Source organism: Protomyctophum bolini, assembly GCF_963924005.1.
Source record: "Protomyctophum bolini genome assembly, chromosome: 19".
NCBI classification, from domain to species: Eukaryota; Metazoa; Chordata; class Actinopteri; order Myctophiformes; family Myctophidae; genus Protomyctophum; species Protomyctophum bolini.
The window spans coordinates 16,100,678-16,172,766 of record NC_137880.1 but is presented as its reverse complement, the minus strand read 5'-3'; the positions used below and the strand labels follow the sequence as shown (position 1 = coordinate 16,172,766).

The following is a 72,089-nucleotide window of genomic DNA, read 5'->3' as shown; positions in this document are numbered from 1 at the left end:
AATCTCGGGAACTATCCGACCGATCAACGCTGTTACCTGCATGCATATCGTCAAGGAAACAAGGGAGTGTAGTGCCCGGTATGAAGTTTGTTGGTGTTGAGAGCCAGGGCAGCCAGGGACGGGGGCCTTCCCACGCTGCAGTCGACCCTTCTGCGAAGACTGGATGGATTTATGTTGGTTAATGTGAAAATGTCATAGCAGCTGCCTGTGTTGTATGAGACAGGAAGTAGATGCATAGACGTGTAATGGCAAGGCAGTTGAAACTGACAGGAAGCCAGGGGCCCTCTCTGCAGTACAGAGAGAGGTATCAGAGATGTAACTATGTTAACCAATACTAAAAAGCAGAATATGTCCATATCACCATATACAGCATCTCGATATATGGGTATTAAAGGGACCAGAATACATAAATGGGTACAATGTGTACTGCTGCTGCATAACTTCCCTGTGTACTATAAGTTCAGTGTGATGTAGCCTGCTATAGTTTATGACCTGAAGTGGAAAACAAACTACAAAATTAGCCTAGGGTGTTGTACTCCTTTATCTTGACTATTCATAACACATAGGCGGCGGGTGCGTTTTACCTTTGGGTAGGCTATAGAATTGCGTTGGGGGGGGACTCTATTTATTTATTTATTTCTTTCCCAGATGGTCTAAAAATGAGTTATTTAGCATACTTTTACCAATGAATTAGCCTATACACAGACAACGACTTTTGGACGTCTTTTTCTCAAGTCTCGAGTCAGTCAGTGTAGATTACCCGGCGGTGTTGCTGCCCCTCCGGGAGTCGCGGCTCATGGCTCTTCACAGACGGCACAGAGACAGCAGTCACTCCGCTGAACGTGTCAGTGTTGCTGCAGACTGCAGTGGTGTGAACTGTGAACCGTGCGGGCACTGAGTTCTGACAGCCGACTCACAGCTTCTTCTTCTGAATTAGGCTACTTTATCTTTGCCTTGAAAAATACATTTTGCGTTTTGCTGTTTCCCAAAACAAACCAGCGCGCGCTACTCTTTGCTACAAAGCGACTGGAAGGACGAGGTTTACAGACACCAATAGTAGTCATTCAATCATATGCTGATTAGGCCAGTTGCCGATCAGCGATCACCAGGGGGCAGCGACAACACACACACACACACACACACACAATAGCCTTCTATAATGCTGCGCACATATATTATATATATTTAAAAAAATACCCAGCATAATTTTTGGGAAGGCTAAGCCTTATGCACCCGCCGCCTATGTCATAACACTGTTTTAAGTGAAAGCATTAAGTTATTAATGTAAATTACTTTTACACTGTAAGAAATTATTTACATTGAGTGCAATAGGGTATGATTTTGTTTGATTGTGTGCATACAAAATGTATGACTATGTATACATTTTGGGCGCATTTGGCCCGCGGGCCGCACAACCCTAGACTCTACAGGGCTTCTCAACTTAACACTGATGCTGCCAGAGTTTGTCAAAATAAAGGCGCTAAAGCCCCACCTTCCATTTCCCCCCCAAAACCGGGAGGTATAATCTTCCATAATACTACCTTGCGCTGTCACATCTGATCTTTCTTTAGAAGTGTTAATATTCCAAACGAGATGCTTGGATAAGTCTGAAATTAGGACGGAACATTGCCGGTCTGATCAAAACCATTGACAGAGACGTAGATTCAGAGATAATAGCCAGGAGCACTGAACAAGGCGTTGCGTTTTAATTGGTATAACTATAACCATGACGGACCATGCGGCCCACGGGGCACGGGCCGCCGGTTGAGTAGCACGGTCTATCCTATATCATATTTTGAGACAGGTCAGAGTGACCAAGCTTTTGGTTAGAATATTAATTTCAGTCGATGAGTAGCGAGTATCCAGGTATAGACAAACTCATCTGGCTCCCACAAATAAACGGGGCGTAGTAATTTACAGTTTTAGACAATAGCAGTCATTGTATTTGTTTAAGATAAGTGATACAGAGAATGAAAAAACATTAACTCTGTTTTAAGATTAGTGCCATACAAATGAAATAACAAAGATAATACATGTTGTCCCAACAGAATCTCTGATCATTCTAAATTCATTAGAAATAATAATAATAATGATACAATTAAATAAGCAATGAACTATAATCACTTCAATGATGAAGTCAGTTGCTCACCTGTGAAATGCCTTTCTTTGTACGCACCCGTTGCTATTCCAGAGTAGTGAAAAGAGGAGGCACAACCAGAAAGTTAAGACCAATAACACAGTAGTCACATCATGTGGGCTAACCCACATTACTCACATCAGCAGAAGAGAGAGGGAGAAAGCATGTTATGAAGACAGCACTATAATTGCATTGTATGTAGTCATAGCACGTCATAGTACACATGTCATGTATAGCATAGTAGTTTATATGTATAGTTTCATTATATAGATATTCCACTGTTACTTTCTTAGCTTACGCATGTTTCATGATAAATGTTTTTATGTGATGTATTCCCATGCTTTTTTTGTTCTTGCTTAATGTAAATCGCTCTGGATTAAGAGCGTCTGCTAAATGCCTAAATTGTAAATTGAGAAAGAAAGCCAGCCAGAGAAAAAAATACTTGAGTAAGTTAGTAAGCTGTGAAACACTGTGTGTAAGCAATATCCAATTCCAGTTCAAGGTAGTTTGATATTATTTTGTAGTATTAAATAGCTCTTTATTCTGATTTGTAAACACAAAGTGTTTATTCAGTAACAGGAGTCTCCTTATCTCTACCAGCTCTTTCATAACCAGAACATGCATTTTCAGGTTGGGATACCAAATTGATCCAATCAGGAGAGAGAACTCAGACAGGATAAGGCTTGAACAAGTGAAATTGGAAGTGATGACACAAATAAATGAGCAGACACATTTTTTACTGAAACAAAAATTGAAGCAGATAACACTCTCCCGATTGGCTGAAAATGGCAACCCACCTGCAAATTAATTGTCTGTATTGAATAGCTGGACAGATGGAGAGACCCAGGTCCTGTTACTGAACAAACATTCTATAGCATTTACTATCATAATATGGTGCGTTAAACTTTTAACAAAACACTTTTAATTTTAACAAAATATAAATAAAATACTTACCCTACCTTCAATGATCTCTCAGATATGAAAATAATTATGCTAATGTAGTTATGCTTAACCACGGAGCCAAAACGATCCAACTTATTGCCTCACATCACGACATGTTGTGTTGTGAGCAGGGCGTGACTCACTGAGGAAGGCGGAGTGGTTGGTTTGTCTTTATCATTCTCTCTCATCCTTGATTAAACAATAATAATATAATTCCGGGACCGGGACAATGTTTTTTTTGCACAGTGTGCTGCTAGGTGACCAGCTAGGTCAAGGTAGCATGACATGAGTGATTCATTAAGGACATAGCAGGAATTAAAAGGAATCCAGGATAACTAGTTTGATGTGAGGTGGTATTCCCTTTCACCTGTGTACTATACTGTAATGCACAATCTATGTAACGAGATTGTAAATGTAATGCACAATCTATGTAAAGCGCCTTGGATAAAGGCGCTATATAAATGCACCATTTACCATTTACCATACTGTATGCAAGACTGCCATACCCTGCGTAGAGCAGGGTATGGCAAGATTCTATAACCTCTAGACGAGGCAGGTCACGTACATAGACCTTTAGGTCCGGGTAACTTATGTGAGTTGACCCTGGTACCTAGGGCATAGGCCGAGTGTACGTACGGGTCTCATTGAACACTTGGTCAAGGATTTAGCTCATTTTTTTAAGACAGAACATTGGGAGAGATGGGGAGTGACATGCAGCAAAGGCCGCCGGGATCGGGACTCGAACCCCGGACACACTGCCAGGCTACAGGTGCCCGGACCGCCATGCCAGTGATCCGGGCCTGGTGTGTAGTTCTAAGTGCCACAAGAATCAGCTTGACATGGAAAGTCTCCAGAAACCGAACAATAGATACAATTTACAATTTAGGCATTTAGCAGACGCTCTTAATCCAGAGCGACTTACATTAAGCAAGAACAAAAGCATGGGAATACATCACATAAAGACATTTATCATGAAACATGCGTAGCTAAGAAAGTAACAGTGGAATATCTATAATGAAACTATACATATAAGCTATACATCTATACTACTATGCTACACATATGTACTATGACGTGCTATGACTACTAGAATTGCTATCTAAGGGGGTGGGGTAAGTGCTATGGGCCATGATGGAGTCTGAAAAGGTGGGTTTTCAGACTACGGCGGAAGATTGGGAGTGATGCTGCAGTTCTGACTGCAATGGGAAGTGCATTCCACAGTTTTGGAGCCAGAAGGGAGAAGAGTTTGGGACGTGTGGAGCGTTGTCCCGGCGTTTTTAGTGAGGGTACTTCCAGCTTCCCTGCGTTGGCTGATCTGAGTGAGCGGGAGGGTTTGTAGGGTTCGATCATACTTGCAAGATATGGGGGAGCCATACCTTTGGTTGCTTTGAATGCCAGCATCAGGGTTTTGTATTCTGTGCGGGCAGCGACCGGGAGCCAGTGGAGGGAGCGGAGCAGGGGGGAGACATGTGAGAATTTTGGCTGGTTGATAGATAATATGTGTGGTGTACTCACGGTTGGCACGTGCCTTCCACTGACCGCTAGGACAAGCTGCAAAAAACAAGCGCCCTTGCCGTTCTGTTAGTCTCAAAGTGTGCAATGGAAACAAATGGACCAGGGATCCTTCCGGGTCCATTTTGTTTCCATTTGTACACTTTTAGAGTTGTGAGGGTCCTTGAAATAAAGTTAAAAAGTTCTCACCTCGGCAGCTCTTGAGTAGAGTGTGTTTGAGAAGTAGCCGTCTTTACAGGAGCAGATGACGCGGCCACCCTTCACAGAACATGTTGTCGTTAGGGGATCACAGGGCTCTGTCTGGAGTCTGTTTACATAAGTCAGTCCCTGAGAGCAAACATATGGAACAAAGATGGAGAGAAATACCTGTACACTGCTTCAAATCAAGTATTTATGTGTATTATTTTCATCATTAATTATCTTTAAAAAACAGGGCCCTAAGGGCGGTCACAATAGGTCATTATCTTTTTTCTTTAAAGATTTGTTTTTGGCTTTTTGCCTTTATTCATAGTTACAAGTGAAGATGGACAGGAAAGAGGGAGGGAGAGAAGGGTAGAGAGTCATGTAGCAAAGGTCGTCATGAACGGGACTTGAACATGCGACGCGCTGTCAGGCCAGTGCCTATATGTGGCATGTTTGTTTGTTTTATTCATTAGCACGTAAAAATAAACAAAAAAACAGAAGAAACCTGGAACAGTAGGCCAGCGGGCGCGACGTTATAATCTTTTAATGTAAGAATAAAAGAAGTCTGCACAAGTGGGCCATTATGGTAATAGCAGCACACACAGTAGTATTAAATTCATACACACCTTCAAACGTTGCACCAGTCAACAAATCGGTACCTCCGGTATTTGCACTTATGGCTTTTTGAATGGCCTGATCAATCGTCGTTTCACTGGAGTTGGACTCTTCAAACACATTATTCACTGTTGCTAGTACACTGCCTGGTCTGAAAGATGAAGAACCACCGCACAAAGTTAGACAATTAAATTATACTTTAAAAATGGTAGATGCTTACAGCAGCTGTAAAACGTCAGTCCTGACATATCCCTGTTGATTTTGAAGGACCACTCTGAGCTATAAAATGAAGTAATATTTTTGTTTACTCACAGAGAGAGAGAGAGAGAGAGTGTGTGTGTGTGTGTGTGTGTGTGTGTGCGTGCGTGTGGCCGTGCCATGCGTGAGTGAGTGCATTTCACAGTACTATTGGAAAACCAGTCAGCTTGAAAAAGGTGCACTTGATTTCTCCGACTTGAGCCACGTGCCATGTGTGACGTGCCCAGCATTGCAAAGGCACCTTCAGTTGACTCAGCGCTGTGTGAGTTATGTACCGTTTGGGACATATCTTAAATCATTGTCCCCCCCGAGTCTGTACCTCCTTTCATTTATTTTTTTGACGGGGTGCCCCGCCCTGCCACAGGGGAGTGCGGGAGGTGAACTCGAACAAAATGAGCACTCCTCTGTTTTTTCCCTTTTGTTATGTACTGTAACATATATGTATGTAAGTATTGTATGTGTGTGCACAGTATAGGGCATACCCCGGAGCATTTAGGTGAACCAGGACTGTCAGCTCAGTTAGCCCTTGGAGCATTAGGCATAAAAAGTTTTCGCATGGCGAGTATACATGCATTTATACCCTCGGGCAAGAGGGCACGTACTGTGTCATGGTGCAAAAGGCCCATTCATAGTCTGCTGCATAGGGCCCCTGCTGTGTTTATATGCTGGTAGAATCTAAAGCAGCAGCATCAACTATTTGCAAGAAAAACTAAATAGGTCAAAATGGGCAGATTGTTTTACAGCCCAAATCGTCTTCCATTAGCCTTCATTGAGTTGAGTGACAGCTGACATGACAAGCCTCTGTTACGGGTCTCAGGCCTGCTGAGTACCTCATTAACAACTGAACCTGAATAAACAGGGATAAAGACCGGAAGCTGCACTCCTTATATTAGGACCCCAGAGTATGGGGAGTAATTTGTCTCGAAAGTTTTTACAAATGTTCCATGATTTACAAATGTGTTTCCAAGATTTACAAATGTGTTTACAAGATTTGCAAATGTTTTTCTATGATTTGCAAATGTTTTTCCACGATTTACAAATGTATTTCGTATTTTTACAAAAAATATATAGATTTGTGTGTGCGTTTATCCTAAAATACCATTTGTAAAAACTCAATTCTGCGTGTGAATTGTAAATCTGAATTTGGCATTCCTTTTTCCTGTTGAATCATTTTGAGACAAACGTCACGCTTTTTTATGATAATTTTCACAAAATGTATTGTCCTATCCATTAAAAAACCTGTAACTTGTAAGTTGGCATTTAAATACATTTTTACAAATATATGACAATTTGTAAAAAATAATTTATACTTGCAGGCGCATTTATCATAAAATATCATTTGTACTCTGTGTGTCAGAGTTGATGATTTGTGGATTTTCTCAATGCATTTGTGACTCCAGCCACTTGTGGATTTTCTCAAAGCATTTGTGACTCCAGCCACTTGTGGATTTTCTCAAAGCATTGGGACCGTACCCAAGTTCCATCAGCCCTATGTTCCCTCAGCCCTATGTTCCCTCAGGCCTATGTTCCCTCAGCCCTATATGTTCCCTCAGCCCTATACGCATGTTCCCTCAGCCCTATGTTCCCTCATTCCAAAACAGACAGGGGGGGGGGGGGGGGGCTGTAAGGCATCGATTATACTATAATGCTACCCATACAGTAGTTCACCCTGCAGCAACAGAACACATTACAGATACCAAGTTACATCAATGACACTACTGCATGGGGTCTAGTCTATCTACTTTGTTATAGCAAATGCTCCACAACAACATAGTGAAACAGTGAACAGTGAAACATTCCTTAAACAGTACTTAATTATCTGTTTTGAATCTCAGGTATGTTTCCATTGCATAGTTGTCTCATCAACCTAGAGTACACACCTTAATGAACTGACACCAACTATTTAAGCTACGTTGACAAACACAAAACTAGTTTAGCTTGTAGAACATCCTGTCTCCTCATGTCCCCGAGTAACACTGTCCTCTGAAAGGCCATCTGCATTAACCTAATATTAAGTATACTGCTCACCCATTCAGCTTTGCAGCTAAGTGTCCCTTTCTCGGACTGCAACTGTAGCCTACTTACTGTATAAGACGGAAGACCCATTTATTGAAATCCCAAACATGGAATATACTTGGACCATGCATTATGCCACATATAATGCCTGTCTGGACGGCCACCTGCCAGTATACAGTGGATAACTTCCCAGTCTTTCTGGGTAAGTTGTGTGACTATATAGCTATTTTTACCCTGAAATCCCAATTTTGGGCATGTCATTATAGGCTAAGAAGAAAGGACAATTGCTGATCTACAAGGTCACAACATGCTGTAATGTGTTGTGAGCTTGTAGATCGGCTTTTCCCCAAAAATAAGTTTTGATAAATGACTTATTTTAAAATGTGTAGCGCAGTAGAATAGAGTAGACACTATGACACGTCAAGAGTCAATTAGTACTATAGGCTATACATTTGTGTTCTGGTAATATCATTGATCACTTGTTTTGCATGTCCGTGGCAAAAATAAAATATTAATGGAAATGTCCATCACATTCACAAGCTGGCAAAGTGATTTCCCCGGGTGCAGATAGCTGCTGTATTATCATGGTTATTTTAATTGGTGGTGGTGGCAATATTACTAATTTTAGTCTGAATATATCAAATCCTGTTTTGAGGATCACACAAGAATAGCATCACTTTATGGACAAAATAACACCCAAAAGGGTTCATAATTTCAGTCTGCTTGAGGTGTAATGCAGCTTTAAACAAAATAGCAGACAGTGGCACTGGTACATATCTGAACTCATCTTCTCACAGTGCGTGTCAACCACATAGCCGACACTTCATACCAATCGTTGCATAGATACATCATGGTTTTGTTATGCGTACACACCCATGGTACTGTGCCAAGAGAACTCATAAATCAAACGCACGTACAGTACACGCAGTCAAGTTGTTTACAGTCTACCGATGTTAACCATCTCAAACCCACACCCTAACCTCCCACGGGGAAGCACACCTAAACCTAACCTAAGAGTCTGTTTAATTATTTCATTATTTAGTTTTATGAAGGTTTACATTTTATACTGTGAATTAATTGCACTAGCAAAGTGTAACATGCAGTGAGGACGGAACGTTTGTTCTACCCCATTGGTTCTCTGGGGTCCTAATATAAGGAGTGTTCTACCCCATTGGTTCTCTGGGGTCCTAATATAAGGAGTGTTCTACCCCATTGGTTCTCTGGGGTCCTAATATAAGGAGTGTTCTACCCCATTGGTTCTCTGGGGTCCTAATATAAGGAGTGTTCTACCCCATTGGTTCTCTGGGGTCCTAATATAAGGAGTGTTCTACCCCATTGGTTCTCTGGGGTCCTAATATAAGGAGTCTTCTACCCCATTGGTTCTCTGGGGTCCTAATATAAGGAGTGCCGTAACAGAGGCTTGTCATGTCAGCTGTCACTCAACTCAATGAAGGCGTGTTTTGGGCTGTAAAACAATCTGCCCATTTTGACCTATTTAGTTTTTCTTGCAAATATTTGATGCTGCTGCTTTAGATTCTACCAGCATATAAACACAGCAGAGGCCCTTCCAGGGACCCCTGGGTGCCACAGGCACACAGTTTCATTCGACTATGAATGGGCCTTTTGCGCCATGACACAGTAAGTGCCCTCTTGCCCTTATATGCTCCAACTGAGCTGACAGTCCTGGTCCACCTAAATGCTCCAAGGTATGCCCTATGCCCTATAGGTATACCAGGGTCAACTCGCATAAGTTACCCCAACCTAAAAGTCTATGTACGTGACCTGCCTCGTCTAGAAACGACACCCAGGACTACGTGAGTCATAGCAAGCTCTGCCACGTCCAGGTTATAGAATCTTGCAAAAAGTTGACGGATGACCAACTTGCAACCGTACACAAGATATGGTTCAAGAGTTATAAGCCAAAACGTAAAGTGGGCTGTTATAGCGCCACCATGAGACCGACCGATATAATTATAAGTTAATTAATTTTAGTAATTATTATGAACCTATTATTATGACGAGACGAGACAAGCTGTCAGCCAATTTCATTGGTAAAAAAATGCTGTCTGTATTAGTATTACACTATACACTATTATACTTATTACACTATTACATTTATTACACTTATCGGATTGAGGGAACATAGGGCTGAGGGAACATAGGGTCTGTTTTGGAATGGGACAACATAGGGCTGAGGGAACATAGGGTCTGTTTTGGAATGGGACAACATAGGGCTGAGGGAACATAGGGTCTGTTTTGGAATGGGACAACATAGGGCTGAGGGAACATAGGGCTGAGGGAACATAGGGACGACCCCAAAGCGGGAGTGAAACCAGCACAAGGTAAAAATGTCTCAAAAAGGTGATTGGCTGCCTCGTTGCTACGCTGCCTCTAAGCCAATGGGAGACTTACCATAAATCCCATAGTCTGAAGTCTTCAGACTATGGGATTTATGGCAGTCCAAGTTCCAGTAGATGAGTTGGATGCTCATTCATTATTGAGATCCTTGGTCGTCCAGTTCTCCACTGTATTTCAAGTTGGACTGGTGTTGGAGGATGTTGTTGATACTCTCTCATGGTCTGAACTGCAGTGCGCACAATTGTGTTAATGCCTCTCTAACCTCCTGGGACACCGGAACAAGCTGTGACACAATATCAATGAAAACTATTTCCTGTGCACATGCAAATTCCAGGTAGTCCACATCCAGGGGTGCTTACTGGAGAGAAGGTGACACCCTGTCATAATTTCCGAGACCTGATGTCTAAGCAATTCCTGCAATGCAAAAATAATAGGACAAATTTGGTGAGAGGAGCCAGGCTTTTACAATAAGGTCATAAGTGTCAGTATAATATTATGATGTCAGTATCACAGTCAGTGACATGTCAGTGTCATATCACAGTCAGTATCATGTCATCACGGTCAGTATCATGATATGTATCTGGAAACAAGTCCACAGCAAAAGGATTTCAGTTCAACCACTTTAACCCCCTATGTACAAGCTCACTATTGCTATCAGTCCCAATGCTTTGAGAAAAGTGGCTGGAGTCACAAATGCATTGAGAAAATCCACAAATCATCAACTCTGACACACAGAGTACAAATGATATTTTATGATAAATGCGCCTGCAAATATAAATTATTTTTTACAAATTGTCATATATTTGTAAAAATGTATTTAAATGCCAACTTACAAGTTACACGTTTTTTTGTGGATAGGACAATACATTTGTGAAAATTATCATAAAAAAGCGTGACGTTTGTCTCAAAATGATTCAACAGGAAAAAGGAATGCCAAATGCAGATTTACAATTCACACGCAGAATTGAGGATTTACAAATGGTATTTTAGGATAAAAGCACACACAAATCTATATATTTTTGGTAAAAATACGAAATACATTTGTAAATCGTGGAAAAACATTTGCAAATCTTGGAAACACATTTGTAAATCTTGGAAACACATTCGTAAATCATGGAACATTTGTAAAAACTTTCGAGACAAATTTACCCCATACCAGAGAACCCATGGGGTAGAACAAACGTTCCGTCCTCACTGCATGTTACACTTTGCTAGTGCAATTAATTCACAGTATAAAATGTACACCTTCATAAAACGAAATTATTAAATAATTAAACACTCTTAAATTATGTTTAGGTGTGCTTCCCCGTGGGAGGTTAGGTTAGACTCTAAGGGGTGCCCGGTAGATCGTGATCTACCAGTAGATCACAAAGGCTGTGCAGGTAGACCACATGACATGCCCCTGGCCTAAAATATAAATAATTTAAATTAAATAAAAAATAGTTAAAGTGGCATATGCCACTTGAATTAAGGTGACTTGATTGATTTACATCAAAAGGGGCCTGCCTCAAACCCACAATGCAATACTTTGTTTTCGACAAATTACGAACGCCACGTGCTGAAAGTGTATACCACCATAACATCTGGATTGTTAGTTTAACCGCAGCAGCCTTGCATCTTTATTGTTGGCATACAGTCTTAAAAATAGGGGAACATTCGGCAAAAACCAACATTCATCAGTCATCCAAAATGGAAGAACAAGAAAGCGGCATTGAAGGAAATTAAGGACACATGAAGTGAAACTATGCAAATATTAATATTCCATTACATGGGTGTTGTGTTGTCTGCATTCAGAATAACACAGCATTCCAGTCTTGCAAACGAACGTTATTAAAATCTTTATTCAAAGTGAGTGGCATATTCAAAGAGGGTGCATAATGCAATTCATGCACACACACACTCACGCACACACACTATAACTGATCTAACCTAATGGATAGATGTCTAATGTTAAACCTAACCCTAAGCATAAAAACTTGGGGACACCAATTTTTGTGTTCATATTTGACATGCACTCGGGCCTGTCTAAGGTGCACACACACACACACACACACACACACACACACACACACACACACACACACACACACTCCAAAGCCCCCACAGGTAGATTTTAAACTATTTTCAGCAATGGGATAATATAATTTTTGGTGGGTAGATCTTGTTCTGCTGGTCATTTAGCAAGTAGCTCTAAAGTAAAAAAAAGTGTGGGCACCCCTGGGTTAGAGTGAGGGTTTGAGATGGTTAACATTGGTAGACAACTTGACTTCGTGTACGTACTGTTACGATTCAATGTTCTACGTATTGGACCCTCGTCTGGTTCTGATGTGTGACGACCCGGTTGACATTTCCATGGTTCGGCGGCGGACAGACAGACAGGCTAGCCCGGGAGAAGATATCAACATGACACGGAGACATGGTCACATTAAAACGTTCACAAGGTTTATTACACATACAGCAGCATATATAGCTTGGATACTTCGTGTCCTAACGACGTCACAGACTAGACATCACAAATCACTGCCTGCAGCACGCGGCCTTCAGCGTGCTCTAACACAGCTCTAAAGTATGTTACAGTTCAGACAGTGCATACATATAAGTACATTGCCTATTCACGTACCAGTACCAATTCTCAGTACACAACTGTTGTATATCACAACACGTACGTGCGTTTGTTTTGATTTGTGAGCACAGTAGGCTACCATGGGTGTGTACCCTACGTATAACAAAACCATGATGCTTCTATGCAATGATTGGTATGAAAAACATAATTGAAGCTGAGAAGGGCCATGCCAGTGTCGGCTATGTGGTTGACACGCACTCTAGGAGGATAAGACGAGTTCAGATATGTACCAGTGCCACTGTCTGCTATTTTGTTTAAAGCTGCAATACACCTCAAGCAGACTGAAATTATGAACCTTTTGGGTTGGCTTCTAGAGTGAATATTCTAGCTATTTCTGAAATAGACACATGGAAAATAAACCCAAAAGTCTTATAAAGTGAATTACATGCATTGAGTGTACACACTTGGCAACTCACCTGCAAATATATTATACATTTATTGAAGGGCTGGAGAGACAGGATATCACTGTTACTGACAACACACTATAATCTCAAAATACAGAGCTTTAACTTTAACACACACAAATATCACAGGACCTGTAATATTCATCATCATCACCAGTCAGTTTGAAAAGATCCAGTCATTGAGATTATGTACAATACTGTAGCCATTGTCCCGTGAAATGTGATCACAGGCTAGACAAATGGGTTGAGTGAACTCGTTCTGCAATGAGAGAAGATGAGGTGTAGCTTTGAGGAACTTTCTCCAGTTGAAGTACTGCATGTACTTTGTATCATCCTTGTCCAGCTGAATCAAAAACTCTGCCAGTGTTCTGGCATCTGGGAAGTCATTGATATGAATGAAAGAGTCGGGTGGGAAGAACTCTTCGTAATTCTCTCTTGGTGGGCCCAGAACGACTGGCACCGTTCCCACTGCCAAAGGTCCGTTCACCTTTTCTGTGATGTAATCTCTGTGAATGGAGTTTTCAAATGCAAGGTAAAACTTGCAACTAGCGATGGTTGGGTAATATTCCTCCCAGCTCAGCCGTCTTGAGTAAGCCTCACCAAAGATGTGGACATTGATGTACTTACTGAATTCTTTAAAGTATTGTACCCTGGCACCTACCCCGGCTGAAACCCCGTTGGACACAATCCAACAGACCACCTTGTCTTTCTTTGGAAAAACAAAATCATCTGTCACGGTTTTCTTTGTTAGCTCATACCTATCTGTGATGTCAGCATCTCGTCTGTAGCTCAGTGTCAGATTGAACTGATTTTTCAGACCTGGTATTTTTACTGTATGAGTCGGTGACTCATTATTATGCCAAATCCATTTTTGGAAATGGGGCCGTGCTTTTGGAAGGTTTTCCAAGTTCCATTGAATGTGCTTATGAAAGATAATGATGGCATCTGCTTTATTGTATAGAGATTTGTCATATGTCAACTCACAGCTATCTATGTTAAAGTAGGTCATACAGTCCCTGAAATCAAACTTTACACCGTATGGCGGAGTCCACACAATGACAATCGGCTTGGTGTGGACCTCCAATGGCAGAATGTCACTGATTTCATGCATTTCAGAAGTGCATGCATGAGATTTCTCCTCAAAGTAAATGAAAAATGCTATTGTTGTGCACCCCAATCCTAAAGCCATTATCATCTGAAGATGTGAAGGCTTGTTTAAAAATGGCATCTTTCTCCTGTTGAGCAAAATAAACAAGTTAGTTGACAGCAGTTTGTTTCACAATGGGTTTATTAAGATAAGCTTGATAAATTCAAAAATGAAAGCTTAAGAGCGTGCATGTTGTGTGTGTGTGTGTGTGTGTGTGTGTGTGTGTGTGTGTGTGTGTGTGTGTGTGTGTGTGTGTGTGTGATAACACTCTTAATAAAAAGCAAATATTTTCTTTCCCCCTCATAACAACCTAACCCTTAGTCAAAGTTAGGATGTAGGCTACTGTAATCTGCAGTAGACTACTTAACAATACACAGTAAACAAAATATATATCACATCCATAAATGATTACATTCTATCATGTATTTTTTTTCAACATTGTTTAAAATAACACTCTATCTCACCTTTGTAATTTGTTTTATGCTGCAATTCCTGTGTAAATGAAAAGTGCACTGTAATACAAGCCTCCAGCTACCGAAAGCAGTACACAGTCTGCTCTTTCTGTTCCACGGGACGGGAGACAAACTTGTAAAGGAAGGATCGGTTGCACAGCTCGTAGTCACGAATCACGATACAGAACACTTCTATTAAAGACCAACGTTTCGGCACATGAGTGCCTTCTCTTTAGGGTATGAAAGAAAGGATACCAATAATGACATAACGCAGGAGAAGAGGAGTGGAGTGGAGGAGGAGAGGAGAGGAGGAGGAGTTGTTCAAGTTAAATTGATGTGTTGATGTTATTATGGTATTTACCATAGGCAATATGCCAATATTAAGCAAAGCTTTTGCACACCTACAAACGACAGGTGCGTAGGAGAGGGTACGGTGTCCCAAAATTGAAAAAGGAAAAAACAACCGCACACTGTCTTCAAATGCAGTGACATTTATTAGGGAAATGGCAACGTTTCGGCCTATGCAGCTTTCATCAGGCTATCTTTATGAACACAAATGAGAAAGCATCCTTTTTGTAGGCTGTCTGGCCTAAAGGTAAGCCTATCAGAACAAACGAAATTACATGACATCACTCAACTTAAGGTGACAGGTACTCATGTGGTTAAATGAGAACAAAAAGTCATATAAAGAGCTCAATACACCCATGCAAAGTAATAAGAAAAAATCATTATAATCCAAATTAATCATGACAGTATACAAATGGTAATACTGTTAAATATAGTATACAAACATCATGATCAAGCAAACATATTGCAGGTTGAAACTTCATGAAAAACTGTCCCTGTGAAAGAGAAAAGGGAACAGTTTACAAGAGGTTAAAACCTGGTTTTAACCTCTTGTAAACTGTTCCCTGATTTTTTTCTTATTACTTTGCATGGGTGTATTGAGCTCTTTATATTACTTTTTTGTTCTCATTTAACCACATGAGTACCTGTCACCTTAAGTTGAGTGATGTCATGTCAATTCGTTTGTTCTGATAGGCTTACCTTTAGGCCAGACAGCCTACAAAAAGGATGCTTTCTCATTTGTGTTCATAAAGATAGCCTGATGAAGGCCGCATAGGCCGAAACGTTGCCATTTCCCTAATAAATGTCACTGCATTTGAAGACAGTGTGCGGTTGTTTTTTCCTTTTTCAATATGCCAATATTGAAAAAAGTTAAAATGACCAGTGAACAGGCTCATCAAAAAGGTAAGATTTGCACTAGGCTATTTCTGCTGTGCAGACCCGTTTTTGACCCGAAAATAAATACTTTATAACTGGAATATATGCCCACATGCACGGCGCGGCCGGTACCAATTGGACCCCTCCATCTGTTAAGTACTGGATACGGGGGTATTAAAGAAAGGATACCATACAAAGCGGGATGGGGAGGAGAGGAGAGGAGCTATAATCGCACAATACACGTCGCATAGATGTGTACACTGTATAGGCAAACGCGAATAAATTCGCCGGGCAAATATTTCGCATTTTCAGATGGCTTATTCGCATCGCGTCGCCAATTCGCCAGTGTGTAATGACCTTTAGTGTCGTAATGTAGTGTAATTGCTCCCGATGTGCAGGTTGGTACCTTGCATGGTTTCCGCCGTCAACGGTGTGTGAATGTAATGCACAATCTCTGTAAATGCACCATTTACGCCCTGCAGTGAAAACAACTTTTTATATTCTTTAAAATGAGTTGGCCTGACTTCTAGGCAATTCCCACAAATTAATATTTGCATGCATGGTTCCATGGGATGACTGTGCATGTAAATATTTGTTTCTATTCAGTTTTTTCAAACAACTTCATGTAGACAAACATGAGGTGGTTGAAGACGAGTGATTGGGACTGTAGTTTGCATGTCACTGGAGCACGTTTTGGTGAGAATTGAAAAATGGCAGCTGTTGAGTAACTTTAGCTGTTAACCTTTTCAATTAGAAACACACGATAGGCCTACTCTAAATCAGTGTTTCCCAAAAATGTTTTAGCTCAAGACCCAAAATATAAATTTCTACCATGGAGGGGAGGAGCGGAGGGGGGACAAGCTAGTCAGTCACTTGGTAGCTTCTCCATTGCTTTGGTGACCCGGTTCTTCATCACTGTGCCAGTCAGGTACATAATAATTACTACAATTAATTAACTTATAATTATCGGTCGGCCTCATGGTGGCACTATAACAGCCCACTTTACGTTTTGGCTTATAACTCTTGAACCATATCGTTGTCGCCACGCATCTAAATCAAGGAAGCAGGCACGGCTGCAATTCATCTAAATGTCTCTGAGCATTTTATCGGGTGCATGGTCTGCAAGAACCTGTTAAACAAGAGAAACCAGCACTCACGGAACTGTCCTTAAAGGAACTTCATTGTTTCCAATGTAGGTTTTTAATCTGAGCATTTCCCAGAGTATAATTTTGTGTTCCTTGTTCCTTGTATATATATCTTTGTACCTTCCTTGTCTGGTTAAATTTCATAATGTGTAAAAAGGCTGAGTCACACTTGTTGTTCACAGCACACACCTGACAAACTACCATTGATATAAAATATTGAGACTGTACATGACCAAGACATCTCCCTTCAGCAAGGGTATGGGTATTTGTGATATGGGGTGCCGGAGCCAAAGGAAACCCTATTACTAAAGTATGGCTTTCCCGGTGGATTGTGGAGGCCATCCAACTGGCTTATGCCAGTACAGGGTTGCAGCCTCCTGAAGGCCTGAGGACACAGGATACTGCCATACCCTGCGTAGAGCAAGGTATGGCAAGATTCTATAACCTCTAGACGAGGCATGTCACGTACATAGACCTTTAGGTTCGGGTAACTTATGTGAGTTGACCCTGGTACCTAGGGCATAGGCCGAGTGTACGGGTCTCATTGAACACTTTGTCAAGGCTCATTTATTTAAGACAGAACATTGGGAGAGATGGGGAGTGACATGCAGCAAAGGCCGCCGGGTTCGGGACTCGAACCCCGGACACACTGCCAGGCTACAGGTGCCCAGGTGCCCGGACCGCCATGCCAGTGATCCGGGCCTGGTGTGTAGTTCTAAGTGCCACAAGAATCAGCTTGACATGGAAAGTCTCCAGAAAATAGATAATATTTGTGGTGTACTCACGGTTGGCACGTGCCTTCCACTGCCTGCTGACCGCTAGGACAAGCTGCAAAAAACAGATGGGGAAGCATCATGACATACTGAAACAAAACAATTGTGCAAATAGATTCCAACTATTGTTAGTATTGTAGGAACAGAGGCAATAGATGGAAAAGTATATGCCTCGCTACACACAACAGGAACAGAAGAATAATGAGAACTTATTATGTGCTCTGTGCTGTACGAGTAACCATGACTGTTACCAAATAGTGCATAGAAGTACGTTCTGTTTAAAAAACAAAAACAAAAACAAAACAACAGTATTGCCTGCATGTGTGTGTGCAGCTACTGTAAATGACTTCTTCTTTAGAAGCTCCCTATAACCGCTCTTCTAGGTCAGAGCCAATCCAGCCCACTAATGATCAGTATTGCAATTGTTCCACTTGTTTCCAGGGAAACGACCCCTTTGCAAAAGAATACATTAAAGAGATATATGAACCAAGGGTCAAAGGTCCGCCTGGAGAAATGTCTGGAGCACTTGACCTTGTCTGAGTCTCTTTACCTCTCTGTCTCTCTCTGTGTGTGTGTGTGTGCGCGTGCGCGCCCTTGCCGTTCTGTTAGTCTCAAAGTGTGCAATGGAAACAAATGGACCAGGGATCCTTCCGGGTCCATTTTGTTTCCATTTGTAGACTTTTAGAGTTGTGAGGGTCCTTGAAATAAAGTAAAAAAGTTCTCACCTCGGCAGCTCTTGTTTGAGTAGAGTGTGTTTGAGAAGTAGCCGTCTTTACAGGAGCAGATTCCAGTCTTGCAAACGTACGTTATTAAAATCTTTATTCAAAGTGAGTGGCATATTCAAAGAGGGTGCATAATGCAATTCATGCACACACACACTCACGCACACACACTATAACTGATCTAACCTAATATGGGGAGTAATTTGTCTCGAAAGTTTTTACAAATGTTCCATGATTTACAAATGTGTTTCCAAGATTTACAAATGTGTTTACAAGATTTGCAAATGTTTTTCTATGATTTGCAAATGTTTTTCCATGATTTACAAATGTATTTCGTATTTTTACAAAAAATATATAGATTTGTGTGTGCGTTTATCCTAAAATACCATTTGTAAATCCTCAATTCTGCGTGTGAATTGTAAATCTGCATTTGGCATTCCTTTTTCCTGTTGAATCATTTTGAGACAAACGTCACGCTTTTTTATGATAATTTTCACAAATGTATTGTCCTATCCACAAAAAAACGTGTAACTTGTAAGTTGGCATTTAAATACATTTTTACAAATATATGACAATTTGTAAAAAATAATTTATATTTGCAGGCGCATTTATCATAAAATATCATTTGTACTCTGTGTGTCAGAGTTGATGATTTGTGGATTTTCTCAATGCATTTGTGACTCCAGCCACTTGTGGATTTTCTCAAAGCATTTGTGACTCCAGCCACTTGTGGATTTTCTCAAAGCATTTGTGACTCCAGCCACTTGTGGATTTTCTCAAAGCATTGGGACCGTACCCAAGTTCCATCAGCCCTATGTTCCCTCAGGCCTATGTTCCCTCAGCCCTATATGTTCCCTCAGCCCTATATGTTCCCTCAGCCCTATACGCATGTTCCCTCAGCCCTATGTTCCCTCATTCCAAAACAGACAGGGGGGGGGGGGGTGCGGGGGCTGTAAGGCATCGATTATACTATAATGCTACCCATACAGTAGTTCACCCTGCATCAACAGAACACATTACAGATACCAAGTTACATCAATGACACTACTGCATGGGGTCTAGTCTATCTACTTTGTTATAGCAAATGCTCCACAACAACACAGTGAAACAGTGAACAGTGAAACATTCCTTAAACAGTACTTAATTATCTGTTTTGAATCTCAGGTATGTTTCCATTGCATAGTTGTCTCATCAACCTAGAGTACACACCTTAATGAACTGACACCAACTATTTAAGCTACGTTGACAAACACAAAACTAGTTTAGCTTGTAGAACATCCTGTCTCCTCATGTCCCCAAGTAACACTGTCCTCTGAAAGGCCATCTGCAATAACCTAATATTAAGTATACTGCTCACCCATTCAGCTTTGCAGCTAAGTGTCCCTTTCTCGGACTGCAACTGTAGCCTACTTACTGTATAAGACGGAAGACCCATTTATTGAAATCCCAAACATGGAATATACTTGGACCATGCATTATGCCACATATAATGCCTGTCTGGACGGCCACCTGCCAGTATACAGTGGATAACTTCCCAGTCTTTCTGGGTAAGTTGGGTGACTATATAGCTATTTTTACCCTGAAATCCCAAATTTGGGCATGTCATTATAGGCTAAGAAGAAAGGACAATTGCTGATCTACAAGGTCACAACATGCCGTAATGTGTTGTGAGCTTGTAGATCGGCTTTTCCCCAAAAATAAGTTTTGATCAATGACTTATTTTAAAATGTGTAGCGCAGTAGAATAGAGTAGACACTATGACACGTCAAGAGTCAATTAGTACTATAGGCTATACATTTGTGTTCTGGTAATATCATTGATCACTTGTTTTGCATGTCCGTGGCAAAAATGGAAATGTCCATCACATTCACAAGCTGGCAAAGTGATTTCCCCAGGTGCAGATAGCTGCTGTATTATCATGGTTATTGGTGGTGGTGGCAATATTAATAATTTTAGTCTGAATATATCAAATCCTGTTTTGAGGATCACACAAGAATAGCATCACTTTATGGACAAAATAACACCCAAAAGGGTTCATAATTTCAGTCTGCTTGAGGTGTAATGCAGCTTTAAACAAAATAGCAGACAGTGGCACTGGTACATATCTGAACTCATCTTCTCACAGTGCGTGTCAACCACATAGCCGACACTTCATACCAATCGTTGCATAGATACATCATGGTTTTGTTATGCGTACACACCCATGGTACTGTGCCAAGAGAACTAATCAAACGCACGTACAGTACACGCAGTCAAGTTGTTTACAGTCTACCGATGTTAACCATCTCAAACCCACACCCTAACCTCCCACGGGGAAGCACACCTAAACCTAACCTAAGAGTCTGTTTAATTATTTAATTATTTCGTTTTATGAAGGTTTACATTTTATACTGTGAATTAATTGCACTAGCAAAGTGTAACATGCAGTGAGGACGGAACGTTTGTTCTACCCCATTGGTTCTCTGGGGTCCTAATATAAGGAGTCTTCTACCCCATTGGTTCTCTGGGGTCCTAATATAAGGAGTGTTCTACCCCATTGGTTCTCTGGGGTCCTAATATAAGGAGTGTTCTACCCCATTGGTTCTCTGGGGTCCTAATATAAGGAGTCTTCTACCCCATTGGTTCTCTGGGGTCCTAATATAAGGAGTGTTCTACCCCATTGGTTCTCTGGGGTCCTAATATAAGGAGTGCCGTAACAGAGGCTTGTCATGTCAGCTGTCACTCAACTCAATGAAGGCGTGTTTTGGGCTGTAAAACAATCTGCCCATTTTGACCTATTTAGTTTTTCTTGCAAATATTTGATGCTGCTGCTTTAGATTCTACCAGCATATAAACACAGCAGAGGCCCTTCCAGGGACCCCTGGGTGCCACAGGCACACAGTTTCATTCGACTATGAATGGGCCTTTTGCGCCATGACACAGTACGTGCCCTCTTGCCCTTATATGCTCCAAGGGCTAACTGAGCTGACAGTCCTGGTCCACCTAAATGCTCCAAGGTATGCCCTATGCCCTATACCTATAGGTATACCAGGGTCAACTCACATAAGTTACCCCAACCTAAAAGTCTATGTACGTGACCTGCCTCGTCTAGAGGCGACACCCAGGACTACGTGAGTCATAGCAAGCTCTGCCACGTCCAGGTTATAGAATCTTGCAAAAAGTTGACGGATGACCAACTTGCAACCGTACACAAGATATGGTTCAAGAGTTATAAGCCAAAACGTAAAGTGGGCTGTTATAGCGCCACCATGAGACCGACCGATATAATTATAAGTTAATTAATTTTAGTAATTATTATGAACCTATTATTATGACGAGACGAGACAAGCTGTCAGCCAATTTCATTGGTAAAAAAATGCTGTCTGTATTAGTATTACACTATACACCAGGGCTGCCATATTTCAGAAAATGTCAAGAGTGAGACTCTATAGTGTCTTAATGCGTTCGACGCCGTCCGAAGAGCAGCGGCGAAAATATTTTTTAAATGTGGATTTTAATGTGGATTTGTCCCGTTTTAACGTTGATATTTAACCTTAACATTGATGTCTTCACCTCCATGCCAGCTGCTCTCCCTGCACTGACAGCCTCCTCATGCTTAAAGTAGAAATGAAAAAGATATCTATCTATCTATCTATCTATCTATCTATATGCTCAGACCCGCAGCCAGCCAGCAGGCCACACACATAGTGCTCAGACCCAGCCAGCCACACACATAGCTCCGTAAGGGAGTGGTCAGTGGTTGCACCACTCAAAAAATCTTCAAAAAACTGAAGAGGCTACTGGAGATTGGATAACCTGATTTGGACATATGATCTGATGGAGGACAATGTCACTATGACAGAAAGAGAAGATGGGTCTGGCCAGTGGCCACATGCATTCACCCCATAATCTCAGTGGAAATTGGGGAATATGTTGTGAAATAAAAAGTCAGAAAACTGGAATGTGGGAAAATGCCTTATTTTTACATTTTCTTAGTTCAAACACATCTGTGGGCTCTCTCTCTGAACAGAAACAAGTCGCGATGCGCCCCCCCCCCCCCCCCCCCCCCTTCACTTCACGCACACGCACACACACACACACACACACACACACACACACACGCGACTTTGTCCCTATAATGTGCACGCACGGGCTACTGGCACCGTTCCACTTCACTTCCTCATATCACGCAAGAGACGCCAAACACCTAACTTGTTGTAACTTGTGGGGTCTATATTGTCTTCCATGAAAAATGGCGATTTGGTCCACTGTTTACCCTCCTACTGCATATGCTGCATGAGATCTCATGCAGATCGGCTATTTTACCGTTTGTGAGGACGCACACATGAGCGCGCGTTATTACGCGGCGGAGCCGCGGAGAAAATTGTTATTTATAATGCGTGTGAAATGGCATGTGTGGCGTGGTGCGTGGTAAAGGGTTAAATTGCGTGACTGTCACGCTCAAAGGGTGAGACATGGCAGCCCTGCTATACACTATTATACTTATTACACTATTACATTTATTACACTTATCGGATTGAGGGAACATAGGGCTGAGGGAACATAGGGTCTGTTTTGGAATGGGACAACATAGGGCTGAGGGAACATAGGGTCTGTTTTGGAATGGGACAACATAGGGCTGAGGGAACATAGGGCTGAGGGAACATAGGGACGACCCCAAAGCGGGAGTGAAACCAGCACAAGGTAAAAATGTCTCAAAAAGGTGATTGGCTGCCTCTTTGCTATAGGCTGCCTCTAAGCCAATGGGAGACTTACCATAAATCCCATAGTCTGAAGTCTTCAGACTATGGGATTTATGGCAGTCCAAGTTCCAGTAGATGAGTTGGATGCTCATTCATTATTGAGATCCTTGGTCGTCCAGTTCTCCACTGTATTTCAAGTTGGACTGGTGTTGGAGGATGTTGTTGATACTCTCTCATGGTCTGAACTACATCCAGGGGTGCTTACTGGAGAGAATGTGACACCCTGTCATAATTTCCGAGACCTGATGTCTAAGCAATTCCTACAATGCAAAAATAATAGGACAAATTTGGTGAGAGGAGCCAGGCTTTTACAATAAGGTCATAAGTGTCAGTATAATATTACCAGTAAGACGCGCAAACGCGGGAAGCGAACGCAGCTCGTACATATTTGGTTTTTTTAAAGATTTATAGCACGCCATCACACTCAGCCATAACCATATAAGGAGTCCCCAAAGCAGCTCCATATATGGGCACAAAAGCGTGACACACGGACAGACAGACAGACAGACAGACAGACAGACAGACAGACATGATCTGCTAGGTCTCATAGTAAGTGCTCACTGCATTCGCAATGATGTCAGTATCACAGTCAGTGACATGGCAGTGTCATCACAGTCAGTATCATGTCATCACGGTCAGTATCATGATAAGTATCTGGAAACAAGTCCACAGCAAAAGGATTTCAGTTCAACCACTTTAACCCCCTATATACAAGCTCACTATTGCTATGCCACAAGTTGTGAGCTTGCAGATCTGCTATTTTCAGAAACATTTAGACCATTTGGAGGATTTTTTCCCCTTAAACTAACTTTATTATAAATCTTGAAACGGAGGTCCCACTCCCTTTCACAAAATATTTTCAGGTGGGGCCCGGCCGCCCCGGGGTCTGTGGCCAAATGCATTGATGAACTACATACTCTATATGTAGTTGTAATGTGAAATTTGTAATTTGTAAATCTGTGCCTGGTCTGCTGGGACAGTATTAGTATTATTATTACTTGCGCAAGCAGAGCGTGCAAGTACTAGTTTCGCCCGGGACTCGTATCCACTGTCCCAGCCGTCCCGCAATTTTGATGCGTATGCACCGTCCCATCAAATTGTGCCTGATACGGCAGTGGTGCCAGAATACATACATGTATACATAGGAGCATTACCTTTAATCCTCCCAACACTAAAACATATCGTCATTACGTCACCATTGAAAACCCAATTACACTCTGGCATTGGGTCCTTTACTCCACATCTTTATTACGTCATCATTGAGAGATAGTTATACAGATGTATGTAATCTGGCACCACTGCCGTATCAGGCACAATTTGCTGGGACGGTGCATACGCATCAAAATTGCGGGACGGCTGGGACGGTGTGTACGGCGCAAAGTAACCACAGTATACCGCTAATCAATTTACACATTACATATATACATACAGTAGTATATGTATAACTAGCTCCCAATGATGACGTAATAAAGATGTGGATTAAAGGACCCAATGCCAGAGTGTAATTGGTTTTCGATGGTGACGTAATGACGATATGTTTTAGTGTTGGGAGGTAATCTGGCACCACTGCCGTATCAGGCACAAGTAGTCATTACTGAGATTTAAAAGTTTGTAGCGGTCGAAAGTACTTGCGCGCTCTGCTTACTACTAGTGTGCAACAAGCAAGTATGCACTCGACAGAGTGCAGTTCTAGTTGTAATATATGTTTTTTTGTGATCATTAGAATGTCTAGAACATGTTTTATTCATTATTGTGAAAGATACCCCCCAAATGTAAATTATTAATTTATTATATTATTATGTAATTATTATACATTTTTCACATATTTTTTAGTCTTAGTCCTAGTAGTACAAAGTAGTAGTAAGGTTGAAATCTATTTTTTGCAAGTAGAAATTAATGCGAGTCTTAGAGGGTTAACACAATTGTGCGCACTGCAGTTCAGACCATGAGAGAGTATCAACAACATCCTCCAACACCAGTCCAACTTGAAATACAGTGGGGAACTGAACGACCAAGGATCTCAATAATGAATGAGCATCCAACTCATCTACTGGAACTTGGACTGCCATAAATCCCATAGTCTGAAGACTTCAGACTATGGGATTTATGGTAAGTCTCCCATTGGCTTAGAGGCAGCCTAGCAACGAGGCAGCCAATCACCTTTTTGAGACATTTTTACCTTGTGCTGGTTTCAGTCCCAATGCTTTGAGAAAAGTTGGAGTTTACAAATTGTCATATATTTGTAAAAATGTATTTAAATGCCAACTTACAAGTTACAGGTTTTTTAGTGGATAGGACAATACATTTGTGAAAATTATCATAAAAAAGCGTGACGTTTGTCTCAAAATGATTCAACAGGAAAAAGGAATGCCGAATGCAGATTTACAATTCACACGCAGAATTGAGGATTTACAAATAGTATTTTAGGATAAACGCACACACAAATCTATATATTTTTGGTAAAAATACGAAATACATTTGTAAATCGTGGAAAAACATTTGCAAATCATAGAAAAACATTTGCAAATCTTGTAAACACATTTGTAAATCTTGGAAACACATTTGTAAATCATGGAACATTTGTAAAAACTTTCGAGACAAATTTACCCCATACCAGAGAACCCATGGGGTAGAACAAACGTTCCTTCCTCACTGCATGTTACACTTTGCTAGTGCAATTAATTCACAGTATAAAATGTAAACCTTCATAAAACGAAATTATTAAATAATTAAACACTCTTAGGTTATGTTTAGGTGTGCTTCCCCGTGGGAGGTTAGGTTAGAGTGAAGGTTTGAGATGGTTAACATTGGTAGACAACTTGACTGCGTGTACGTACGTGCGTTTGTTTTGATTTGTGAGCACAGTAGGCTACCATGGGTGTGTACGCATAACAAAACCATGATGCTTCTATGCAATGTATGAAAAGGCTGAGAAGGGCCATGCCAGTGTCGGCTATGTGGTTGACACGCACTCTAGGAGGATAAGACGAGTTCAGATATGTACCAGTGCCACTGTCTGCTATTTTGTTTAAAGCTGCAATACACCTCAAGCAGACTGAAATTATGAAACCTTTTGGGTTGGCTTCTAGAGTGAATATTCTAGCTATTTCTGAAATAGACACATGGAAAATAAACTCAAAAGTCTTATAAAGTGAATTACATGCATTGAGTGTACACACTTGGCAACTCACCTGCAAATATATTATTCATTTATTGAAGGGCTGGAGAGACAGGATATCACTGTTACTGACAACACACTATAATCTCAAAATACAGAGCTTTAACTTTAACACACACAAATATCACAGGACCTGTAATATTCATCATCATCACCAGTCAGTTTGAAAAGAACCAGTCATTGAGATTATGTACAATACTGTAACCATTGTCCCGTGAAATGTGATCACAGGCTAGACAAATGGGTTGAGTGAACTCGTTCTGCGTTGAGAGAAGATGAGGTGTAGCTTTGAGGAACTTTCTCCAGTTGAAGTACTGCATGTACTTTGTATCATCCTTGTCCAGCTGAATCAAAAACTCTGCCAGTGTTCTGGCATCTGGGAAGTCATTGATATGAATGAAAGAGTCGGGTGGGAAGAACTCTTCGTAATTCTCTCTTGGTGGGCCCAGAACGACTGGCACCGTTCCCACTGCCAAAGGTCCGTTCACCTTTTCTGTGATGTAATCTCTGTGAATGGAGTTTTCAAATGCAAGGTAAAACTTGCAACTAGCGACTGTTGGGTAATATTCCTCAAAGCTTAGTGGTTTTGAGTATGCCCCATAGACATGGACATTGATGTACTTACTGAATTCTTTAAAGTATTGTACCCTGGCACCTACACCGTCTGTAACGCTGTTGGACACAATCCAACAGACCACCTTGTCTTTCTTTGGCAAGACAAAATCATCTGTCACGGTTTTCTTTGTTAGCTCATACCTTGCTGTGATGTCAGCATCTCGTCTGTAGCTCAGTGTCAGATTGAACTGATTTTTCAGACCTGGTATTTTTACTGTATGAGTCGGTGACTCTACATTATACCAAATCCATTTTTGGAAATGGGGCCGTGCTTTTGGAAGGTTTTCCAAGTTCAATTGAATGTGCTTATGATAGATAATGATGGCATCTGCTTTATTGTATAGAGATTTGTCATATGTCAACTCACAGCTATCTATGTTAAAGTAGGTCATACAGTCCCTGAAATCAAACTTTACACCGAGTGGCGGAGTCCACACAATGACAATCGGCTTGGTGTGGACCTCCAATGGCAGAATGTCACTGATTTCATGCATTTCAGAAGTGCATGCATGAGTTTTCTCCTCAAAGTAAATGAAAAATGCTATTGTTGTGCACCCCACTCCTAAAGCCATTATCATCAGAAGATGTGAAGGCTGTGATGGCATCTTTCTCCTGTTGAGCAAAATAAACAAGTTCGTTTTTTTTTGTTATCAAATGTTTTTTTATTAAAGACAAAAAATCACAATAAGATATGTTAACATCATGAATGACTAAAGAAAACAAGAAACAAAAAACACAAAAACAAACAATCCCACCCACCCCTAATAAACAAGTTAGTTGACAGCAGTTTGTTTCACAATGGGTTTAATAAGATAAGCTTGATACATTCAAAAATGAAAGCTTAAGAGCGTGCATGTTGCAATAGTGTGTGTGTGTGTGTGTGTGTGTGTGTGTGTGTGTGTGAGATAACACTCTTAATAAAAAGCAAATATTTTCTTTCCCCCTCATAACAACCTAACCCTTAGTCAAAGTTAGGATGTAGGCTACTGTAATCTGCAGTAGACTACTTAACAATACACAGTAAACAAAATATATATCACATCCATAAATTATTACATTCTATCATGTATTTTTTTTTCAACATTTTTTAAAATAACACTCTAGCTCACCTTTGTAATTTGTTTTATGCTGCAATTCCTGTGTAAATGAAAAGTGCACTGTAATACAAGCCTCCAGCTACCGAAAGCAGTACACAGTCTGCTCTTTCTGTTCCACGGGACGGGAGACAAACTTGTAAAGGAAGGATCGGTTGCACAGCTCGTAGTCACGAATCACGATACAGAACACTTCTATTAAAGACCAACGTTTCGGCACATGAGTGCCTTCTCTTTAGGGTATGAAAGAAAGGAAACCAATAATGACATAACGCAGGAGAAGAGGAGAGGAGGAGGAGTTGTTCAAGTTAAATTGATGTGTTGATGTTATTATGGTATTTACCATAGGCAATATGCCAATATTAAGCAAAGCTTTTGCACACCTACAAACGACAGGTGCGTAGGAGAGGGAACACTGTTGCCACGACGACGGATAGCAGAGTGATGCCACGGCAGTGACGTCACGTCATACAAATACAGGGCTGAATGGGACCAAGTGCATAGCATTTAGTTCACCCAAATAAATGTAGATATATTTACCTATAATTAGTGATCCCTCTCCAACGAGCACCTGTTTGCAGTTACTGATAACTTGCGGACCACGCAACGCTTAATCTTCTCTATTCATACACATATTCTGTATTTAAAGCTGTCAAGCCATAGTGCATCTACATAGGTGGTTTGCTTCTTGCTCCCATAGTGTTGGTGTGCTTGCCTCTAGTTCCGTGTGTCTGACACAGTGCCCTGCCAGCCACATCCTTATTTCTGACTTTGTTAGTGACCCGTGGCCACGTAGACACCACAATGACGCAAAACAAGCTGACAGAACAGACTCCTCTCCCCCCCTCCCCCCCAAATAAAAAAGAGAAAATCATTTGGAATATCATTTTGGGTGGGCGGACACAAAAAATTCTGTCTGTTCTGTCAGCTTGATTTTTAGCTTTATTGTGTGATGTATTCTGTAAATATTTCCTTTATTCAATAAAGTAGGCTAATTCTTTACCAAAAGAATGGTGAATGAAGAATGATGGCCCTACCTCCTTCCATGATTACCTTATTGGCCCTGCGCCTCAATATTGGTACCAGACAATATACTGACCCTAGAACAAACGAAAACGATATTACTCATCTCATCACTGTGGGGCAGCAGTGGCTCAAGGGTAGAGTGACCGGATGTAAACCGCAAGGTTCCCAGTTCGAACCCAGGCTCCCCCAGAGTTAGTGTCGAAGTGTCCTTGAGCAAGACACTGAACCCCTAATTGCTCCCGATGTGCAGGTTGGTACCTTGCATGGTTTCCGCCGTCAACGGTGTGTGAATGTAATGCACATGTAATGCACAATCTCTGTAAAGCGCCTTGGATAAAGGCGCTATATAAATGCACCATTTACGCCCTGCAGTGAAAACAACTTTTTATATTCTTTAAAATGAGTTGGCCTGACTTCTAGGCAATTTCCCACAAATGAATATTTGCATGCATGGTTCCATGGGATGACTGTGCATGTAAATATTTGTTTCTATTGTTCAGTTTTTTCAAACAACTTCATGTAGACAAACATGAGGTGGTTGAAGACGAGTGATTGGGGCTGTAGTTTGCATGTCACTGGAGCACGTTTTGGTGAGAATTGAAAAATGGCAGCTGTTGTGTAACTTTAGCTGTTAACCTTTTCAATTAGAAACACACAATCAGTGTTTCCCAAAAATGTTTTAGCTCAAGACCCAAAATATAAATTTCAACCATGGAGGGGAGGAGCGGAGTGGGGACAGGCTAGTCAGTCACTTGGTACGTAGCTTCTCCATTGCTTTGGTGACCCGGTTCTTCATCACTGTGCCAGTCAGGTATACCTGCTTCTCCAGCATGTGATCCAAAGCTGATACGGTTGTGAAGAACCGATCACGGTGCACTTTCGTACCACGGTGCAGGGTTTCAGACAGACGTTTGATGACCAAGGCTCCTAGTCCCAATCTTTCTGGGTCCTGAACCAACCCATGCAGTGACTTTGCACCAATTGATATGTTTTATAGTCCAGCACTTGTGGTCATTGTGGCTCACTCTCATTCTGGCTGTCACTATCTTCACTGATGTGCTGATTGGCTTCTGCTGCATCAGACGATGAATGATCTTCAACTGAATCATCTTCTGTTGAATCAGGTGGTGAGTATAGTCATCTTGGGAATCAGGTTTTTGTTCCACAGGCCTCTGATCAAAATCACTTGGAATGTTTTCATACGCAGCAGGATCGTTCGCTTCACCATCTGATAAATAAAGTTCACTGTGTGCGTGTGTGTGCGTGTGCCACTGCTCAACAGTGCCATCCAGCGGTATTGCCACGATACGACCGTGCTCTGCTCACACACACAGTTACAAATGGATCATGGTGCACAAAAGCAAAAAACAAATGTCCGCATATGAGGATGCAAGGTCTCAAGAGGGATGCCAAATACTTTTACTCAAGTAAAATGTGAATACAGAACCTTTACTTGTAACTGAGTATTTTTCTACGTGATGGTATTGATTATTTTACTTGTGGGTGTATGTATAATCCATCATATTATGGCTATTATAGCATTACTGGATTTTCAAAGGACAGTGTTCGTTGAGCACAAGAGGAGATAAAGCTCTACCAGCTATGTGTTTGCTTGGCAAGGAAGCTTAAACTGTTTTATTGTGGCTATGGCCCAGTCAGAGGAGCTGTGACAGCCCACTCTGCAGTGGTTGATTGACTGCATTCCTGTGTAAATCCCATTCTATCAGCTGATGGGTACCTACTACACACTGTTATCTGGTAGTTATATTGTGCTGTTCCACTGAGTTTAAAATGCATTGTGACCAGCACCAGCACTGCCGTTTTCTTCTACTTTGCATCGTAAGCTGTCTGTCTAGCCCTCACTTTCCCCACAGCAGGGCTCCGGGCTTCCAAGTGACAAACGCTCTGTTCAATGTGAACTTAAATGTGAAATGGGAAGTTTATGGCTCGCTTTATTGACGGGAATGCTGAAACTGGGAAAGATATATTTTCCATGCCGTTTGAATCAAGGATATTCGAATAAGCTTTTACTTTGCCGTCATGAACTTTTGGATAAAAAACGAAAATCACAAAAGCCGAATGAGGAAAAGTAACATTTCTATGGCCATCCATGTAAAAGAAATAAAGATAAAACTGAACTGAACTTTTTTTTTGTTGCGGAAATCTACATCTCTGCCAATCACTGATCTGCCACTGCCAACCACTCCTTTCCTCTTCCTGGCTTGCCATAGGCTCTATTTTTGTCCATGCTAAACCCCTTATCCCTACAAAAAAACATTTTTGAATAGTTCAACTAGCTGACACGTTCAAAAAGTTTTTCAAAATAGTTAAAGGCAAAGAAGTTTAGGAATAAGGGGTTTAGCACTGATGAAAATGGAGCCCTTAGCGCTCTATTCTGTCCTTTTTTTTTACTATTTTGAAAAACATGTTTTAATACTTCAAATGTTTTTCAAATTGGTAAAAAGAAAAAATCACAACCATGTGAAGTGAAGGGCGCTCTCATCATCATACGTCATCATACATCGTCTCATTCCGACAATCACAATTTCACATCTCCCATCATCTCATTCCGGCCAATCAGAATTTGCGTCCTCACCTTCGTCTTCAATGTTTGTGTTTACTTAAACCCTCAAAGCTGGCAATTCATTGTCAATGGCATTCAATGTTTTTGTTAGGACAATGTTTGTGTTAGGACAATGTTTGTTGTTTACACAAACCCTCAAACACAACCCTCAAAAAAGGCAAAGAAGTTTAGGGATAAGGGGTAAGGAACTGACAAAAATAGGGCCCTGCATCTCAACCTGCGTTTGTGGTTCGTGTTGTGTCTATGGCCCTGTTAGAAACCTGTGTGTTTGTGAGGTTATGGTTCTTGTTGTGTCTCTATGGTTGTATGCCTGTGGGTGCCGTGTCATTAGTCAGAAGGTTCATTGTTCCGAAATTACTATCCCTATCTCTAACCCTAACCTAAACCTAACCGCAAGCACGGGAGCAAACCTAAACCTAACCGCAAGCACGGGAGCAGTGCATGTTCGGATTAACGGGACCTCGGATCTATGGGTAGTTCCCTGCCTGTGGCTATATCTGCATGTCTGTGGTTCTGCGATGAACACTGCAGGATGCGTGCGGTAGGCTGGTGCGCACTTGTCACGCCCAGCGCAGGTGTGACTTCCTAAAGGCTACAGTAATGACAAAGTGGTGAGGGAAGGGGCTTCTAAACTGGCCCAAAACTATGTAAGAATTACCGGTATGTAAAATAAAGCTCCCTGAATGCAGGTTCTATGTTCCCTGCTTACAAGCCACTTACAACCATAACCCTAACCCCCTTTGGTAAGCAGGGAACATAGAACCCAGAGAACATATAGGGATGAGCCTGACCCCAATAGTGTAAAGTGAGATTTACTCAAGTACTGCACTTAAGTGCACTTTTTAGGATTTATTTTTACTTTACTGGAGTGTTTCCAATTTACTAATACCTTTACGTTTTAATTAGTAAATATTGTACTTTTTACTCCACTACAATTATTTTTAAACTTTAGTTATACTAGTTGCTTTGTAGGCCTAGATTTTGATCATTATTACAAAACTTGTATTAACCACTTCAGCCCTATGCATACTTATTTGAAAATAGCCAATCTACAAGCTCACAACGTGTCACTTTTTTTTTTTTTTTTCTCCATTCTCAATAGGCTAATATAATCTTGTCAACAAGGAACAAGCTCTATTGCAATAAAGGGAATCAAACAAGACACACCCACCGCATCTGAAAGGATAGGCTGCCATTAGCATGAAGGGCATATCAAGCCGAGGACTCTAATTATATTAAGAATAGTGGCACTAAGGCCAACTCTTTAGAACCCAAGTAGAATAGGGAATTATAGTGGTGCAGACAAAATTATTAATAAGCTGCAAACCAGTAAAAACATTACAAATAATAAAAAATACAATACTTCCTATAAAAAGAGACCATAATATAATAGCAACAACATTGTAAGGTTCTGCAATTACAGTACAAAATAATGAGGACACAGCATAAGGACAACAACAAATGGCAAGAAAAACAGTGTACACAAACAGTTTGAATGAAAGAATGAAAAATAAAAATAAAACTATCCCAGAAATGGTTTGACATCAAATTCCTCATTCAGCCCTGGAGGAGCCATAGTGTTGAGTGTAGCCTATATAAAAATCTTCACGTTGAAGTAGGAGTCGATTGTGGTCACCAACGCAAGGGGGTCTCTCGACCTTCTCTATACCCCAGTATCTTAAAGACAATATTTATTATTGACCTCTATCTGTCTTAAATGTCCAATTGACCATGGCAAAAACATTTAGGTGAAAATGTTGATCACATGTCATCATTATACTGTACTTTGTTGTGTCACGGTGTGGCCAGCCAATCATGTACAAGCCAGATGCAAGGCTTTTGGGGCGAGACACCGAAGCATACATTATATACTTATATAGGCACTGGGAGTGCGCTGAGAGACTTGTTTTTGAAAATGATTGACTCATTTTAAAAAGCAGGGTGTGAGCTGCTAGAGATTTACTGTGGATTAAGCTTTGTTGACGTTTGTCATGTCAGGGAGAATGACTATGGATTCTTTGTATTGCTTGATTACCTTATTAAGTACAGTTAAGCTTTAGGTTGACATTTAGGTGACTTAATTGTCACGGCAAGGAGACTGACTATGATTTTTTATTTACTGCTTGAATACCTTACCGTACAGTTGCACAAAAATGCACAAGTGCGGATAGTACAAAGGTGCAGTTAAACTGAGTTATAGAATAATGCAAAAAGCATGAGACAAAAAGCCAAGAGGGCTTGTGGTCCGGTCCTATGTATTCATCCTGATTATGTTGCTTATAATGGCAGATTTCAAACTCTTGTTAAAAATTCAGTCATCAAGACAAACGTGTGTCCTATGGAAATAAACGGATCTACATGTTCAAATGTGTTCAAAACGCATGCCAGGGTTCAAGTGCTTAATAATCACGTCTGATCTTCATGGATATGGAGAATATTTGATTCTGCCACAGGTAGAATCCATTGGGGTTGTTGTAGTGACAGCTGTGGTGGTCCTGCCAGAACGCACCGTGGTACTGATTGGCGCAGGTCCTGTTCCACTGCTCCTGGTTCTTGTCGAAGGTGGAGAACTTGTGTCCGTTGCGATGCGTCATGGAGTCCCCCGCACCTCCCTCCTTGAAGCCCGAGACCTACGACGGTGTGGGACAGTTTACAATTGAACTTGAGCACTGTTCACTCGTCTTAAAGGACGACTTCTCCAATTTTTCAACATCCTTCCTAATAATAATTGGCCCTCACCAACGCTCATGATAAAATGCTAAGAAAAATCTCCTCGGTCTGTGTCATATAGGAGGGCCAAGCCCCATGACCCCATCGATGATGTCACTGGTAGGTGGGTTTCTGAACTGTCCACAGCCCTCCTCTGAGACACAGACTGAGTAGACAGAACACCGGCCAATTGTGTTAGTATAGAGTTAGTAGAGTTAGGGCTCCATCTTGCGCCACCCTTATCCCTTATCCCTAAACTTATTTGCCATTTTTTACTATTTTGAAAATCATTTAAAAATAGTTCAACTAGCCGATCTACAGTACATCTACACGTTGTGAGCTTGTAGATCAGCTACTACTTACTTACTTATCAGTAAGTAAGCCCTAAATCAGCGCCTGTCCCCTGCATAGACCACCTTCAGAGGAGGGCCTCTTCCGAGTGGGACCTGAGACGAGGGCATGGCTACACGACACAACGCTGGACATATGACGATACACGAAAGAAGATCAGCTATTTTAACTATTTAAAAATGTTTTTTAAAATAGTAAAAAATGGCAAATAAGTTTAGGGAAAAGGGTTAAGGGGTGGCACAAGATATAGCCCTTAGTGTCGAAGTGTCCTACCTAGAGCAAGACGATGAACGCATAATTGCTCCCGATGTGCAGGTTTTTTTTTTACATTCTATGGTTGTTATATGTAAATCTTTCTTTGGACCTGCAGCTTGTAGTCTGTCGCCTCGGAGCCCACAGAGAAGTGGGAGTAAAGGGCGAAGGTCGTGTTCCCCTCAAAGTCCTCTAGGTCCAGCCTCAGATGGTACCGATGGTGCTTGGTGAGGAGATGCATGTGGTCCAGTCCCAGCCAGAACTCGCCTGTTGGGGGGGGGGGGGGGGGGGGACAGCGAAGTATATCATCACTGTTGTGTAAATGAATACTTCATCATGCTATACAGTGTCACACAGAAGTTGCAAAAACTAAAATTAAGATCTACAAGCGCACAAGTTGTGACACGCTGTGAGCTTGTAAGATGGTTATATTTTCACTATTTTCATTGTATGAAGGCGGATTCTGCCAATGTTTTTAAATGGGAATGGATTTATTTATAAACCGTATATATATAATATTTTTTTAATTGTATCTGTAAATGGCAACAAACCGTATACCAAAAAGTATGAGAAGGTAGGAAGTCTGCACACCGGTCTTGAGCTCCCAAACTTTATTTAACGAAAAGAGATACTACGTTTCAATCCTTGCGGGTCTTTGACAGGAATAAGGAAAGGAAATATACAAGGTGGGGCTTTCCCTGGCTTAGAGTGACTGGGAGGATATCCCATTGTATAGGCTTCCCTTGGTGGAGAGGACATTCTGTCCAAAAGTGATCTGCCTATAAGAAATATAATTATATCTAACCTACTGCAAATCAGGCTTATTGTTATTGTTTTAGCGCTACTCGCCTGCAGGGTTTCCAAAGCCGTCTTTGTACTGAGCCCAGGGTCTGTGGAAGTTGACATGTCTGTCCATCCTCCTCTGAATGACTGTCCATCCTCCATCTGTGTCCATGTCACAATACACCTGCATGGGGGTAGGACAGTAACCAAAGGGGACAGTTTAATTTACTAGTACTGAGTACTTTTTTTCTAAAATGAATGCCCTACTACTTGGTCATACTACAACGTTTCACACAAGCATAAAAAATAGCAGATCTACAAGCTTGAAACGCGTCGCTTCACAGCACGTTCTGAGCTTGTCGATCTGCTAGTTTTGCCATTCTTGAAATTGAATCCTGAAAAGTTACAGGTTTGGCTATACAAGGTTTCCACCCGACATAGATGTATCTCTATATAATCTGTAGGCCTACTTAACTTGAGTGTTTGCATTTTTGGATACTTCCACTCCACTACTACTTAGTTCTAGGAGGGGGAAAAGGACATTTAACCACTTTTGCCGCATTTCAAAACTGAGCTAAAAATGCCACAAAATGTCACAATGCAACTTGTTGTGATCTGCTTTTAAGTGGTTTATTGGGTGTAAACCTCATTACTGTCCAAAACTGTTACATTTCAGGATTCAAATTCCAACATAGCAAAAATGTTGAGCTTGTCGATCTGCTATTTTCGATGTAGTAGGCAGGGCATGGGTTTTCAACTGGTGGTCCGTGGATCACTGGTGGTCCGTGAAGGTATTGCATGTGGTCCCTGACCATGCATTTAGTAATGCAGGAAAGTGAAGAATTGTATTTTAATTTATTGTATTGACCACAAGTTGAGAAAAAATGCAGTAAATGACGTGGTGACATATGATGACGTGTCGATGTCAGTTACTGGGAAGTCGGACGTTAAGAACTTCCACAGAAAAGGGAGGTAAAATCTCAAAGGAAACTACTGGATTGCCTGGTTGAGTCACCAGTATAAGGAAATGTGCCCATAATGAATTGCATGTGTCTGCTCGATCATACATGCAGTAAGTTACAATAGCAACATGATTTTAATATGTAAGGTCAATTTTCCCCCCACACAACGCCCATATCCCCCCTCCCAACACAACAGTGGTCCCCAGGTTGATTCTCAGTCAGGGTGGTGGTCCCTGGTTCATAATCGGTTAAAAACCCCTGAAGTAGGGCATTGATTCATGCAAGAAACACAAAAAGAGGTTACTGTGCAATTGCAACAATTCCCTTCCTAGAAATGTATTGGAGTCAAAAGTAGCCTACAGTATATCTTTGCAATGTAGTGGAGTGAAAGTCATTAAGTATACAAAAATACAAAAATAGTGACTGTAAATGTATCTTAGTTATTGTCCAGTACTGACCTTGATTGGTGTAGCATTGGGGTAGATGGTGTAGACGCCGCTCTGGGTGGAAACATACCTGTGATCGCAATTATGTTGAGATAATTGCAATTATTTTGCATATTGCCATTTTGGTGAAATGTTTGAAAATGATTTTTTTTTCTCCAAAAATAGCAGAAAAGGCATGACGAGCTCACAACTGAGAGCTAAATGTAGAACTGCTATTTCCACTATATATTTTATATATTAGTATAAATATATATATATATATAAATATATCATTTATTTCTTATATCATCTCTGTTGGGTGGAAACCTCAAACCTCATACTGTATGTCCAAAACTGGCTTTTCAGGATTCAAATTAAAAAATGGCAAAAGTTGCAGATCTACAGGCTCAAATGTGTTGCTTCACTCAGCATTTCGAGCTTGTTGTCCTGCTGCTTTTGATGCTTTTGTGTGACACTGTAGTGTGGTCAAGGGTATTCATTTACAAAAAAAACACAAAGTTTGAATACATTGGAGACGGCAACATATTTAAATTATTTGTCATATTATCGGCCCTGTGGATTTTTTGTTGACCAAATGAGTGGGGGTTGCGCCGCCCGAACGTAAGTTCAGGTGGTGGAACTGGCCCTTCAGTCACTATGGAACCCCTAAATGATAAAAAAATTATCCAAAAAGTATGTCTTTAATGTTTTTATTTCCACCCACTTATTAAAAATACCTGCAGCGTAAAAAGAAAAAGAAAGACACAAACACAAAAAACAACCGTGATTAGTGAGCCCTAACCACACAACCTAACCGCACACGAAGCCACATCATGGGAATTATGGGCAGTCCCCCTATTGACCGCTCCTTGCGTTTCGACAAAACAAATAAAAAACAAATTGTCATTATTTGAGTGACAATAAAATGTTGTGATAGTGACAGAATGCCTACAGTACCTGTAGACGACGGCACAGTCCTGCAGCATGGACAGGTCCTCACAGTGCACGTTTACACTTGCAGACACAGACACACACACCATTAATACAAACAGCAGCAGCAGCAGCATCTTGACCCCTGCTTCTATCACTCTACCTCTATATCTCCTCACGAAAGAAAGAACCTGACAACCCCCCTTACAAAACAAAATCATTGGTTGATCGAAATTCTGAATTAAATCTTTCCATTTGTGATGCAGATGAGAGTGACATGTCGGTGTGAGCGTGTTGAGATTATGTTCGGAAGCATCGATGCACCAAAGCACCAATAGTTCAAAGACGAACCAAGCCAAACTAGATTGTTTCGTTCTCCTTCATTCCTTCTTCAGGTGGTGCAAAAGGATTTCCTTGTTGGTTATTATGCACTGAGAACTCACTCATTTTTATTTATTTTTGCAATATATTTATTGCATTTTTCTCTTTTTTAACAAACCGACAAATTCGACAATACAACAAAACAATACATAATACAGACAATACAATTACTTAAAATAAAAAACAAACAAAAAACAAAACAAAAACATACAGTACAAACACACTCATTTTAATATCCTATCCTTGAGTAGCTACTAGCTGGGGGATGGAAAGAAGAAAAAAAGTAATATACAAATCATATCTCTGTATAGTGTGTGTATAATATGTTATCTTTTTTCCTTTGTGTTAATAAGCATGTGCAGCAGTTGACAGTAATGTAACCTCCCTTAGATCAGTGTTTGGATCTATTATGTATTGCACTTTCTGTGCAAACCTTGCTATGCAGGTTTGCCGACTTGTGCCATACCATGCAAGAAATCTGTCTACTTATTGGTAGGCGGAGACGAACAAACAGAAAATACACTAATACAGCCCTGAAGGACTCTGGTCAGGCAAGCAGGTTTAAGTGATTAAATGGATTGAATCAAACTATTCTAAAAAACGACTTGTTATCATCCAAATTATTGTTGTGCACATCATTCAAAATATATTTTTTGAATATTTGGAACATTCATGCAAATGATTGTGTACAATTGTCTGCTGTTCCCTTACCAGTTGCTTATGTCATGTTGAACAAACTATTATTCTGGTTCTTTGTGGAATAGTTACCGTACTGTACCTTCCAAAACGTCTAAGGGAGCCGGATCTCATGGGATCCATTACCTTCAAAGAGCCGTTTAAAAGATTATTGTATATTTATATTTTTTTAAGAAGCATTCGTTGTAATTCTATAAGGTGGCCCCACACCCCTCTGCTCTGGCAGTGAGCTCACAATTTTGTATTACCTTTTCATAAAATATGTCTATAAATTAAGCTACCTCGACAGAGATAATAATAATAATAATAATTTAAGGATGCTCAAAGTGCATGAGTGATAGGAAGGGCTCATGATCAAACAATCGTCAGTGCTATATGACAGACATTTTGAGATGGAGCTAAGAATAGCTTAGCTCCATAGCTCCGTTACTCAACATATACACAGTCCCTCATAATTTACATAATACATTTCCCAATGGCAGTTTAAAATATGGGCTACATAGTTAGTAAAGTTATCAAAGTTTCTATACATCTTTCATTTTGTTATCTTTGATATGTTTCATATGGGTGTGTCACATATATTGTCATTTGATTTACTGTATACCCTGAATCTTGAATAAACAAAACGGTGGGAAAAAGAAAAAAAAAAGTTTCTATACATCTTTAAAACAAAATCACACCCGTGTGAACTGAGTGGTGCAACTCCCCTCCTCTCTTTGTCTCTCTCTCTCATTAGCAACCGTGCAGCATTATCTCTCTCTCTGTTTCTGGCACAACAGCGCCCCTACTGGTACTCATAGTCATACTGGTGCTCATTATCACACACATTAACGTCACATAGGTGAGCACGGACATTGCTGTTCCTTGGAGTGGTTGCACCACTCAAAAATAAAAGTAAATAAAGTTTAAAACTGTCAAATTACCTCCCCTGGCCAGTGCCTGATGGAGAGGAAAGGAAATGGTTGGAATAACGTGTTCCTCCCTGTCAGGTGAAAAGAAGCGGCTTGGACTCCTCATGCATTGAAGGAAACATGAGGTCAGTCCGTTGCTCTCCCCAGGTTAATTGGCAGAGGGATCGCACCCATGATTATACTAGACAATTGACACTGGGTGACAATTACAAAAAAATTGGGATTAAAATAAAGTACAATTTGAAATACGAACATATGACAGAACAAGTCTTCAATCATGCCTCCCAGCATGACAGTTAGGTCTAAATCACCACCTCTTCAGAGGCCTAAAGTTACAAATTGGATAATGTTGCCCTCTGCTGGTTGATGTGAAGTTTGTGCCCTTTGTGTATAAAGTAAATAAAATTTGAGTTTGTCTGAAATCCTACCATGAATGATGAGGACAGGACAGAGAAGTTAGGCTACTTGAAAGGTGCACACAGATGGCATGTGGCTCACATACAGTAGGTGCATGAATGGTAACATATTATGGATGATGGACTTTTGCTGTTCATTTGGTTGCCCTGGTTTAGGTCACAAACAAACGGACACAAACACAATAAACCTATACACATATATATAACCTATGCCTATCTCTTGAAAACAGAAAGATGTAAAAGTTTGGAGCGTTTCCCTTGGAGCTCAGGTCTCCCCATGTCCCACAAACTTTGGAAGGCATAGCAGCTATAAGCTAATTGGAATGGAATATGACAAATCTGAGTGATACATGACCCCAGAGATAATGTGTACCAACATGTTCGACAAAATCTGTAGGAGTAGTAGCAAAAAGTGTCCGAAATGGTGCGCCAATATCTGGAGTTGTGTTGTGATGTGTGTGTTTGATTTGGGATGGAGGTTCTTACTACTGGGAGTGTGTGTGTGCGCAAAAACGCAGTCGGACGCTGCATTCATGATTTGTGGCATTTTAAAGCGCAAACTGAGTTGTAGATGGTCGGCAATTCCTTCTAGTGAACCAGATATCCCATTTCCTTTTAACATTTGTGTATAATATTAGCAATGATGCAATTTTTACATTACAGCAATAAGGGGTAATATAGATTGAAATAATTTGATGAGATTGTTTGATCTAGAGCTTCACTTATTCTCTATAATTAATATTTATGAATTGCCGTAGGCCAAGTAAGAACCTCCATATGCACCTTTCAAGTAACTTCTCTGTCCTGTTAAGTTCTCATCATTCATGGTAGGATTTCAGACAGACAAACTCAAAATGTATTTACTTTAGGGAACAAGGGAACAAACTTCACATTAACCAGCAGAGGGCAACATTAGTCAATTTGTAACTTTAGGCCTCTCAAAGAGGTGGTGATTTAGACCTAACTGTCATGCTGAGAGGCATGATCGTATTTCAAATTTTACTTACCGGTATTTTAATCCCACAATTTTTGTAACCCATGTTTTTCACCCAGTGTCAATTGTCTAGTGTAATCCTGGGTGCTATCCCTCTGCCAATTAACCGTCCTGGGGAGAGCAATGGACTGACCTCATGTTTCCTTCAATGCATGAGTCCAAGCCAAGCTGCTTCTTTTCACCTGACGGGGAGGTACGTTATTCCAACCATTTCCTTTCCAATCCATCAGGCGCCCCGGCTGGCCAGGGGGAGGTAGTTTGACGGGTTTAAACTTATATTATTATTATTATTTTTTTTTTTTTTTGAAGATGTATAGAAACTTTGATAACTTTGTAGCCCATATTTTAAACTGCTATTGGGAAATGTAATATGTAAATTATGAAGGACTGTGTTGAGTAACATGTTCATATGGAACATGGTCTCTACAGTGTACATTATGGTTTAATGTGTAATGCTTTGTACCCTAGCTTTGGTCCTTTTGATTTACCTTATAACGTCATTCCCAATCCTTACTATTGCCATGGTGGTGATGATGTGCGTGTGCTAATTTTAGGCTTACTTAAAATGTAGTGGTATTCAATATCACAACAAAATTCCATCACATTGGATGTTCACACGGATGAAACAGCTGGCTTGGTTTGCCGGTTTGCTGACTTGTGTGCCAGACCTGAAATCTGTCTGATTGGTAGGCAGAGAAAGGCGGAGATAACTAACTTCCAGTAAAATGCCCTAACTACGTAAGCCATTTGTGTATTTTACAATATTTTCCAGACAGTAAATGGTGATGATGTTTTAAACCTCTGCACCATATTCTGGGGTAAACTTTTGCATAAAATAGCAGATCTACAATACAAGCTTACAGTGTGTTGGTTGCGACGCATTGTGAGCTTGCACATCAGCTATTTTCAGTGAATGTATTTAATGTAGAGAGAAAACAGTACAGCCCTGAGGGACTCCGGTCAAGCAAGTATAGTATTCACAGGGTTTAAGTGGTTAAACAGATTCCATCAAAGTGTGTGTGTGTGTGTGTGTGTGTGTGTGTGTGTGTGTGTGTGTGTGTGTGTGTGTGTGTGTGTGTGTGTGTGTGTGTGTGTGTGTGTGTGTGTGTGTGTGTGTGTGTGTGTGTGTGTGTGTGTGTGTGTGTGTGTGTGTGTGTGTGTGTGTGTGTGTGTGAGAGATATCCATTCCAATCATCTAACTATGTGAGACTAACTTCCAGTAAAATCCCCAATGACGTAAGCCTTGTATGTTTTATTATAATCTTACATGCGGATCTTACTTCTCTGATGTGGTTTCCCATGACAGTAAATTGTGATGATGTTTTACTACCTGTTCATCACTGAGGCGTTTCCAGTAATTACATGTTGGGAAGGCAAGATGTGTTGTTGTTGTTGTCGTCGTCCCTCCCCCGCGCACAACCAGAAGCACTAATAAGGCTTTCAAAATACAGTACATGCCAGAAGAGTAGGCTACAAAGCAGCAAAGGCTGAAAGGCATGCATTTGCATTCCAATGGGTGATCGAGGGTCACGCTCTATGCGCGACATCCACTGTCCACTAATAGTTCTCAAGTCTGGTGTTTGTTCTCTCTTTTTTTCTCAGTGTATGGATTTTGGCCAGGCAGAAATTGATTTGGACAGGCTGTCTGTCTTCGCCTTATTGTAGATACATCATTTAGCAGCAGTGTTGTAACTGGCGATTAATCCCAGATGTTGTATGAAGGGTTGCCATATCAAATCGAATTTATCAGTTTGGTCTAGTTTCAAGTATTGTAGGCCTATCCTCTCCACCTCCAACGTATTGACCAGGTCAGCTAGCCACATTTTGACACTGGGACCTTCTTTCCTTTTTCCATAGCAGTAGTATACACTTTTTAGCAGACATGAGGCAGAAATTAAGAAAACATCTTTGAGCCATGGGGAGGCCACTCATGGTTGCAGAATTATGAAAGATGATAGTTTGTGGATCTGGTGTAATTTGAAACAAAAGTATTGTGGATATTGTATTAATAATAATAATAATAATAAACTTTATTTGTATAGCACCTTTCATACATAAATGCAGCTCAAAGTGCTTCACAGGGCAAAAATAAAATACAATAAAACACAAGTAGTTAAAATGATAAAACAATGGCAAAGAACAAAATTGAATATAAGAACATAAAATAAATACAAATAAATAAAAACAAAAACACCACATGCAGCAAATCAGTCAGGACAGGGTAGGAACGTGCATATTAAAACTCAATTAAAAGCAACGTTGTAGAAGTGGGTCTTGAGCTGAGCTTTAAAAATGTCTACAGAGGCTGCCTGACGAAGGTACAGTGGGAGCTTGTTCCATGCCGACGGCCCGTAGAAGCAAAAAGCTGCTTCCCCGTATTTTTTAGTTGCCATTTTCTTTGGCAACGCGAGCAGGCCAGCAGTGGAAGACCTTAGGGGGCGGTTTGGGACATATTTAGGCAGGCAGTCATGTAGGTAGGAAGGTGCGAGACCATTGAGAGCTTTATAGACAAGTAAAAGAATTTTAAAATCAATCCTAAAAACAACCGGAAGCCAGTGCAGTGATGCCAAAACTGGAGTAATATGTTCTCTCATCCTAGTTCTAGTTAAAACTCTGGCTGCTGCATTTTGGACAAGTTGTAATCTGTCAGACCTTGATCCAGTAGTTTTGAATTATGGGACATAACATATAACAATGGCCCAATGGGCCAGGGTGGCCTCCCCAGACTCACATTTTTCACACAGAGGTGACACAGAGGGGAATATTCTATGCAATTTGACATTAGAGTAGTGTAGTTCAAGATGGACAATCTTGAACTGCATAAGACAGTGTCTTGCATTGATTGAACATCTATGAATCTGCAGGAGGGAATCGTTCCATTGTTCTTCTGATATCTGTATACCCAGTTCTCTTTCCCATCTTGTTCATATACCTGAGGTATCCTCTTTAACCCTCTCGGAGCCTAACCTAAAACTGAGAAAGGTTTGAAGAAAATGGAGATAGTTTGATAGGGTTCCTGATGGTAGCCTGTGTCAATGATCTGTATAAGGGTATGGTTCTCATAACATAATCCCTAATCTGTAAGTATCTAAAAAAGAAAAAGAGTACCGGGTAGCCCAAATTTGTCTACTAGCTGTTGAAATGAGGAAAAGACGCCTCGGTATAAAGTGGTGATACCTGCCCACTCCCATTGCTTGAAAACAGTGTCCATATTGGATGGGGGAAATAATGGGTTGCCCACAATTGGCAATAATAGACATACTGTGCTCAGGTCTATTAGTTTGCCTATCTGTCTCCAGATGAAAACATTGCCATTATATCTAGACCTACAGTATGTACTTTAGTTGGTGCCAGGAGGATAGTCTCGGGTTTGTATGGGTGGCAGTCCTCTCTTTCCAGCATTGGGGAGATGCTGAGAAGTCGCTCTGACATTTGCTGCATAATAGTATCGTGTGAAATCTGGCAATGCAAGGCCACCCTCAGATTTGGGTTTACATAAATGACTCTTTTAAATACGATGACTCTTGTTGGACCACAGAAAGGGTAAGATAAGAGTATCAAGTTGTTTAAAGAATGTTTTTGTTAAATACATTTTGGTAAAATGGGTAGACTAATCATTTTAATTTACTCTGCCTATAAGAGAGAGAGAGGGAGTGTTTGCCAAAACCTAATATATGCCTGTAGTTTGTCAAGAAATGGGGGAAAGTTGGCTTTGTATAGGTCCTTGTATCTTTTTGTGACTTGTATACCCAGATAGGTGATTTTATCAGTTATCTTGAATGGCAATGTGCTTAAAAACGCTTGATCTTATATTCTAATAGGCATGATTTCGCTCTTAGACCAGTTGATGCGGTACCCAGAAAAACTTCCAAATACCTGTATAGTAATCAAGTCGAGGACATGCAGATTAGTAGTGTGGTTTTTTTATGTACAAATCATGGCTCGCATGTTAATCTTAACTTTAATGGTAAACTCAAGGAGTGACCCGTTTCGTTCAAAATGCTGCACATGTCCTGCTCATCCAGAATTCTATAATCCTCTGCATTTCCTCAACAAAATTAAGAAAATTGTTGCAAAAAACTAAAACTAAAAAACATCTTTATATTACTCCTAAACATTTTGCCAAACGTCTCACACAGTCCTATCCTCCTGGTGGAGACATGTGCCCAGAAGGGCACTTTTTCTAGTTGCAATCTGTTGTGATGTGGATGAGAATCTGTGGCCTGGTAGACAGGAACAAGGACACAAAGTCATAGTTTTTGTTTTACTTTTTATTTTCTCATCAGCCCTTTATGCTATACACTACAGTAATGTGTTTATTTATTTTTTACTTTTCTGTATCACAATGACATGGTCTGTCAAAATTACAGTACAAACTAAAATGTTAATAAATCCTGTCCAATCCATCATGCTGTTTGTATAAATTGTTTGGAGATGTGTCAGTGAAACTCGTTAAGCTTCCAGTATGATAGGAATTTGAGTAACACAGAAGTGAAAACACCTTGCTTGCCCTGCACCTTTTCTGACTTTCAGATAAATGTAGTTTTTTGTTTGTATTTTTATTTGTTTATTTCAATCAATTAATCACTCAAAGTTTTGAGGCCCATTTAAACAGCACACACACTGACAGATATTCTAACATACTGTAATAGCCCAAATGTTCGTAATTTTTTGTCATTATCAGCCATGATCAAAACCCAAGTGCATGGTGCCAACTTGCTGCCATCTAATCATAACTCTTTAGAAGATGTTTTTTTAGCCTACAACTACTCGTCCAAAATAAAGGTTTTGCCACGCGTAGTTGGCAAGATACTTTATCAAAGTTAGAACAGTGCCATTATCAAAGGCCGCTTTCACTTTGTCTTCTACAATTCTTTTTACAAGAATTGTTATCGGAACGGAATCTCCTTCAATCAGTCAAATCACATAATTTTACAGGTGTAAAAGAGTGTGTGAAATACTTTCTACAACGTTTTGCAGTTAAACAAAATTGACATAAGAACAGAATGGCAAAGGAAAAAACAAAACAAAATAAGTCGGACAAAAAAGTTGTCATATGGTCAAAATAAAAATAAGTGAGGCATAAAATCACAGGATGCATGCATAATGGAGTTGAAGGGGGAGGATTCCAAAGTTTAGCTTGTTTTTTCCGCATGAGCAGAATGCCACCTCCCAAATACCATAACATGCTTTATAAGGCACCTCGGCGGTGCCTTTGAGGACACTCAAAATGCTGTTCTCACTATTCTCCAGCCTAGTTGTGCTGCTGATGAGCAGCATGCTAGGATACGTGGTCAGCTGTGACCTTGAAACAGACAGCTGTGGCGCTTATTTACCGGGAGACATAATAATTGGGATGTTGTTGCCATGCCACGCCAAAGTAGTCTCTCTTCATAATCGAACACGGCCTGACGGCTTCACCTGTAAGAGGTAAGGGAAAGATGTTGTAAAATGAATATGATTTAGTAAAGAATGTTTGTGCCAGATTGTTACTGCAGTGCAGTGGTTCTCAAACATTTTCATGTCAAGGACCACCAAATCTATTTGGGTGCTAGACCTCCATCTGAAAAGATTTTGTGCCAGACTTTGTTGTTTTGTTCCCCTAAAATTAACGTGAATCTTTAAGGGAAAAAAGGGAGCCTTAATTACTTTGATGTTCATAGAGGATTTTATATTATGGATTTGGATTTGGTAATAAATTAATAATAAATGAAGAACTCTTAATTTCTCACAAATTTCAATTAATCTTTTCACAGTTTTGATTTGGTGCCATTATCCATAGAGGATTTTATATTATGGATTTGGTCGATAAATAAATAATAGATACGAAATGAATGCTCACTGATTTCAATTAATCTTTTCCCAGTTTTGATTTGGTGGCATTTGTAAGATCCTTGGCTATCATTCACACCATAGAAGAGATCAACGCATCTGGTTTCCTACCGGGTGTGCGTCTTGGATATAGGATGTGTGACACTTGTTCTGATGCTACCAAAGCCTTGAGAAACGTGGAACGCATGCTGGCGGTCAATGGCTCTCTGAACATTCAGTGCGACTACACCGAGTTCAGGCCACCAGTGAAGGTCATCATAGGAGCACGGTACTCTGAAGTGTCCATTGCTGTGGCTAAGCTACTCGGAGCGTATATGATCCCCCAAGTAAGTTGCAAGTTGATCAAGAAATGCATGCAATTAACTGTAAATATGAATTGTATATCTGATGCAGCAGCCAATGAGGATTTAACGCTCGCACACATGCAAAATACAGAGGAAATATGTCAAATGTAAAAGTACATAAGAAATGGAAGATAAGATATAGTATACAGTAATTTAACTCAATGTGAGGTGATAGGAATGCAAGAAAGGGGAGTGCCAGGAAGGCCTATTATCTTTGAGAACTGCTACTGCCATATTACTATGGTGCACTATGGTGTGTCACATAGCCCAGCCCAGTAGGTTTCATCTTTCTTTAGAGTCATGTGAAATTGTGAAGGGGCTTAAGTGTTAATTTGGAGGAACTCAATCCAATTCACAGTGCAGCCATGAGTTAGCCTAAAAACCTGTCCCACGAAAAACAATTACATTAACACTATGTTGCCTCAGATCCCTGCGGGCTACCCTAGATGACAATAATGTATAAAACCGAACCGTAAACCCTTACTTTGGGTGTGTTCGGAAATACGCTCTACCTAGAAATATGCTTTATCTAAATACAGTAGGAGGGTATAGAGACCAATTTTTATTAAAATGTAGTTTTTCATCCTGATTTTACCCTAGTTGAGCTGCTCCTCATCTTCACCTGCACTGAGCGATAAGTGGCGCTACCCGAGTTTCTTGCGCACCATCCCCAGCGATGTGCACCAAACCAAAGCGATTGCCAAACTCATGGCTCGTTTCAAGTGGAACTGGGTAGGGGTTGTGTATGGAGACGATGACTATGGAAAGGCAGCCTTCCAGAGCTTCCTCCAGGATGCTAAGAAGGAGAGTGTGTGCATAGCTTACCAAGAGATGGTCCACCACTACCTGGACCATAAGAAACATCAGAACATGCAGCAAATCAAGAAAGTGGCGGAGAAGATCCGTTCCTACGGTGCCAAGGTAGTACTGCTCATCCTCAAGGGCAAACTTGTGGAGGACCTTTTCCAGGTGATGGAAAAGGACATTATTAAAAGAACCTGGATTGCCAGTGATCTCTGGTCAAGGAACAGCCATGTGGCGCATAAGAAAGGCATCAATGAGGTCGGGGACATCCTCGGTTTCGCATTTGTGGCACACCACAAAGAAACCTTTGATAACTACCTGAGAAACCTGAGCGCCAGCCCTGGAGGGTACAACAACTTCATCAAAAAGTACAAGAACCTGAGGTTCAACTGCACCCCAGACCCAGAGTGTTTTGAGAAGGAGGAGGAGCCTCCATCCGAGTGTGAAATTAAATCTAAAGCTGCATGCACAAATGACCTGGACGCTAATGATAACTTCCTTACAAATGAGGTGGACACAGATGCAAGCTACAGCTATCGAGTGGCTGTATGGGCCATAGCCAATGCCCTTAAGAGCCTTCTTAAATGTGACGTAACATCTTGTCCAGAGATTAATTTCCTACCATGGAAGGTAAGCATAAACAAGGAGAATACTTTTGAGCAAAAATAGGATTAAACTAGAACTGCACTCTGTCGAGTGCATACTTGCTTGTTGCACACTAGTAGGCCATAAATGGCCAACTAGTGCGCAAGCAGAGCGCGCAAGTACTTTCGACTGTCACTTTTGATGCGTATGCACCGTCCCAGCAAATTGTGCCTGATACGGCAGTGGTGCCAGATTACATACATTAATACACAGGAGCATTATCTTTAATCCTCCCAACACTAAAACATATCACCAATGGTTTTCGATGGTGGTGACATAATGACGATATGTTTTAGTGTCAGGAGGATTAAAGGTAATGCTCCTATGTATACATGTATGTAATCTGGCACCACTTCCGTATCAGGCACAAGTAGTCATTACGTCATTTGCTGGGACGGTGCATACGCATCAAAAGTGCTGGGACGGTGCATACGCATCAAAAGTGCTGGGACGGTGCATACGGGCCCTGGGCAAAACTAGTACTTGCTCGCTCTGCTTGCGCAAGTAAAAAGAACAATATCTATGTTCAGTATAAAGTAAAAGATTCCCCAAATTATAAAAAGTAACTACCTAAGAAGTGCAATGGTGAAAATGACATGATCCAGCTAATAGCTCTGACAAATATTGCTGTTCCTAGAATATTGATTATTGATACATTTGTACTGTTAAAGTGACAACATTGCATTTTTCTTGCAGCTTCTTGAGGAACTGAAAGGGACTGACAACCAGAGATATGTTTTTGACAAAAATGGTGACTTTGTCAATGGTTATGATTTGATAATGTGGGATAAGAATGGAGACCAGAGAAAATTTAGTAAAATTGGGAGCTACGATGCATCTTATGAACGAATTGAGCTTGATGGAGACATGGGAAAAATAAATTGGCTTTCAACAGCAAATAACTCGGTAAGACAATGAAATGGATATACAGACAATGGTAGCCCCATTCTTCCATGTCAGTAGTTAGTATGCCTTTTTATTCTATTGTGCAAATTGAAATTACTGTACACTTTTAATGAATTGCTCATGAGCATGCACGACACTAAACCCTTACCTTGGCAAACCAGGCTGTGTTTAACCTCTGTGGACAAACACATAGTGTATACTTCAGAGTGATATGCAAAGAAACACATTTTACAATTTATAGTACTATAATACACTTTTAGGTTCCCATGTCTAGATGCTCACCAACCTGTCAACCTGGTTTCGCTAAGAAGATCTTGAATGAGTCTACATGCTGCTACACCTGCAATCGATGTCAGGACGGAACATATGCTAATGGCTCGGGTATGCCAATGGTCTTCTGAAATGAAGACTCCCCCCCCCCCCCCCCTCCCCCATAAACAGAATAAGAAGTGTACGATATACAATAGAATATTTCATACACTTTATAATGTTTAAAAATCCTTTCTGTCAAAATAAGATGCATATAATAATGCAAAACATTGTTGTACTTACTAGAGTGCATACCTCCATCATAACTAGACAACTAGTTTTATAGTTGTAAAAAAGTTGTCACTTTTCCGTGACCTTGACTTTGGACCAAACTATATAACTATTTTATAAACTATATAACTTTGAGGCAGCCAACTGATCATTAACATGATGTTTAATGACAATCTGACCATCCGTTCTCAGGTTATTTTACTAGTAAAGCTTGACATTTGAACTTTTCGACCCAAAGCTAATCACTTCCTCGCGGGGAAACTTCAAAACTATTGATCATTCCTGCAAAATTGCATTGAAACTTGGCTTGTCTGTTATTTGTGAACAACCAAATAATCAAGCTAATAGAATGGGATGAAAACAAAATCTGTGTCCAACACAAGTCTGAGTTATATTTTGTTCTACATGATGTATTGTTTGTGGATATGCTATTTCGATGTGCGACACCCACACACAGATCAGGCTATAGTTGGCAGAGGTAATAAAGTACGTACTGTACTTGGTGGACCTCTTCTTTCTTATGGTTTTTATTTAAGCTAATTATTATTATTATTATAATATTTAGATTCACCAGTTTTTACAATAATCTCACCTATCCCCCAATCTTCCTGCAGATCTTAATGACTGTCAAAAGTGTCCTAATGGAACGTCATCGGAGAAGGGTTGGGACCATTGTGAACCGATAGTGAGGACCTATTTGAGGTGGAGAGATCCTCATCCAATTGCCCTTACGGCGTCGGCAGCCTTTGGCATATTGCTGCTGCTGGTCATCTTCATCATCTTTTTGGTGTACAGAAATTCACCGCCCATGAAGCGAGCCGAGGTGAGAATGTCCTGCGTGATGATGAGTGGCCTAGCTGTGAGCTTTGCCAGCGTCATATGCTTCATGGACAAGCCCGATGTCCATCTGTGCCGGGCTCGGCAGATCATGTATGCCATGGGCTTCACCCTTTGTGTCTCCTGCATCCTAGTTAAGGCTTACCGTACATTCCTGGCCTTCCTGCCCTTTGGTCAGCTGAGACACAGGCGACTAAATAAACTCTATAGGCCGCCTATAATCATCAGCATTGTAACTGCTATCCAGGGAGTCATCTGCATCCTCTGGCTGGTCTTTGATAGTCCTGACGTTGACATCCCTCCAACATCACATAGCCTTGAGATATTTATCCAGTGTCATGTAGGCAAAACATCCATAGGTTTCGGTATCATGTTGAGCTACATAGCCCTGCTGGCTTTGCTTGGCTTCCTCTTGGCTTTTAAGGGCAGGAAGGTTCCCCAGGAGTTCAGTGAGACCGGCTACATCATCTTCAGCCTGCTAATGTACCTGTTTGTGTGGGTGTGCTTCATCCCCATCTATATCATCAAGACAGAAGAGGCTTCTGCTGTGCAGGCCTCGGTCATCTTAGTGTCCAACTATGGCGTCATCTTCTGTCATTTCTTACCCAGGTGCTATGAGGCACTATTCAGGCCTAAAGGTGACACACTGGAGAGGATTCTGGGGAGGTGGCGAACTGTCACTGCCAGTCCTTCAGTTCCCATTCCAAACTCAGATTTACATAGAGATCCAGGGAACACAAACACAGGCCCACCAACAGTCTCAAAGGGGACTCCAAGCCCTTATGGATCAATAGATGGATCTGGCTATTACTCTGCTTCAGTAAGCTCAGAGATGCCAGTTAATGCTAGCAATATGAGTCATGTTGTTTCCATTACAAACCCAGATTTTGCAGACTCAGAGAACCCATACACAGGCTTAGAGACTCCAATCCCTTCTCCATCAACAGGGCGATCTGGTAATCACTCTGCTTCAGTGAGATTCAAGACGCTAGGAGATGCAAGCCCTGTTGCTAGGTCAGAGGTTTCCACAGGCACACAAGTGAGGAAGAGAATTAGGAGTATATCCTTCTGAGAATGTATTATTGTCATGTATATAATTATTTGGCAGTGGATTGCCCTGGTGGCAGATCTTTGTATGATTGCTTTTTTGTAATTAAATAATCATTGCTGATGTTGTACTCAAAGGAATTGTATATGAATACAGTATCTGGTTCACTAGAAGGGATTACCGACCATCACAGCATATTCACTGCTGCAGATGAGATTTGTTTTTGTTGCCCTTTTGCCCCTCAAAAGTTAATTTCACTGTTCTCTCCTCTGACTCTTTCCTGTCAGTACAGCTTTTACACACCAGTGACTTTTGTTGCCATTCAGAATTACAATCACCCCCTCCTGCCCCATCTTCATATAAATCCAGTGCCTCTGTATTAATTATATTATTCTCTCGGGAATTATGTTTTTGTAAATGCCAATAAATTATGTGAAATAATCTGCCTTTTATTTATTTATTTATTTCACAGATTTGTATAGGCTACTATGAAACATTATTTCCATGGACATACAATCATATTAACCCGGCCTGGTCAATTAAGTTTATAGGGTTTAAGTGGTTAACATGCACTCCAGTCAAGACGGAGCACACTGTAATGTCATTCCAATTCTTTTTACTGTATTCAGTCTCGCCGCAAGGTAGTGCACCTAAAGAGTCATTATTTTTGGAAGTGTTGCTGGCATTCCATTTCCTCTGCTATTATTCAGAGTGACAAATAATTTGATTTGTTTGTGCTGGCTAATGCATGTAAACTGTAATATGATTGAACATTGATATACTGTTTTGACCACAAACAAGGTTCTTCAGGCAAATGTTTTTTAACAACTTTCAAGGCACACCAAAGCCTGCTGTTAAAAGTACATAACAAATGCTTGGAACAAACACAGGCCTAGTAAACAATATGCATCAGAAATGTCAGTTTATAACATATATTTTGCTATTGTCTCACGAGTCCTGCAGTACGTTATAGTGATGAACTGGAGTGCACCTGTGGAAGAATGTGATAAATGTAAATTCACCATACGTCAATCAGAATGTGATTGGACTGGTTCGCCCTCGGGTATGAATCATATAATCTGATGCTGTACATTGTTTTGAAAGAAACATTCCCTAGCTTGCTGAGGCTGAGTTTATGACTTACAGTAGCCTACAGTAAGGCAGGCTAAAGTGGGAAAACAAGTTGGTACGTTTAGATTATCATGTATACTTTTGATTAATTATTATGAGAAATCCAGAATTTAAAAACGGTGATAAAACCTTGATGATAAAAAAGCAAGATGGGAACAAATTATTAGCCTAAAAAGTAAAAGAAAAAATACACCCTTGTGAAGTGAGGGGTGCTCTAATCATTGTACATCATCAAGAATGGTGGTCCCTTATTACCAACGTACATACTGTATGCCGATTTGTTCAGACACATGACATACATTTTCGATTCATTGTCAATGACATGTTTGTCCAGACAACACAAACATTAGTTATCCGTTCATTGTCAATGGCATTTTTGCCATTGACAACTCAAAAACAACTTTCATGTGAATCTTAAGTGTGATGCCTCAAACACACGTACAGAATGCGTTCTGTGTTCTGTCTGTTTGATGGCCGCCTCAATGCTTTTCCATTGGGAGTTTGTTCTCTATCACCTTTATCAAAGTGTTAAGGCTAGCAAATGATGGACTCTCTGTCACAGAGCTGGTCTTGCGCTCACACACACACACACACACACACACACACTGACACATCATCATGTGACATCATCATACCCGGAAGTTATGTGGGAACGCCTGAGTGGCAAAAACCTACTTTCTGGCCTTGACAGCCCATTATGCCCATACATCCAAACAGAAAAGTCCTATCAGATTGCATTAAACTAATTTAAATGACCTTAAACTCACACTGCCACTCACTTTACCCTCTATTGTCGGCTTCTGTTTCCCACATTACCAGCTGCTTATGTCATGTTGAACAAAATGTATTATTCTGCTTCTCTGTGGAATAGTTGTACTTCCAAAACGAGACTCTAGTGTCCTTAATGTATGACTGGCTCTCAGGTTAATCTTAACTTGAAAGGGTGAACGGGAAACGGCGACGCTTTAGAATAGATCAACCAGTCTAAAATAGCTCTGAGGTGCATCTCGTCAAATGATTGCAATCTGTTATGTGAATGAGAACCTGTGGCCTGACAGACAGGAACATCAGGAAGTAATAGCCACGGGAACTAGGGGTAAAATAGGTCTATTTTACAAATACATAATTGTAAAAAAAAGAAATACACAAAATGTTTTCTTTTTATTATAATTCATGAAGCGTCTGTCAAATGTTTCCTGTGTTTACTTTACGCACAGTGCGCACAAGCTATCCTCATTGAGTGAGCAGAATTGTTTGCAACATGGCGCACAAACATTTTTTTCTTTTATTTGGTGGCCCAAATCAAAGAAAAGCACAAAAGCAACTAGCATTGATATGTCACGCCTGAATGAAAAGGTAAATGAAGAGCCTCAGCCGGAGTCTATCGAGTTGTTGACATGAGGGAATTATTTAATTTCCCCAGCGCAAGAGCACATTTGAATAATGTAAGGTAAATAGCTAATTTATTTGGTTAAAAGCTCTATTGTACTGGAATGTGTATTGGCCTGGCTATTGAGTTGTGTAAACAAGCACCCTGCTGAGGGCTGCGGTGTCAAGCTGTGTGTAACGCAACATGTTTTGCATTGTGCCAAACTGTGCATGTTCCAATGAACTGCCATGCCAACTGCTATAGATTAATCCACGCAGGCTGCCCTGCATGCATGGGACAAGCATAGCTGCGGTGTCACATTACGTTCAGCTTGACACAGCAGCATTGATTGCATACAGCTCAGCTGGCCTACAGGGCACCCCTCCGTGGATTCGTCTATAGCCTACTATAGTGTTCTGGCTGCTGTGCCAACTGTGTTCTGACAGGCTGATGTGCCTGCCAAGTGCCAATTGTTTCGTTTTTTTTTGTTTTGTTTATTCGCACGATAAAAACAGTACAAAAAAGGGTCAAATCAATAAAAGAGAAATATGTGCAGGTGAGAAAAGAAACCCATGGAGGGCTTATATGTGGTTCTCACCAAGATAATACACAAATAGTAAATAGACAAAGTAATCAAACATAGGTATGAAAAACAACAAAAACAAAATACAACAACAAATACAGTACATTATTTACACTTGTGAAGTGTGTGTGAAGTGTGTGTATGTGTGAGTGCGTGTGCGCACGTGTGCGCTTGTATGCACTAGGCACACTCAGGCTTGCACGCACGTGCATGTGCCTAAGTGAATATGCATGTCTGTCTGTGTCTGAGTATGCACAATAAAGCTACATTATGTTAGAATCAAGTGGAGAAAGTTACTTCAAGAGGCTGGCCCTCAATCTATGTTTAAAGTTACAGAGTTGGCAATAAGTGAGGAGTTGGCAATAAGTATGTGCGAATTACAGAGTAAAGAACCCCTGACTTTTATGGAGAACTGGCTAAGAGTGGTACGGATGAATATTATCAGATTGTCTAGTATTATAATCATGAACTTGAGAGTTGGTCTTAAAATATTCTTTGAAGGGTGTAGGAAGCATATTTGGAAGGTAAGTGCATTTATAGATGAAAGAACAGGACTGTACAATGTTAATGTCATAGATAGACAATACATTTAGATATTTAAACAGATGAGCAGATGGAGCCAAATAGTCAGAAGAGGTAGCTATTCTTACAATTTTCTTTTGAATAATTAATAATTTGTGTAAATTGGATGGATATGTACTTCCCCAAACAATATTGCAATAAATTAGATATTGATACATCAAACTGTAATAAAGGGTTAAGAGGCAAGCCTGATGAACCAGGCCAATAATTCTTCTGATGATACCAAATTATCTTGAAACTTTGTTGGTTACTGTATGTATGTGTTCTATTGCCATACTATGTTCTGATAATCTGCGCCCTATACATGTATAGGGCGCAGATTGAAAGCCTTTGAAAGCCTACACAGGTTGAGCAAGGACGCGCTGTGATTGGCCAGTAGAATCTTTGACTCGGGGCAAACGCTCTCGCCAGAACATGATTTACTATTCTTTCTAGCGGGTCGCAACTTCAACGGCCCTGCGTTGGCCCAATCCAACTTCGGAACATACGACACGGCCAATCGCTAGCTTTAGTTTGCCCGGTGGTGTCTCACATAGTTCAAGTTCACTTGAGACGGTGGGCCTCCGTCGCGGTCTAGTCCATAGAGTTATATACTAAGGTCTAGTCCACAGTTGTTGTAGGTGAGAGGCACTTCCGCGTTGGCCACAGAAGCGGGTATTGATTATAAGCACAACCCGTGTAGGATTTACACTTTACACTGCTATGCCTTTCAGCCTCCCGCCTCCTGACCAAAAGTTGACCCCCTGACCAAAAGTTGACCCCCTTGGTTAAAAGTAGTTCCCGTGGCTATGACAGAGGTACAGCTATACAATAAAGCAAACACAAAAGGTCCTAACTGCTGGTTTCTATTGTGGTCCTATGTATTCAATTCATATGCTAATGTTAAAGGTGAGAAGAATGCCACCTCCTAAATACCATAACAGGCTTTAAAAGGAGCCTTGAGGAAACGTTGTTTTCAACACTCAAAATGCTGTTCTCACTATTCTGCAGCCTAGTCACACTGCTGATGAGCAGCATGCTACGATGCATGGGCAGCTGTGATCTTGGAATGGATACTTGTGGCGCTCAATTACCAGGAGACGTAATGATTGGGGTGTTGATGCCATGCCACGCGAATGTAGAGTCTCTTCATAATCGAACACGGCCTGACATATTGACCTGTACAAGGTAAGGGAAAGTAATGTTATTATAACATATTAATAATATTAAGAATGTTTCTGCCAAATTGATACTGTATAGTGCCGTGGTCATCAAACATTTTCATCTCAAGCCTTGCAAATGGATTTGGGCACGGACCCCCACCTGAAAAGATTTTGTGCCAGGGACTCCCAAAATGTAGGCCTATTACGCTTTTTTTGAATATCTTAAGTTAGAATAGGTTGAAAGGCAGCAGTTAACTGATTTTGATGCTGTATTAACTAATTTCACTGCGTTCGCCCTGGAACTCCCTCAAGGACCTCGGGCCCTAGCCGTGGGGATCTCTGTACTATCAATATACTGCAATTATCCATAGAGGATTTTATATTATGGATTTGGTCAATAAATTAATAATAGATACGAAATGAATGCTCACTGATTTCAATTAATCTTTTCCCAGTTTTGATTTGGTGCCATTTGTAAGATCCTTGGCTATCATTCACACCATAGAAGAGATCAACGCATCTGGTTTCCTACCGGGTGTGCGTCTTGGATATAGGATGTGTGACACTTGTTCTGATGCTACCAAAGCCTTGAGAAACGTGCAGCGCATGCTGGCGGTCAATGGCTCTCTGAACATTCAGTGCGACTACACCGAGTTCAGGCCACCAGTGAAGGTCATCATAGGAGCACGGTACTCTGAAGTGTCCATTGCTGTGGCTAAGCTACTCGGAGCGTATATGATCCCTCAAGTAAGTTAATGGACATGCTCTGATCAAGAAATGCAATTCAATCTAAATATGTTAGGAGAAGCCTGGCCTAGTATCTGATGCTGTAATTTGGATATTTAGGGGGGCTCAGCCCCTCCGAGTAGTTTAACTCGTTGTGAGTCTACATGGGTGATAGGGATGCAAGAAAGGGGAGAGCAAATCAACCAATATCGTCAATACATGTGCTGTCTGTGAGCACACTACTGTTTGCAAGCTTGTAGATGACCTGCTTCTCTCTCTCTGAGGGTGTGTCAGTTAATGCGCGTCATCCACTGACAATTTCAATTTAGGCATTTAGCAGACGCTCTTAATCCAGAGTGATTTACATTAAGCAGTAACATAAAGCATGGGAATCACATACAAAAAAAGTAGTTATCATGAAACATGCATAAGCTAAGAACGTAACTATACTATACTATACTATACTTATGTACTATAAAGGTGCTATGACTACATAAAATGCGATTCTAGTGCTGTCTACATAACATGCTATAAATCTGTATCAAATGCTATCTACGGGGCTAGATTATGTCACTAAAATGTTACTAGATTATGTCACTAAGATTGATTATATCCATATTTTGTACTGAAAATTCCCACGTTACACTATCTAGAAATAATGCTTTATCTAGATACAGTAGGAGGGTGTAGACTAGAGAGACAGGAAACTGAGAAGATGTGTGATTCATTGGATTCCATCTTGGATCATCATGATTCATGACTCACAAGGAGCATGTTGATCAATGATGTTTTCAGAGAAATTTCATTCAATGTTTTCTTTTGTCACCTGATTTTATTAGTTAAGCTGCTCCTCATCTTCCCCTGCACTGAGCGATAAGTGGCGCTACCCAAGTTTCTTGCGCACCATCCCCAGCGATGTGCACCAAACCAAAGCGATTGCCAAACTCATGGCTCGTTTCAAGTGGAACTGGGTAGGGGTTGTGTATGGGGACGATGACTATGGAAGGGCAGCCTTCCAGAGCTTCCTCCGGGATGCTGAGGAAATGAATGTGTGCATAGCTTACCAAGAGATGGTGCCCCACTACCTGGACCATGAGAACAGCATGCAGCGAATCAAGCAAGTGGCGGAGAAGATCCGTTCCTCCGGTGCCAAGGTAGTACTGCTCATCCTCAAGAACAAACTTGTGGAGGACCTTTTCCAGGTGATGATCCTAAACAATATTAAAAGAACCTGGATTGCCAGTGATGCCTGGTCAAGGAACCGCCCTTTGGCGCATATGGAAGGCATCAATGAGGTCGGAGACATCCTCGGTTTTGCGTTTGTGGCACACCACAAAGAAACCTTCAATGACTACCTGAGGAACATGAGTGCCAGCCCTGGAGGGTACAACAACTTCATCAAAAAGTACAAGAACCTGAGGTTCAACTGCACCCCAGACCCAGAGTGTTTTGAGAAGGAGCCTCCATCCGACTGTCAAATAAAATCTGATGCTGCATGCAGTTACACAAATTACCTAGACGCTAATGATGACTTCCTTACAAAAGCTCTGGATACAAGTGAATCCTACAATGATGTAGTGGCTGTATGGGCCATAGTCCATGCCCTTAAGAGCCTTCTTAAATGTAACGTAACCTCTTGTCCAGGGGAGATTAATTTCCCACCATGGAAGGTGAGCATGGACGTGGAGAACATTTATGAGCAACATTAACATTACATTTAAAAACAATATGTTCAGTATATACATAAAATGTCCCAAAAGTATGAGTAGTTACTAAGAAGTGCAAGGCTGAAAATGTCATGATCCAGCCAATGGCTCTAACAAATATTGCTGTTCCTATGATATTGATTTAATATTGATACATTTGTACAGTTACAAAGTAACTAAATTGCATGTGTTTCTTGCAGCTTCTTGAGGTACTGAAAAGGACAAATTTTACTCTTAACAACCAGACATATTCCTTTGACAAAAATGGTGACTTTGTCAATGGTTATGATTTGATAATGTGGGATAAGAATGGAGACAGAAGATCCTTTGAAAGAATTGGGAGCTACCATGCACTTGATGGACGAATTGAGCTTGATAGAGACATGAGCAGAATAAATTGGCTTTCAACAGCAAATAACTCGGTAAGACAATAAAATGGACAGTGATATTACAGACAATGTTAGCCCATGTCGGTAACGTTTTTTATTCTATAGTGCAAAATGTTGAAAGTACTGTAAACTTTTAATTAATTGCTCATGAGCACTACACTGAAACCTGTCTAGTCAAAGCATGCTTTGTTTTGACCTCTCTGGACAAACACATACAAATATTTACTGTACATATTTGTGCCTCAGAGTGATATGCAAAGAAACAAAATGTCAATGTATACACTGTCCATCAGTGATTGATTCTTTTACAACTGTTTCTTGAACAGGGTCTTGCCAATGCTTGAAGTTTGGATCACAATTCAAAACAACACCTTTAATTAAAATGCATAATTTGCTGTCCTCACTTTCAGCTTCCTGAGTCTAGATGCTCAGAATCCTGTCACCCTGGTTTTGCGAAGAAGATTGTGAATGTGTCCTGCTGTTACGACTGTGTTTCATGTGTGGAGGGAACCTATTCTAATGGCTCAGGTATGCCTACTAGACATTGTATTTTCCCCATTCCACCTGCAACTGCTTTGCAAAAGTAAACTGATTAAGAAGTGTACTACAAGCAATATAATGTTTAAAAATCCTATCTACTTATTAATGCCCACCCATAGCTGTGAAGAAGTATATGTCAAAATTATACAAATTACATTTTGTCACAATTGTTGTAACATGGTATGAAAAAAATCTTTAATTGTATAAACAAAACTTCAAAAGCAAATATGTAACACAATGCCAAACATTTTGAAACTAGACAGATTGCACTCAGTAGAGTGTATACCTCCAATTAACATAACTATACAATTAGTATATTACGATAATTTAGAGATTTGAGTGATTATGTTATTTTGACCATTTCCTTGATTGTGACCTTGACCCTTTAAACCTATGAAACAATCATGAACAGAGATTCACGATCAGCAATCCAGCACAAGTCTTTTGCTCAACAGCATTAGTTTTATTCAAATATTGACATGCTGATGCTGCTGAGCAAGAGCAGTGTGCTCTGGGGAGTTTTGTTTGTGATTGTTTCATTTATCACTGCTCAACGCACCTGCATTTTTCATCACTTTTTCGGGACCTTTTCATTGAACTTTTTTGACCAAAGTTAACTATGTCTTTGAGGCAGCCAACTGATCACTAACATGATATTTAATGAAAATCCAGCTATGGATTTTACTGGAAGACAGACCTCGGCATTAATTATAATTTTGACATTTGAACTTTTCGACCCAAAAGCTAATCACCTCCAACAGCAACCTACATGTATTGATCATTCCTGCAAGTTTTAATGGAAAAGTGAAAGAAGCTAATAGAATGGGACAAAAACATAATCAGTGTGACGTATCCAACACAAGTCTGAGTTATATTTAGTTGTACGTGACGCATTGTGAGCTTGTGGATCTGCTATTTTGATGTGCGACACCCACACACAGTATAAATTATTAAAATATTCTCTACTTAGATTCACCTGTTTTAACTGTAATCTAGCATAATCCCACCTAACCTAGTAACCCCCAAACTTCCTGCAGATCTTAATGACTGTCAAAAGTGTCCTAATGGAACGTCATCGGAGAAGGGTTGGGACCATTGTGAACCGATAGTGAGGACCTATTTGAGGTGGAGAGATCCTCATCCAATTGCCCTTGTGGTGTCCTCTACCTTTGGAGAATTGCTGCTGCTGGTCATCTTCATCATCTTTTTGGTGTACAGAAATTCACCGCCCATGAAGCGAGCCGAGGTGAGAATGTCCTGCGTGATGATGAGTGGCCTAGCTGTGAGCTTTGCCAGCGTCATATGCTTCATGGACAAGCCCGATGTCCATCTGTGCCGGGCTCGGCAGATCATGTATGCCATGGGCTTCACCCTTTGTGTCTCCTGCATCCTAGTTAAGGCTTACCGTACATTCCTGGCCTTCCTGCCCTTTGGTCAGCTGAGACACAGGCGACTAAATAAACTCTATAGGCCGCCTATAATCATCAGCATTGTAACTGCTATCCAGGGAGTCATCTGCATCCTCTGGCTGGTCTTTGATAGTCCTGACGTTGATTACATCACTCCAACACCACATAGCCTTGAGATAATTATCCAGTGTCATGTAGGCAAAACAGTCATAGGTTTCGGTATCATGTTGAGCTACATAGCCCTGCTGGCTTTGGTTGGCTTCCTCTTGGCTTTTAAGGGCAGGAAGGTTCCCCAGGAGTTCAGTGAGACCGGCTACATCATCTTCAGCCTGCTGATGTACATGTTTGTGTGGGTGTGCTTCATCCCCATCTATATCATCAGGACAGAAGAGGCTTCTGCTGTGCAGGCCTCGGCCATCTTAGTGTCCAACTATGGCGTCATCTTCTGTCATTTCTTACCAAAGTGCTATGAGGCACTATTCAAGCCACAAGTTAACACACTGGAGAAGAACCTGAGGAGGTGGCATGCTATCACTGTGCGCGCCAGACCTGCAGATCCCACTCCAAACCCAGATTTAGATAGAGATCCAGGGAACCCAAACACAGGCCCACCAACGGTCTCACAGGGGACTCCAAGCCCTTATGGATCAATAGATGGATCTGGCTATTACTCTGCTTCAGTGAGCTCAGAGATGCTAGTTGATGCAAACCCTCCCAGTCCTGTAGTTCCCATTCCAAACACAGATTTTGAAAGAGACCCAGAAAACCCAAACACAGGCTTAGAGACTCCAATCCCTTCTGCATCAACAGAATCTGGCATTCACTCTGCTTCAGTGAGATTAGAGACAGTAGGAGATCCAAGCCCTGCTAGGTCAGAGGTTTCCACAGGCACAAAAGTGTGGAAGAGACTTATTAGGAGTAAGTCCTTGTAAGAATTGCATTCAAATGTGGCATGTATATACACATTATGTATAGTTATTTGGCAGTGGATTGTCCTGGCATATCTTTGTACAATTGCTTTTTGTATGTAAATAAATAAATAATTGCTGAAAATTCTACAAATCATGGACACTATGTGCAACCAAATGAAAGCGATTATTATCATCCATGATGAATAATCACATGCAGGGAGATTTGTGTGCACCTTTCAAGTATCTTCTCTGACCTAAACAAACTGCACGGTCAACCAACCAGCAGAGGGCAATATCAGCCAACCTTTTAACTTTAAGGGGTGGTGATTGAGACACCAGACTCGCTCAAACTGCATGAATGCAGGTGGATATTTCAGTAATTTTCAACCAGTGGTCCTAAATGATTTATGATTGAGAGTTGGTAACCAAATGGACCCTTATGTTTGTTTAGTGCACTACATTTATTTTCGACTTAATTGAGACGTCATGTGGCCGGTATAAATAAATACATCTTGTAACTTCGGTTCATACAATAACACAATGCATTCATGTCTCATGGAGGATGATGATGGTGTCAGACTGTTAGCAACACCATGCACTAAAGCGCAAGAAGGAAATTGCAAACAAAGGTGCCCCTCACTTCACATGAGTGTGATTTTCTCTATAACTAAATGATGTATACACTTTGATAATGAAAGCTGAATATGTACTCTTCTATAACTAAAATGTTTTCTTTAAACTGCTATGGAGTCAATGTGACATGTAGTAAATTGAGTACTTTGAGGTCCATGTCTTGAGTAACAGGTTCATATGGGACATGCATGGTCTGTACAGTGTACAGTAACGGGTTCATATGGGACATGCATGGTCTGTACAGTGTACAGTGTACAGTATGATTGTCTGTGGTATCCTTTGATGCCCACTCCTTACTATTCCCATTGGGATTACCTTTTGTCCTATCATTTATCACTCATGCACTTTGAGCACTTGAGCATGTGGTTGAGGACAAAGAAAGGTGCGTATGCCCCATGCGTAGATTAAGGAATAAATATACAATTCTGAAATGTCAGAACAACTAAAGGTTTTTTGGGGGGGGTTTTGTAAAAAATAAATAAAATAAAAATAATGATCAATTCAAAATCAAACGGCTTAAATTTATTTTCCTCCAATTTGTCTGTCATTTTGTTGTTTCATCACTTAAATTTGTGTATCAGATCTCTCTCCTGATTGGACGATAATTGATAATAATTGACGTGTGTGATTATATGTTTCAAGAAGATTCCACTAAACACCATAGGGTTATGGTCTTTCTCTATCAGAAGAGTGTGTGTGTGTGTGTGTGTGTGTGTGTGTGTGTGTGTGTGTGTGTGTGTGTGTGTGTGTGTGTGTGTGTGTGTGTGTGTGTGTGTGTGTGTGTGTGTGTGAGTGTGTGTGTGTGTGAGAGTGAGTGAGTGACAGAGATAAATGTTATGACACAATCAGAAAATCAATAAAGCCAACTATAATTATCTGAAGATAAGAGTCACAAAAAAGAACTGTGCTGTTATGCTAGTCTATACAGTTGTTGTCTGTAGACTTTCCCAACAACACGATAGCACAGTAGAGCTTAAAAAGCCACCTGACAAACTGAGCTGTGATTACCCTGATCAGCTTAAATACTTAGGTGTGTGTGTGTGTGTGTGTGTGTGTGTGTGTGTGTGTGTGTGTGTGTGTGTGTGTGTGTGTGTGTGTGTGTGTGTGTGTGTGTGTGTGTGTGTGTGTGTGTGTGTGTGTGTGTGTGTGTGTGTGTGTGTGTGTGTGTGTGTTGATGCACTTAACCATAACCATCTGTGCATGCTGAAGGAGGGGAGAGGTAAACCCCCAATCCATCTTATCTTCTTCAGCGTCACAAGCTCTGTTACTATAAGTGAAGGACACTCAGGCATGAGAAGCATGAAGAAAGAAGAACAAATATATCAGTAAATTATAAAATGTCATTTCTCGAAACTGGACCCTTATTCAAGGAGGCTGGGTCGAAATGTTAGAGCGCTCAACGTTTTTCAACCAGGTCTCAAGACTCAAGCCTTGACGTGATAGCAAGCAGCACCACCTATGGACAAGCCAGTGCTAAGACTTTCACTGCTTTCAAAGACTTTGGGTTTGTTTCTGCTTTCTTATTTCTTCAATTCAGAGCTTTCTTACTGAGATAGCATTTGAATATCGAAATGGGCTGTTCTCCATCAAAGGGAAAGTTGTTTGGAGGGGCCCCAGAAGTCCCAGTGGCTCAAGAGGCCCTGCTGGATGAACCAACACAGGATAATGCAGATTTCAAAACCGTTGAGATAGCAGACTGCTCTAAGATCGATGAGGGTGAAAACAAGCCGTTGCCTGCCGGAGATCAAAATGTAGCAACGGTTGAATTCTCCATGCCACCCCCTGACACGGACACAATCCCAGAAGGGGGCGCCAAAGACATTAAGGTGAATATGATGCCACCAGAAGCAGAAAGAAACAGCGAGCCAATGGAGAAGGTGAACATTTTGGAGAAGAGAAGGAAAAATAAAGGCCTAGAGAAAAGCAAGCGGAAAGAAAAGCAGACACTTGCCTCGTTCATCCAGGGGAAGGTGGACCTGCCACCACACATGGTGAGAGCCCACCAGGCAGCCTATGATTACTTAAACCCCAACATATCCAAATATGAGGCCTTGCTGGGTCTGCTGGATCATGCAGCCCAGACACACATGTCCTCACAGCCCATGATGAAAGCTCTAGTGTTGCGGTTTGAAGAGGTCAACCAGGCCATGGAGGAGATGGCTGAGGAAGGAGAGCTGATGCTGAAAGAGCATGGAGACTACATGGACTGGCCTTCTGGGATGAATGGCCTTACCATTATGCCCGCCAAGGGTATCGTCAACAGCACCAAACCTCCTCCAGACTTGTTACAGCAGATGCTCCAGCATTCAATCGAAAGCCTGAGACAATTGGGAGAGTCCGCTCAAGGGCTTGGAGACACCACCCTGGAGGAGGCTGTGGTTTATTTTTCCTCCCTTTCTAAGCTGCTGACTGACAAGCTGCATGCCAAGCAAGCAGCTGAGCAACGTTTGGGCCAAGTGCTGTTACGTGTGGAGAATGCTACCATCAGGAAAACCAACCCTGAGGGTATATCCTTGCACAGTGAGGATAGTGGCATTGGGGGAGAGAACGAGTCCCTTGCTGGTTTTGAGAGACACAGGCACCACAGTGGGAGCGCTGGGTCAGCAAGTTGTGGGTCCAGGTGTAGCATCCGCCTTGCTCTCGACACCGCTGCCAATAACTTCCCCAACCAGGCAGGCCTTAATGAAGATGAGGAGGATGAAGATGAAGAGGAGGAAGATGAGGAGGATGAGGAGGAGGAAGATGAAGAGGATGGAGAGGAGGAAGGTGCAAGGTTCGGGAGGAAGAGGTCCAATTCTTCCCCACCAGATCCCAGCCGACCACAAGCCCTTCACATGAATTCAGAATGCATGCAAGGTCACCAGGCAAGGCGACCTGTAACTGCTGCTCCCTCAGCCAGACCTGGAGTCTTACTGACCACCAGACGTGCAGGTGCGCTTCCAGAGCTGCAGAACAACCAGAAAGGCCTGGACCAACAAATGAGACAGATGGATGAAAGGTGGGGAGACGAGGAAACTTCAGGAGCACACTACAGTGACTATCAGAATGGACTAAGGCGTTCTTTAAGCATCTGCGGAGGTTCCAGTTGTCAAAACCCCTCACCACCACTAGAGCCCCATCCTGATGGACATAACTCCGTCAGGAAGTTGATAAATACCTTTAGCCATGGCATCGATGGCAGGCCAGGTCAAACCCTCACAAACCTACCGCCTCACATCAGGAGGACAAGACGCAGTGAAACCTTGCGTCTACCTGATATAGGAAATGGAGACAGACCATCGATCACCAATGGAAACAACAACAACAATAGCTGGCCAGATGGACGCAATGATCTGGATGTAGACAGCCTTCCTCCTCCTCCCCTGGAGGTTCTGATGGACAACTCCTTCAGCACAGTAGAAAACTCAGAAGATGATCTAGAGTCACATGAGTATTTGGATCGGGGTCATCCTGTAATAAACAAAAGGACTGGCGTGTCCCGGCGCCTTAGGGCTTCTGTGCAGAACGTGACCTTGCTGCCAAACCGTGCCAGTGTGAGGCAAAGGTCAACAGGTGTCACACCTGTGCACCCAGTCAGGCAGAATGCCGTGGTGGGATCCCACCCCGGGCATGATTTCGAGCAGCAACTTGAAACCAAGCTTGATCCTGAAAGCGAAAAGGCCTCCGCACTCTACCAACAGGCACGCAAGATCATCCACCTGTGCAACGCGGCAGAGTCCCCGGTTTGGAAAAACCAAACTGATCAGTTGAGAGCATCTTCACCTCTTCGAGCAGATCTGGGCTCAAGGCAGGGAATCGCTGGTCATCGTGAGGCAGAGACACCACCCTACAGCCTGCCCGTGATGGCACCTCCTGTCTCTAGAGTCCGCCTGCCACCTTCCTGTCCCACTTCTGTGCACCAGCGATACCCCTGCCCCCCTGCACTCAGGTCCCAGACTGCATCAGGACCTCCATCTAGGCCCGCATCGCGGTCATCCTCGCGGTCTAGCTCCCCCAGAGCCACAACATGGGCCAGGCAGAATAGTGCTGAAGAGATCGTTCCCTCTGTGTCATTCGGTGATGCCCGCTCTGTCTTCTGTCAAAATGGGCCTCAGATCTCACAGGGGCAGACTTCCCGTGGCAGACTACGTGGGACAGAGTCCTCTGCCCGGCACATCCAATCAGAAAGGAGGTCTTTTGACATTGCACCCAGAGGGTTCGCAAAATGATGGCATCACTCACACATGCCAAGGAAAATGATCCTGTTAACCTATAGGTGAGTAATGTACATGCCCCCAAACCCCCTCCACACACGCACACACGCACGCAGGCGGGTTTCTTATGTGTCCACAGCCGTCATATGAGACACAGAGTAGAACACATTTATACCATTTTATCATGAGCATTAGTCAAAAATGTAAAAAGAACCACAGCTCATCCGCTGAAAAAACTTAAGTGAGGTGCTGGAGCCACAAAGGGAACATGAGAAAAATAAAGGGAGGCTCCGCACACTCGGATCTGTGCACAATCAATGTATTTATTTAGCAAGCTTTCGGTCTACTGACCTTCTTCAGGCATAATCAAAAAGTGACATATGATAGGACAGAATATATGTTCATCACTTGATTGGATGATTGATCACACCTATGTCAAAACATTTCAATTAGAATGATAGCTCATGGGAGTTGTAGTTCTCAGTGAACTACAAGGCACCCAAAGGCAAGGCACCCAAAGACACCAAGTGTCCATTTAGAAGAGAAAACATCACAAGGAAGTAAACAAAAAACAAAAGACAATAATGCAATCAAATGCAGGCACATAGCCATCATGAGCATTAGTGTCAGAGGACCAATTCTATGAAGATATGTAAGCGAAGTAGTCCTTTAATAAAGTTAGTGTCGTACAGATTATCTTAACATACTACTAAAATGTGCTCATGTGCAACAGCATATAATTATTTCCTTATAGGGCAGTATTTCTGAACACTTTTATTTGACTGTGAAAAATGGGACCCAGCACCTCCCTGCTGCTAGGCACTCAGAATCAAGGGTTGGATTGAAGTCCCTGTGACATTAACTAACGTCATGTCTAGGGGGTGTACTTGTACATCAAGCTGACTCAGGCTACAGAAACAGGACATAGGCTCCTGCCCTACGGGCCTCATTGCTCTGCAAGGCTTACTTTTACCTAAATAGCACTTTAATGTACTATGAGCGTGGGACTTAAATAATGATTTTCTTTGTCTTTATTTATTTATTGTTTTGCTTTGGTCGGGGCAATTGGTTTAAACACCAAACAGATGGTTCTTTATTACATCCGTGACATCAACCTGTCTTGCCACCTGCAGAAGCTCAAATCGTGACACGGTACCACGCATAGCTTATCTGATTTCACAACAGATCAGTAAATGTTGGTAAATAGTGAGATATAAATATCAAAATAAGTAAGAATTCCAGTATACAGTAGATTTAAATATTTATTTAAGAACATTTTGCATTTAGTGGTGAAAATTTCTTAGTAGATTATCCTAAATCCTATATTTCTAAAATACCTGTACCTAACTTCCCACTCATATAATACTTTTTTACGCTTAATACTGATCAAATATTATTTGAGCAGTATTAAGCGTAAAATTATGAAAACAAAACACATTTTCACCTGAATATGTCACAGAAAAGATTCAATGCAATTTTTAAGCATTGAATCTTAACTTTTGTATACACACAAGTCTTAAAGCAGGTGCGTAGGCAAAATACATCAACAATAATTACCCAATATCCGCACACACTGCCCAACCTGCAACAGCAAACTGTTTTTGAAGACGTGCAACATGCCTGAGGAAGGTTGTCACTGACCGAAATGTTGGGTTTCTTAAAATCTAGCTTGCTCCTTTACCTGATGATTGATTTTTCTTTACTAAAGTCTCATGCTTCCAAGGAAGTCCAACCCATATTTTAGAGTTACAGCCAAGACACTTTAAGTGGGCCTGGGCCGTGGCTCAGCGGTCCAGGCACCTTGGCTGGTAATCCAGTCTGGCAGTGTGCCACAGGCTCGACTTCCGCTCCCGACGGCCCTCGCTGCAAAAAAACGCACAGTTATAGTTCGGCCTGGCTAAAACTGGAGTAGATTAACCCCCACACCACTATAGTACTTGACCTACAATTAGCTGCTGCTGCCAACTCAAATCTCTTCATGTGCTAAATCTATACTCCGCTCCTCCTCCCATTTCTCCTCCTGCTGTCCTATAGGCCAAGTCCCTGACGGTGGTAGAAGATCACCAGTTGCATCCAAGTGATGTGGCTATTTCAACAGCATTTCATCCACCATCTTTCATAATGATACTGTGCATGCAAGAGCCCAGGGTTTGTTAAGTGAATTAAATGGTGGTTAAAGAATTAAGCATGGAAAGGGGATTATGGATTAACGAAGACTCGCAGGCTTTTCCCTTTTCACAGAAGAGAACCATGTTCTAAATACTATTACATTACTACTACTACTACTACTACAACACAGTAAAATAATCAATATGCAGTGTGTATAAATATAGCCTACATTCAGAGAGTATACATATTTTGTATACTCTCTGAGTTACAATACCGACATTATTCTGTGACCTATTTTTGTGTGCTTTAATATGAACTATTGTCCATTAAATGTAACATTAAATGGAAATTTGCCTTTGGCACACTGGCAGCCAGTATACAAACAATACAAAAAATAAGTGAATAAAATGTCAAATGTATCTTAATTGTTATTTGTTATATTAAGGCTCTGTAATACTGAATATATTGCATGTACTGAATTTGTTACAATAAGTAATAAGTAGCCTTTTTAATGTGTTTTTGTATCTACAATGTTTTGTAACAGTTTGTATTAGCTCACTGTGTTTGTTAAATGTATTTTTTTTTACCTCAACTGTGTCCCAATAAAAATAAACAAAACCAGTTTTCTTGTGAACTTTCGAGAAAAATATCAAACAAATATTGCAGGGTCATTTCTTCGCACAAAGAAAAATACCCATTGCACATCTATGACATCTTGTACACGGCCGAAACTACAGTAGGCCTACCATGCCAAAATGGTGTTTTCTTTTTCTTCAAACAAACAAACAAACATTAGCCTATTTAAACAACTGCTTTAGATGTAATGGGCCTATAGAATGAATGAAGATGGACAAATTGTCTGTGAGAATAAAGTGGTTCTCAAAAAGACAGCCCAGCTTCAGATTTCTTGACAACCCCATTATTAGCCTATTTATTTAATATGAATTTATTATTGCAAAAGGCTAAGACAATTAAAACATGTTTGTTTGTTTAGATATAAAATATACTTTAAACCTGTTTTATACAAAATAAACAAAGTAATAAGGAATTATGGATGATGCTATTTTTGCATTGATATGAATACAGACATGTCTTGAGATATTGACTTTGCCTTTGGTTTTCCTTGGGTACAAAAATGTTGGGACAGAGTATAAATGCAGAATGAAATGATGGCATTGTTGAAAAGCTGGGGAATATTGATGGTGACAGGCAGCCCTCTTAAAAACGTCTGCCATTTCGACCCTATTCTAGAAGTGGAGATTGATTGATTGATTGATTGATTGATTGATTGATTGATTGATAATGGTATTAACAGATTGCAGAATGGGTCCAAGGAAGGCCAAGGAAGGCACGGTCAATACAAAAACTGCTTAGAGGATAAAACCACGAAAAAGCACTAAGACTTCTTTACATCTCCCTTTTCAATTCATCAAAATATTTAAATACATACAAATATACACATCTATGCAAATAAATCATCAAATACACAATTAGAAAAAAGGCACACAGAAAAATAGAGGGGGGGCTGGACCTTTACAAGGGCCATTTTCGAATTGCAGCAGCCCGTAAGTGCTCTTTGAGAGCGGTTTTGATTAAGGTGTGTTAGTGATTCACATTCTTAAGGGCTGTTAAATGTTCCACATTTTAGTGGCATAAATTTAACCCCTGATTTAACCAGATGATTGCTACCACATGCACACAATTCATCAAGATTGACAGTGTTAAGTGTTCCATTCCCTGTGCAGCTTCATATAATATATATATTGGCCCAATTTCATTTGCATGTCATATTATGACATGCAAATGAAATTGGGCCAATCAGCGTACTAAAAATACATTTATTCATAGAAACGTTAAAACGTTAAATAAATTATATTTTGATAAGTAATCCAGATGGTGCTGCATTATATATTTGCTCATTATGCACATCATAGTCTGCCTGACTGCATAGGCAACTCTATGGTCATAGGTCTATAGGCCTACGTGATAGACGTGTTTTACAGAGCGATGCTGCCATCTGGAGGTGAAATGGATTTGCCACCGCATTTCCAGCCAGGAAATGAGCACAGGTGGAAGGTCAACTGGTTGGAGGTGTAGTCTCTGATTGATTGATTGATTGATTGAAACTTTTATTCACGGTATAGAATGGA

General features: G+C 41.0%; 6 protein-coding genes across 6 annotated transcripts in view; 2 read left to right on the top strand and 4 right to left on the bottom strand.

Annotated features, from left to right (window-relative positions):
- The window catches only part of LOC308334578 (4-galactosyl-N-acetylglucosaminide 3-alpha-L-fucosyltransferase 9-like), a gene marked incomplete at its 3' end in the record, with an annotated part of 4,869 nt that extends 4,779 nt beyond the window's left edge, over positions 1-90 (bottom strand). The window contains exon 1 of the mRNA XM_080791378.1: positions 37-90. Coding sequence (XP_080647504.1) covers positions 37-46 — 10 coding nt within the window. The 5' untranslated portion in view covers positions 47-90. The remainder of the gene's footprint in view (positions 1-36) is intronic.
- Positions 91-13,205: 13,115 nt separating this feature from the next.
- On the bottom strand, positions 13,206-14,159 carry LOC308334577 (4-galactosyl-N-acetylglucosaminide 3-alpha-L-fucosyltransferase 9-like; the record flags this gene model as incomplete). Its single annotated transcript, XM_080791377.1, has 1 exon — positions 13,206-14,159. One exon carries the CDS (start codon positions 14,157-14,159, stop codon positions 13,206-13,208), a length of 954 nt encoding a protein of 317 aa, XP_080647503.1.
- A 12,323-nt stretch (positions 14,160-26,482) lies between these two features.
- LOC308334082 (4-galactosyl-N-acetylglucosaminide 3-alpha-L-fucosyltransferase 9-like) lies at positions 26,483-27,540 on the bottom strand (the record flags this gene model as incomplete). The annotated part of the gene is made up of 1 exon (XM_080790670.1): positions 26,483-27,540. The coding sequence occupies one exon, from the start codon at positions 27,538-27,540 to the stop codon at positions 26,590-26,592; it is 951 nt and encodes a 316-aa protein (XP_080646796.1). The 3' UTR covers positions 26,483-26,589.
- A 6,103-nt stretch (positions 27,541-33,643) lies between these two features.
- Positions 33,644-38,448, bottom strand: LOC308333751 (microfibril-associated glycoprotein 4-like). Its single transcript, XM_080790224.1, has 5 exons — positions 38,190-38,448; positions 37,266-37,323; positions 35,912-36,029; positions 35,175-35,329; positions 33,644-34,380 (listed from the first exon to the last, which is right to left on the bottom strand). The coding sequence occupies exons 1-5, from the start codon at positions 38,381-38,383 to the stop codon at positions 34,150-34,152; spliced, it is 756 nt and encodes a 251-aa protein (XP_080646350.1). The 5' UTR covers positions 38,384-38,448; the 3' UTR covers positions 33,644-34,149.
- Positions 38,449-46,801: 8,353 nt separating this feature from the next.
- LOC308334133 (G-protein coupled receptor family C group 6 member A-like) lies at positions 46,802-52,951 on the top strand. The gene is made up of 6 exons (XM_080790719.1): positions 46,802-46,990; positions 47,427-47,718; positions 48,337-49,170; positions 49,882-50,091; positions 50,352-50,472; positions 51,246-52,951. Exons 1-6 carry the CDS (start codon positions 46,830-46,832, stop codon positions 52,538-52,540), a joined length of 2,913 nt encoding a protein of 970 aa, XP_080646845.1. The 5' UTR covers positions 46,802-46,829; the 3' UTR covers positions 52,541-52,951.
- Positions 52,952-57,265: 4,314 nt separating this feature from the next.
- On the top strand, positions 57,266-63,025 carry LOC308334576 (G-protein coupled receptor family C group 6 member A-like; the record flags this gene model as incomplete). The annotated part of the gene is made up of 6 exons (XM_080791376.1): positions 57,266-57,348; positions 57,779-58,070; positions 58,889-59,719; positions 59,956-60,177; positions 60,555-60,672; positions 61,722-63,025. The coding sequence occupies 6 exons, from the start codon at positions 57,266-57,268 to the stop codon at positions 63,023-63,025; spliced, it is 2,850 nt and encodes a 949-aa protein (XP_080647502.1).
- Between the last annotated feature and the right edge of the window lie 9,064 nt (positions 63,026-72,089).

Bases quoted from the DNA above. Each gene is read 5' to 3' on its own strand.
- LOC308333751 (XM_080790224.1), bottom strand. From the start codon at position 38,383: ATGATTTTGTTTTGTAAGGGGGGTTGTCAGGTTCTTTCTTTCGTGAGG. The intron at 37,324-38,189 runs GTACTGTAGGCA...TTGCGATCACAG, and splicing joins GACTGTGCCGTCGTCTACAG to GTATGTTTCCACCCAGAGCG. The intron at 36,030-37,265 runs GTCAGTACTGGA...ACCCCCATGCAG, and splicing joins CCAATGCTACACCAATCAAG to GTGTATTGTGACATGGACAC.
- LOC308334133 (XM_080790719.1), top strand. From the start codon at position 46,830: ATGAGCAGCATGCTAGGATACGTGGTCAGCTGTGACCTTGAAACAGAC. The intron at 50,092-50,351 runs GTAAGACAATGA...ATACACTTTTAG, and splicing joins TTTCAACAGCAAATAACTCG to GTTCCCATGTCTAGATGCTC. The intron at 50,473-51,245 runs GTATGCCAATGG...ATCTTCCTGCAG, and splicing joins AACATATGCTAATGGCTCGG to ATCTTAATGACTGTCAAAAG.